This window comes from Pelophylax lessonae (assembly GCF_965119305.1).
Source record: "Pelophylax lessonae genome assembly, chromosome: 1".
Lineage (NCBI taxonomy): Eukaryota > Metazoa > Chordata > Amphibia > Anura > Ranidae > Pelophylax > Pelophylax lessonae.
In genome coordinates, this window is record NC_138768.1 from 113,227,224 (window position 1) to 113,299,312 (window position 72,089).

Consider the following 72,089-nt stretch of genomic DNA (forward strand, 5'->3'; position numbering starts at 1 on the left):
GAGTATCTGTCACTGCCTATTGCTGTCACAAGGTTTTTTTTTTTAAATCTGTTTATTTATTTTATGCATACGTCAAATCATACCATACACACACAAGAATAATACAATGACAATAACAAAAAAACAAAACAAAAAAAAATTATATATAATAATATATAATTCCTTCCTTCCTTCCCCCATGCATAATCCTCACCAGGATACTTGTATTATTATCTACAAACAGACTTTCCCATCTCCTACTCAATGCCTAACTACTTACAGAATTAAAGAAGATAAGACCATACCCCTATGCAGCCATACCAGAATGGGCCAGCCATATCCTGTCAAATTTCCTCAGACACCCCCTATGTGCATAGGTTTCTCTATACAATGGTAAATTACTATTAACCAAACCTTTCCAAAAGGAAACCGTAGGTGGAACCCTTTTCTTCCAATGTAAGGTAATGGCCTTCCGTGCATAAAACAAAAGAAGACTAACTAATACTTTTTCAGCTCTGGTATGTAGCAAAGCAGTCACCAAACCCAGTAAACAGATTTCAATGGTCCTAGGAATAGAAATTGTTGTATGTACATTAAGTACCGCCAAAACTTTCTCCCAATAACTCATGATCTTGGGACATGACCAGAAAATATGTGTAAAGTTCCCCACACGGTCTCCACATCTCCAACATTCAGGGGAACGTGATGGATACATCCGCTGTAATCTAGCAGGTGTGAAAAAAGCCCTGTGCACTATTTTATACTGAATTTGTCGGTCCCGCAAGGAGACTAAACTTTTAAATGGTAAATCCCAGATTTTATCCCAGTCCTCCGGGCCTAAACCTGGCACGTCCCTCTCCCATTTAGCGCATAATTTATCTAGTGGAGATAATGCATCTGCTACTAAGTGAGCATAAATCCGTGACATGCTCTTTTTATTACAATCCAGGCGAAGCAAACATTCCAACTTAGACCCCTCTACCTGCAAAGGTAAATTCAAAAATTGACTCCTGAAAGCATGAGCAAATTGCCTGTAGTAGAAATAATAAGTAAGTGGAATCCTAAACTCCTCAGAGAGTTGAGCATAGGATTTCAAAAAGCCTCCTGTGACGAACGCCCATTTGCTGGGATGTTCACCACAGGCTACTGGAGGAGTGTGGAGGCCAGCCTCCTGCCCACCGACTACGGGCCCTGGCTTGTAGGGGAATGCAGCTCTGTGTGGGGGTGTATGCTGGGGGACCCTTGGAGTACTGTTACTTTGAATTCAAGTCCCTGTCACCCCAAGCGACAAAGACTCTAGGCCTAAGCTGCCTACAACCAAGGACTTCACACAATGAGAGACTAAACAGATGTTAATGACATAAGACTCAGCTATGGTATACTGGGGGGATATGAATGGACACTTATAATAAGGTGTGTTGAAAATAGAGACGGGCAGTCTGCGAGCCTATGTCTTCTGCTTTCATTTGTTTAGAGGTGGTGTGTGTTCATACTTCTAGGAATGCGTATTCGGCTACAGTGGGGATCGAACGTTTGGGCACCCCAGGTAAAAATTTGTATTAATGTGCATAAAGAAGTCAAGGAAAGATGCAAAAATCTCCAAAAGGCATCAAATTACAGATTAGACATTCTTATAATATGTCAACAAAAGTTAGATTTTATTTACATCATTTATACTTTCAAAATAACAGAAAACAAAAAAATGGCGTCTGCAAAAGTTTGGGAACCCTGCAGAGTTAATATCTTGTACTGCCCCCTTTGGCAAGTATCACAGCTTGTAAACGCTTTTTGTAGCCAGCCAAGAGTCTTTCCATTCTTGTTTGAGGTATCTTTGCCCATTCTTCCTTACAAAAGTCTTCCAGTTCTTTGAAATTTCTGGGCTGTCTGTCACGCACTGCTCTTCTAAGGTCTAGCCATAGATTTTCAATTATGTTGAGGTCAGGAGATTGTGAAGGCCATGACAAAACCTTCAGTTTACGCCTCTTGATGTAATCCCCTGTGGATTTCGAGGTGTGTTTAGGATCATTATCCATTTGTAGAAGCCATCCTCTCTTTAACTTCAGCTTTTTCACAGATGGCATCAAGTTACCATCCAAAATTTGCTGAATCCGTTTTTCCTTCTACTCGTGAGATGTTCCCTGTGCCACTGGCTGCAATACAACCCCAAAGCATGATTGATCCACCCCCATGCTTAACAGTTGGACAGAGGTTCTTTTCATGAAATTCTGTGCCCCTTCTTCTCCAAACGTACCTTTGCTCAGTCCGGCCAAAAAGTTCAATTTTAACCTCATCGGTCCACAGAACTTGTTTCCAAAATGCATCAGGCTTGTCTATATGTTCACTTGCAAAGTTCAAACGCTGATTTTTGTGGTGAGACGTAGAAGAGGTTTTGTTCTGATGACACTTCCATGAAGACCATATTTCTACAAGTATCTCTTTATAGTGGAATAGTGTACCACAACTCTAATGTCTGCCAGATCTTTCTGGAGGGATCGCGGGTTTTGAATTGTTTTTCTCACAATCCTGCGAGCTGTTCTGTCTGATATTTTTCTTCTATTACATTCCGAACAGAGGATATTGACATCTGAAAACGCTTTGCTATCTTCTTATAGCCTTCTCCAGCTTTGTGAGCGTCAACTATTTTCAGTTTCAGTTTTCTAGACAACTGCTTAAAAGATCCCATGGTGCTGATTGTTGGGGCAAGGTCAGATGAGTCTGGGCATTTAAAACCTTTGAGATTGACATCACCTGGTCTTCCCAGACAATGATTGAGAACAATCCATGACACTGGCAGGTCTCAGCCTTGCAAAGGGGGCAGTGCATGCTATAAATTCTGCAGGGTGCCCAAACTTTTGCAGACACCATTTTTTTGTTTTCTGTAATTTTGAAAGTGTCAATGATGGAAATAAAATCATTTGTTGACATATTACAAGAATGTCTAATCCGTAATTTGATGTCTTTTGGAGATTTTTCCATCTTTCCTTGGCTTCTTTATGCACATTAATACAAATTTTTACCTGGGGTGCACCTAAGACTGTATATATTGGTAGTGAGTTGTTGAATAAAGAGTCTTTGTTTTTACCCTTTTATCAAGCTTAGGCTGATGTTTGGGGGGGAATTGGGGGCCATAGTACCTGCACTACGTAGCCTTCGGGAGACCTAAGACGGAAATACTTGGTTGAAGCATTGGGGGTCCGTTATACCTCCCTCTACCACCTGAGAAAGAAATTTGATCTTGTATTTAGTCCAAATCATTGGGTCCGGTAGCTTAAAAAAATGAGGTAAAGCGGGATTCCTCCAGATCGGCACATTCGGAGATACCAATGCGGAGGAACCACGCCCCCTAAATAGTCCAGCCCTCCATGCCTTAACCGTGGTGGACATCAAAGGTGTCAATGAATACGGGGCCCCCAATCCCCGAAACACCAGTAAACGTAAAGCCTCCAATTATCCAACTATGGCTGCCTCCAGCATTGTAGATGGATTGGTCTGGGAAAACCACCAGGCCACCGTGATCAACTGGGAGGCCAAATAATACTTCTGCATATCCGGAAAAACCATCCCACCCTGGGAGGCAGGCCCCATAAGTATATGGCTAACCTATATCTCGGGGGGGTAGGGGACCATAGAAAAGAAGAGAAAACGGTATTTAGCTAAGCAAAAAAAGACTTATGAACCCACGTTGGACAGTGACGTAGAAGGTAAATAAACTTAGGCATTATTTTCATTTTAATTAAATTCACCCGACCTAGTACAGAAAGAGGCAGGCGTTCCCAAGATTTCAATTGTCGCTTTGTTTCTTGTAGCACCGGGGTCAAGTTTAAGGGAACATATTCCGAGGACCCTCTAGAGACCCAGACTCCTAAATATTTAAATTTATCCACCCATTGGAGTGGAAGATTCAGGGCAGCAGATTCCCTCGTCCCCAGATCAACAGGTAGTAAAAGGGATTTGGACCAGTTAATCCTCAGTCCAGTGAATGTAGAATATGAATCAAGAATCCGCAATGCTCCTTGCAATGAAGGTCCCGCATCTCCCAAGAACAACAACATATCATCGGCATATAATGCCACTCTCTCCTCCAACCAACCTACGCGATGTCCACGTATATGTGGGGACGTGCAGAGTGCCTCCGTCATCGGCTCGATTGCTAAGGCAAAAAGAGTCGGGGAAAGAAGACATCCCTGACGAATACAAAGAAAAAGGGAGAGAGAGGGCACCGCCCAGACAGATAGAAGCAGTTGGATTCTTAAAAATTATTTTCAACCATTCAATGAACTGCAAGGGAAAACCCATCCTCCTAAGAGTCTCCCAAAGAAAGGAACATTCTACCGTATCAAAGGCCCTCTCTATATCTAGAGAGGCCACTGCCCTAGAGCCTTGATTGGTATGTGGAACATGCAAATTCGTAAACAATCTACGGAGATTAATATCCGTGGACTTATTTGGCATAAACCCCATTTGATCCGAGTCTATCACTGAAGGAAGCATATACTGAAGCCTTCTAGCAAGGAGTTTTGTTAGAATTTTAACATCATTGTTTAACATTGCTATTGGTCTATAAGAAGAACATAAATCTGGGTTCTTAGAAGGCTTGTGTATTAACACTATATGGGCGTGGCTCATAGAGCCTGGAAGTTGACCCATTTGTAGAGAGTTAGAATAAAGGGAAGCAAGAATAGGTGACAAAAAACTTGACTAAGCTCTATAAAAATCAATAGGAAGGCCATCTGGCCCTGGTGTCTTACCCAGCGGGAAGGAGCCGATGACCCCCGCCACCTCCTCGGCCGTGAAGGGTGCCACCAGCCTCAACCTCTCTGAATCTGATAGCCACCCCAACACCACCTGATCTAAAATAGGAGAGATAATAGATGGAGAAAAATCTGTGTCTAATCGTGAAGAGTAGAGATCACTATAGTACTCCCTAAAAGCATTCAAAATCCCCTCCCGTGTTTGAACAATATCTCCAGATGGTAACCTAATTTTAGAGACAATAGTTGAATGGTGCTCATGTTGCGCCAGTAATGCTAAAAAAACGTCCATTTTTATCCCCGTGTTCAAAGAAAGTTTGCTTCGCTTGAAATTGAGCCACTCGAGCATGCTCTGCTAAATGTAAATTTAAATCCTGTTGGGATGCCTGTTGGGATTATTCTCATTCGGATGCGCTTCATAGCACTGCGACACCAAATCCCTAAGAGAACGAGTCGCAGACTCCATATCAAACCTAAGGGCGGCAATAATAGCAATATATTGAGCCCTTGTAAAGGCCTTAAACGTGTCCCAAACTATTTGTAGAGTAGCGGAGTCTCTATTTCCCTCCCAGAACTCTGACAGAAGCCAGAGAAGCGAATCCATCAGAACCTGGTGAGTCACCCAATGAGGAGCTAACCGCCACATAGATGCATTCCGAGAAGCCGGGTATCGAAAAGACACCTGAAGTGGACAATGATCAGACAAGCCACCCGGCAAATAGGATGCATCCCCCACCTCTGACAGAAAACTCGGGTTCACAAAAGCCAAATCTATTCTGGAAGAGGTTTTATAGGAAGCTGAGAAGCAAGAATACCCTCTAGTTTCTGGATGTCTCCATCTCCAAACTTCTGTCAACCCCGAGGTCTCTGCCCATAAACACAAATCCCTATTAAACTTCTTTGATCGAACTGGCCTGTCGAGATCTGCAGATAATGTAGCATTAAAATCTCCCATAATAAGGATCTTAGCTGGGGAATGGGAAGCAATTCTCTCTAGGATAGTATATAAAATCTTCAAAGAGAAAGGAGGTGGAAGATATATATTAACCACTATATATTTACTATGTCACAATGTAAAAACTACTATGACGTACTGGCCCAAGGGGTCCATATAAACAGTTTTGATTAAACGCGGGAAGTTCCTGGCGATTAGCACAGAAACCCCACGAGCATAAGTCGAGTATGTAGCATGATATGCACTTTAAACCCATGGTTTTTTTAGGGACTGTAATTTGCTGCCTATGAGGTGCATTTCCTGAAGCAACAATAGATGAGGCCTAGTAGATTTCAAGTACTGAAATAAAAGAGCTCTCTTAAATTTGAGTTTAAACCCCTAACATTCCAGGGGAGTACTGTAAGGGACTCAAACTTAAAAGGAGCCATATTCAATTAAAATAAAAGAGATGAGATAATTCATGAGCAGCAAAATACAAAATAGACAAGAAAAACAATCCCCATGCACGCACACAAAAAAAAAAAAGAGAACAAGGGATGTTTACATCGTGACAGCAATAAAAGCAATCAGATTTTTAAAAAAAAACCTGTGCTAAAATTAAAAAAATAAACAAAAATAAATAGGAAAAAAAAATTGTAACCGCTCCCGTTGCCGTGAGCTTGCGCACGAAAGAAAATGTATATGGAAGTTGCGCCTGCAAATTAAATCGCTGTTCAAACCACACATGTGAGGTATCGCCGCAATTGCCAGAGCGAGAGCAATAATTTAAAAAAAAAGAGCTACTCTGTAACTCTAATCTGGTAACCGTTAAACGCGTCGCCTATGGAGATTTTTATTGACCATGGTTTGTTGCCATTCCGTGGGTGTGCTCAATTTTAAACCATAACATGTTAGGTATCTATTTACTTGGTGTGACATCATCTTTCACAATATACAAAAAAATGGGCTAACTTCACTGTTTAGTTTTTTTTTTTTTTTTAAATGCAGTGAAATGTAATTAAAAAAAAAGTATTTTTCTTAAAAAATATATATAATGTTTGGGGGTTATAAGTAATTTTCTAGCAAAAAATACTGATTTTAAACTTGTAAACAACATGTGCAAGAAATGGGCTCAGTCCTTAAGTGTTTAATATACACCTATTGAATTTTAAATGCTCTTCATCACTCTCTGTTTGATTGAAGATGTCCATTCACATTAGAATCCGATTCAATATTTAATTTAGATCTACGGCAAATGGCATACCCAGTTCAATACAAACTAGACACATTGGTTAGGTAGGCCTTCGTATTTAACAGTTTTGATACTGTATACTGTGCGTTGCATTTAAAGGGTATTGAACAGAGATTGTACAAAAAACTTTACAAATATTGTCTTGACTGGGACTATGTAATAGATATCTCTAAACAAAAACATATGATTAAAAATAAACCACTAACCTTCTGCAATATATTAAAAATGAATGTTCTCCAACAGGCAAATCAAAAAACACCCTCTCCCTAGGTACCATAGATGGTGGCTGTCATGGACAGCTGACTCTTGCTAACCTATCAGAGTGGTTCCTGTCATCATTACTGTATGTCAGCAATGGCATAGGGATCACATGCAGGCTGGAGGCTTCATTGACAAAATAAGCTTTCAACCTAAGAAAACTACACTGTCAACTTTAGGCTGCATTGGCATCCTCAATGCCAGTAGTAATAAATGAATGTGGTGGGGTGTTAATTATGAAGTCCAATAATTGTCGGTAGAGGAATATTAAATGTACTAGCGGATTTAGAAACACTAACAAATTGAATTCAAACTTCAGCTCATGCTGCAGTGACACAAGCCATTACAGCAACAGTTTTTTCCTTTTGGAATAAAGGTTTTACATTAATAAATACAAGCTCATCATTGTAAGCACCCCTGTCAGTGGTAAACAGTTTGTGTCAACACTCTAACTGCTACATTTGTAGGAATGCAAAAAGTGGTCACCGCCTCCACCTATAATTGGTCTTAATGGTAAGAAGCACTGGAAGGGCGGAAGTAGATAAAAAAATGAAGATATTTCCAGTCACAACTTACCAACCAGCCAGCGACCAACCGAATTGAACTGTCTAACAGTTTTTGCATTATTGTTGATATCTATATTGAGCCAGGCAACGCACTGACACCTTTGCCGCCATTGTGTGATGTGCTGGGTGTTCAGTGTGACCCTGTGCCTTTAAGGAGGGGTGGGCTCCCTCTAGTCACCTGTCCTCCATCTATCCAGGGGCGTCACAAGGGGGGTGCGGGGGGGCGGACCGCACCAGGGTGTCCACCGGGGGGAGGGTGACACCGTTCTGCCTCTGCCCAGTGGCGGAACTACGAGGGCCGCAGCAGTCGTGCTTGCGACGGGGCCCTGGCGTTCCACTACTGGAGGGGGGCCCGCCGCCGCCCGTGAGATAGTGCACTGGTCAATTTGGTGCACTCTTACAGGCACACAGTCCCCGCCCCACCCATCCTCTCCGCCCACACTCACAGGCACTCATAGGCACATGGGCTCTGCCAATTCTTTCTGCAGGAAGATGCAATGTCGGGACTCGGGAGAATCAGAGAAAGAGAAAATCAGCTGACGCGGGCTGGCCCATTAGAGTGAAAGGGGAGGAGCTCTCCACCATGCAAGGAGGGGGAATCGAGTGATCTGCAAGTGAGTGACTCTGATCCCATCCCTCTATCACCACGGCCACTGATCCCCCCTACACCACCCAACTGCTGCCACTGATCCCCCACCCCATTGCTGCCACTGATCCCCCTCCTACTACACCACCCCCACTGCTGCCACTGATCCCCCCCACACCACCCCCACTGCTGCCACTGACCCCCCCCACTGCTGCCACTGATCCCCCCCACACCACCCCCACTGCTGCCCCTGATCCCCCCCCACACCACCCCCGCTGCTGCCACTGACCTCCCCCCCACTGCTGCCAGTGATCCCACCACACCACCCCCACTGCTGCCCCTGATCCCCCACCACATCACCACCACTGCTGCCACTGTTCCCCCCACACCACCGCCGCTGCTGCCACTGACCCCCCCCCCCACACCCCCACTACTGCTACCACAGATCCCCCCCCTATACCACCACCACTGCTGCCATTGATCCCCTCCATACCACCACCACCCCCCCCCCCATGTCACCACTACTGCTACCACTGATCCCATCCCATCTCCCCACTGCTGCCACTCATCCTCTCCCCACCACCACTGCTTACAATCATTCCATCCCCCCTCCACCACAGCTGCCAATCATCTGCTACCCCCACCACCACAGCTGCCACTGATTCCATCGCCACCACTGCCACTCATCTCAGGGGCCTAACTACAGGAGTCACAATTACAATGGCTCATGTGTTGCCCCTGTACACCTGGATAGGGGGGCAGCATATAGAGGAAAAAAATCCCCTCCATTTTTCTCCTGCACCTGCTAAAAGCCAGCTTCTCCTCCTCTCCCTCCCATAGGCATTCAGAGGCTACAGGAGGAAAAGTGAGGGGATTTGTTCCTCTATATGTCCCCCTTCGCCGCCCCTTCTATCCAGGTCCCACTGCCCTCACGCCCTGGGATCAGTGGGAAGGGCCCTGGCCGGGGTCAGGGGGGGCCCTTAATCATTTCTTGCACCAGGGCCCTGAAGGTTCTAGTTACACCCCTGCAGGCTCTGCCCAAGCTCCCGATCCTTCTCTTCTTCTGTGGACCTGGGGCGCAGAGCATTGAAAGGGGGTACGCTGGTCTCTCTGCATTGAAAGGGGGCACACTGGTCATTTTGCATTGAAAGGGGGCACACTGGTCATTCTGCATTGAAAGGGGGCACGCTGCTTTGTCTGCATTGAAAGGGGGCACGCTGGTCTCTCTGCATTGAAAGGGGGGGCACGCTGGTCATTCTGCATTGAAAGGGGGCATGCTGGTCATTCTGCATTGAAAGGGGGCATGCTGGTCATTCTGCATTGAAAGGGGGCACGCTGATCATTCTGCATTGAAAGGGGGCACACTGATCTCTCTGCATTGAAAGGGGGCATGCTGATCATTCTGCATTGAAAGGGGGCACGCTGGTCATTCTGCATTGAAAGGGGGCACGCTGGTCTGTCTGCATTGAAAGGGTGCACGCTGGTCTGTCTGCATTGAAAGGGGGCATGCTGGTCATTCTGCATTAAAAGGGGGCATGCTGGTCATTCTGCATTGAAAGGGGGCACGCTGGTCATTCTGTATTGAAAGGGGGCACGCTGGTCTCTCTGCATTGAAAGGGGCACGCTGGTCTGTCTGCATTGAAAGGGGACACGCTGGTCTGTCTGCATTGAAAGGGGCAAGCTGGTCATTCTGCATTGAAAAGGGGCACGCTGGTCTGTCTGCATTGAAAAGGGGCACGCTGGTCTCTCTGCATTGAAAGGGGGGCATGCTGGTCACTCTGCATTGAAGGGGGCACACTATACCTTGATTACTGAAGTCCCCTTTCACACTTTTGTGACCTCAAAGTCACGCAATTTTTTTACAGCGTTTTTTGCCGCAAAGCAATGCCTATTATATTTTTCTGTTTGCGCCCCCCCAAAAATGTTGAGCACCAGCTGCCACTGTGTGTACTGTCTGCTGCCTGGACTTCTCTCACTTGCTCCTCCTCCCAGGCCGCCCCTCCCCTCCCTGCCCTTTGTGCTCCCTCATGTTCACGTGGCCGGGGCGGAGCCAGTCATGGTGACGGCAACGATAGGGTGAGGTGAGTAGTGAGGTGCGGGTGATGAATATATTGCAATTAAACATGCAGACAGATATGTGCTTTCCTAGTCTGTCAGTATGTTTTATTTAGCAGATGCATCATGCAGCAGTGCTTGTCTCACTCTCAGCAGTATGTTTATTCACCCTTTTCACTAAGGACATTACCTTTAATTGAGCACAAAGTCACCGTTTACTCTGGACTGTTTACAACTCATTTATATTTTTACTGTTGATTGCATTTATTTATAATTTTATATGTCATACACCAAGTCACCTATGCACTTTATGGCACCTGTATAATTATTTATTAAAAGTTCTGAATATTTATATGTACATTTATTTATTTATTTATGACATATTTATTTGATTTTATACTTACACTCACCATATAGATTGGCATGGATATTGCTATCCACTAGTTATTTAGTAGCAAGTGCTGTATTTGGCCTTTCCTTAAAGCGGAGTTCCGGGCACAAAAACAATTTTTTTTTTTGTGCCCCTCCGCTAGGTAGAGCTCACCTGAAAAGGAATTGGATAGTTATTTTTATTTTTTTTGTTTACTCACCTTTTTATTGAAGATCGTAAATACTCACCTATGACTGCTTCCTCCTCCAGCGCCGAGGCTCACCCCGTCACTTCCTGCCTCGCGATGATTCCTGGGAGCTAAACGTCATCGTTCCCAGGAATCAATGCGACGGCACCGGCCCCGCTCGTCATTTCCGGGCGCCGCACCGGAAGTGACGAGAGGGGCCGGTGCAGTGCATTCTGGGACACGAAGACGCGGAAGAAGACAGAGAAGAGGACCGCGCCGGCTTCAGCTGCCCACAACAGAGATGGAAACGCTGTGGAAGAAATTTTCTAAGTAAGTATTTCTTCTAAAAGGTAAGTGCGAACCGGGACAGATCAGAGGCTAGCCATTGTGGAATGTGCTAGCCCTGACTGTCCCGGGGGTATGTTCAGCAAAAAATCATTTCTGTGCCCGGAACTCCGCTTTAAGACCATTCATCTTTTAGCTGTGTTTTATTATTTTCATATGATATTGTAATTTAAAGGTAATTTTAATTCTTCTAGTTATTAATGTTGCTATTGCCATTACATTTAGTGTTATATGGGAGCTATGATTTACAAGTTACATTAGTAAAAAAAAAAAAAATTATTGAAAGGGGTTGGGGTGACACCGTGAGTTACCGCACCGGGTGACACCAACCCTAGTGACGCCACTGCATGTATCCCATTAGAGGCATGTGCTCTCATTGTAGAGACTCTTTAACTTGTAGAGTTAGGGACTTCAGATCACAGGGTGCCTTGCCGGGGCCTGCAGCTTACGCATGTATTTGCAAATGTGTGCAACCAAACCCCTGTTTTTAACGCATACTGTTAGACAGTTCAATTTGGTTGGTCGCTATCTGGTTGGTAAGTTGTGACTGGAAATCTCTTTGTTTTTTTTATCTACATTTGTAGGAAAGCTTGTTCTTTTAAAAAACAACAGACTTACTCGCCAAATTACAAGGTGAAAGTAAAAGAAAGAAAACCTAAAAAAGCAAACAAACGCAACAATGACGTACAAGAATTGTTTTCTTTTTCTTCTTCTATCTAGAGCAGTCACTTTTTTACAGTGCTACCACCCTTTTTCCTCGTCATCCTCAAAGGTGTATATCACCAGCTGCTTGCCTTTTTCTTCACCTCCTTTTCAGTTAATCTCACCACAGCCCAGCCAACTAGCTATAAGGAGTCAGCTGAATTTTGTTGATGTTATACCCAGAGTTGGATCACAGACCTCTACAGTGCTGCTGCTGAAGTGGAAGAAAAGAATCACCCCCATGCCAAGCATCTTCACACCAGTTTTGCCACACCAGTTTTGCCAAGTGATGGAATATAGAAATGTATTTTATGCAACAACTACAGCAATGTTTATACATTTGTAGCTGCATCTATGGGTAAACTCTATGTCTTTTCTCTGTATATTAAAGTTTTCCTGTTTGCAGTTAAGCAGCAGATAAGCCAATGCAGACTGTGCACTGTCTGTTCTGTAAGACTATATATAGATTTTTTAACAGATAATGGGCCCAGACAAAGCCCAGGCACCCATTCAGAGAAAAGCTGAGAACCCACTCGTAGACTGCTACAGCAAGTACTGCAAGTACAAGTACTGCAAGATACAGCAACAGAAAGAAGACTGCAAAAAACATAAAAGAAAATGACCAGCAACATAGCTGCAACAAAGCTTTCATTTGCAAATCTGACAAACCAGAACATGCTTCTAATAAGAGAAGGTATGTGAAAATGTATCAATGAAGTCATGCCAGAATACCCTTCAGATTAGTGGATAGAGAAATACCAAAAAGCTCAGAGCACAATCTCTCTTAGCATAGAAGATGATCAAATAATACATACTGTATATGTAGGTATGAAACTGCTAAATGTGGGAAGGATTACAAAACATGCATTAAAGAGTTAATCACAGAAAACAACTATTTTATTAGAAAGCTATACCAAACCAAGCTGATGAAAGGCCAGGATATGTAGCATTACATAAGTCACATCTTGCAAATGGTTGAACGCCAGAGAGGCAAAAGAGAAGAAATAAGATTTTCATGTTGCAGCACTATTACTAAGTGGCTTACAAGAGCCTCAGCGTGTCCAGATGATGAACTGAACATTCTAAAATGTTACGGGCAAGCTTATGGATTAATATAAGTGTAAAAGAGTAAGCATTAATAATGATTGTTCCTCTGTTGCATAGTATGCTTCAAAGACAAAAAAAATAGGAATAAAAACAGCAACATGCAACAAGAAACACGTGAATGTTTTGTGTGCAAAAACAAGGCCCTTTAAAAGCAGATTGCAGAATCTGGAAAGCTAGAATGCAAAAACAAACTAAACGACAAAAGGCCAAAAGTATGAAGGAAAAACAAATTTTTCTTCGGATAATAAATATGTTTTTCAATCCAAAAGTTGCACCTCATTTTTGCAGGCATGGTCTGTTAATTCAGGAGCTCCAAGTCACATGTCAAATGACAAAAATGTCTTTATTTACCTTGACCAGAGTTAAACAGAAATCAACACCACCACTAATGGGCACATATTGTAATCAGAAGGAATAGGAGACAGTTTTCTTTACTGTACTATTTTCCAGAGTGTCACCAGAAAGATACCTGTTAAAAATGTCCTCCATATCTCAGTTCTTTTTTTTTTTAAAAAACATAATTTTTATTGGTTTTTCCAACAGTGATAATAACAAATAGTAAAGCAACATAAAAATGTTTCAGAAAATACATGAGTGTAACAATATCAACTTATAGGTATGCATGTATTGTCAGAAATAGTTCATACACATCTTTCTGTTCTAGTCCATCATTAGTACAACTGTTAGTTTCAGGAGATTAAGTGTACCAGTCTACCCATGCTTTCCACTATCTGTCAAATAGATTGGAGGAGGTTTTCCTAGAGGCTAATCATTTTTCGTATTGATAATTAAGGTTAATCTGAGCTACCACTTCGGATGGATGTAGAGAGTTATCATCTTTCCAATGTCTGGTTAGAACCAGTCTTGCTGCTAGCAGCACGTGGGTCGTGATTGACCTAAAGATGTTGGGGTATTTTTAGAAGCCGATGTGCAGAATTGATATATATCCCTGTTCTTAAAATGAATATTTTGTCAGTGATGAAGCTCACAAAGCAAGACAATGTTGTGACCTTCCAAGATGGCAACTGTTCCATCACAAAAAGGGGTATATTACTTGCAAAAACTAACGTTACAGATAAAACTTCAGTGTGTTCAACATATAATGAACTAATGCCAGTGCTTCACACTGAGAGAAATTCCACATAAGTGTCACATGAAGATAAGCAACAAAGTGACACAGAAATACAAATAATTAACACAAACAATCCAAACATTGTAAAAGAAGAAACCAGGCCACAAGAGGCTTCAATCAGGAAATCCACCAGAAGCAAAAAAAGGCATCCAACCAAATATCTGTCTTATGTTGCTCGCGTAGCATTAAAACCAGAGCAGATTGTTTAAAATCCAATAAAATTCTTTGAAACATGAAACCAGAGTCAGATTAATGGGATGAGAAGCAAAGAGATGCCAACTGCATGTCTCCTAAACATGACCCATACACCTACCACAATGTATAAGTCCTCCCTGACAAAGAACTTCACAGGCATTCTATAAAACTTCACAGGCATTGTTTGTATTTCTTTAGTTGCCTGTTATTGTATGATCCTTCACCTGAACCATATTTTACTGTTATTTGTGAAACTCCTGTTACATTTGTATACGATTCCTGTATGCTTTTCGGATCACACTGTATGATCTTTTTACACATTTGGCTTGTAATGTGATGTCTCTAAATAAAGAATTAAATACAATACAATGTGGAAATTAATATAAGGATTTTACATTCTGACAATAGCTATGCTTTAAAGAACTGACAGGTCAGTTGAGGAGGAAAATGCTAGAACACAGCAACATGAGAGAGTCAAATAAATACAATGAATTGTCTGTAGGCAATTGCTTTGCAGCAAAAAAAAAAAAAAGTTACCCTCAAATGCAGATATAAAGGCTACAAGGAATACCACCCATCAGCAACACTCCCTATGCGTTCCTTATCACAGCCAATCACATTGTCAATATAGCTGTTGGAAAGTCAGCCTATTTATAGTGAAGGACATGAGGGTTGTTGCCAAACCAGCTGCTGAGACCAATGCATTTAATCACACTGGAAGAAATACAGCTAATGGTCCAGTTAACTTCTAGCCCATTTATATTGTTTTCGATCTCAAACCATGATGATGGAGTGGTTTTGGACCCCAAAATGAGTTGGATACCCTTTCAATTGTCTCCCCTGACCTTTATTGGAATAAAGTCATATCAGGACCTTTTACAAATGGAGCATCTCTTTAATTTACATTTTTGTTATACTACAAGCACAGGACACTATGGCTTATAGAAGCCTCCTGCACAATCCTGCCCAAGAACCAGATCACCTACATCAACGTGGATACCTTAAGATAAGATAGGAATACCAATAAAATAACTTGATTCCAGTAGTGTTTTTCCACTTTCCATTTTTCCCCGTTATTGGCCATAATGTTCAGTATTGATAATTGGATGCTATGGTGACAAATTACTGCATAGTCCACGAACTGTGAGGTTCAACCCAAACCCAAAGCTTATCCCTAAGCACCATCTATTTATTATTGTAACTGTTAAATACTATTACAGCAAAAAAAAAAAAAAAAAATTAAAAAAATGGAAAAAAATGTTTTGCACATTTGTCAGCCTTGGAAAAAAAAGGAAGGGATTTTTATAATAATATACCCTTAAAAATAAAAAGTCTATTTAGAAATGCAAATTATCCATAAAGGTATTGTCAAGTTAATTTATTCCTGCTAATGCTGCTAACTTTAGCCTAAGCAGCTAGGCATCCATAACCTCTGGGCACAGAAAGGTTAAGTGCTCATGAACATGAGCAGTGAGCGTGCACAATACAGACAAAGCTTATATGTAAATGTTTTGTGTCTGGCTTTGACTTAAGAACAATATAAAGGGGGTCCCCAGCACACTTTTAAGCTGGCCAGCAAATAAAACCTAAATAATTTGTTTTAACTAAGTATGGGCTCTTTCACACGGGCGTTTCGATCAGATCCGCCTGTCAGTTTTTTAGGCGGATCTGATCAGATGCCCCATTCAGCCCTATGGAGCAGCGGATGTCAGCGGTGACATATCTGCTGACACCCGCTGCCATCCGCATCCGATCCTGTCCGTGAAATCCGGATGGATGGAAACCCTATTTTCCATCCGTCCTGGGGATCGGATCGTATGGGATCGGATGAGAGCGGACAGGCGGTCCGCTCTCATCCGATTCCCCATAGAGAGCAGCGGGGCTCTGACACCTCACTCTCTGCACACAGTGCGCAGACAGAGCCGGCATCCGCCGGCTCAGCGGGGATCGGCGGATCGATCCCCGCTGAGCAGAGCACGGTCCGCAATGGAATGCGGACCGTGTGAAAGGGGCCTAAAAATAATAATTTGTTAATGTAGTAATTAGTTAAGGTAATAAACAGAGGTTTTAGTTGTGTCTGTTTACATGTGGAAGTCACACTGCCACATCAAAGCATCTCTGATAAGTGTGGTCTCTGACAATAAACTATCTGAGCTCCCAGCTATGGGACATACTGTACATAGCAAATGACAACCAGAGAGCAGGTTCACCTGGAGGCACCCTTTCTAGCCTAAAGGTAGAGCTACACACAGGAAGCTAGACATCGCCAATGTATTGTTTTATAGATTGCCCTGTTCATGTGCACCTTTCCCTTTTCACCTTTACAGCAAACAGATCAGAGAGGTTGCTGTTGTTGTTTTTTGTATTTAGGTCCCTCTCATACTACAGTATATGCACATTTCTTTTTTTTGCGTGTTGTCGCACAACATGCATAGGGCAACCCATTTATTTCAACGGACTGCACTACACACAGCAATTAATAATTGTTAAAGGGGGCTTCCAGATTCTGATAAGTGCCCAATCCGCAGACCCCCACAACCACCACCCAGGGTTGTGGGGAAGAGGCTCTTGTCCTCATCAACACAGGGACAAGGAGCTTTGAGGTGGGGGCGAAGCCCCAAAGCACCCCCCAGGTTGAGGGCATGTTGCCTGGTATGGTTCAAGGGGGGGGCGCTCATTAGTCCCCCCTCCCTTTCCTGACCTGCCGAGCTGCATGCTCGGATAAGGGTCTGGTATGGATTTTGGTTGGGACCCCACACCAAAATTAAAGAAAAAAATGGCGAGGGGTCCCACCCAAAATGTATACTTCCCCTTAGAATTCATACCAGACCCGAAGGGCTGAGTTACTATTTAGTTCGGAGGTTCGGATACATCTGAATCTATGAATAACCAAAAATTTGCCTGAATTTACATTCAGGCCGAAACAAATTGCACATGTCTAGGCCGGTCTACCAACAAGTTTCTGTTGAAAAGTCCTGCTGGAAAATTTGCATTTGGTCAGCATTTGCAGCCATTCCCCGCTGTCAGAATACAATAGCACAGAAGGAAAGATTCCTGCATCCACATCACTTGCGTGAATGCAGGGATCTGTCAGTTTTTTTTTTTTTTTTTTTTCATTAAACCCGCTGGTACACACAGTGGAAGTCTTCAGTTGCCTTGCAAAGGCAATATCTGGTTTGGAAATATGAAAACAATATGCAGTTCTCATCGCCAAACACTTGAAGCTGCTTTGTCTTAGAACAGTGCCAGCAAATAGATGACATTAATGTGCAATACACAAAAGGTGGTAATTACTTTAATAAAATCTCATGACTGGTAACTAGGTCATTTACTAGCTGCAGGCATTATGACTGCTACTTTTCTGCTACTCAAACATTGACAGTCTAAATGTACAATAAACAGTGGGGCAGTTCTAAGAAATATAAGTTGTTATTGTAACTAAAGACTTTACTGTTTTGTAGGAACTGCATTTTGATTGCTGTTTATGCAATACTAACAATGCTTAAACTCTCAAAGTGTGTTATTTAGATAAAACATTTCAAATGAAGCTGCCTTTTATGCATACACAAGTTTTTTTTTTTTTTTTTTTTACAGAAACTATTACCAGGGTTATGATATTTGGACACAATAAATCTAAAAATGCTTAAAAGGGCTTCTTTAATGGTCAGGTTACCTAAAATGAGCTTAACCACGTGCCTACTGGGGCAATATTTTTTAAGGTTTTGCACACTGTTAAAATCTGCATTTGCTTGCTAGAAATCACTGTAGAGCCCCCAAAAAAGTATATATTTTCTTTAAGCAAAGAACATGGAGAATAAAATAGTGGCAGTTGCACTTCTTTAATGTTGCAAGATATTTGCACTGTTATGTATCAAATGCATAATTTTAGGAAAAATACACTGAAATTAATTTTAGTGCAAACAAACACAATATTATACCCATTTTTTTGGCAAAATATAAAAGATTGGATCGCGTCGAGTAAATAGATATGAAACAGGTCAAGTCTTAAAATTGGGCATGCCTGTGGAATTAACAATTCTCTATAGGCGACTCTTTTGCAAAGCCTTTACAGGTCATTAGTTTAGAGTTAACTGTGAATTATGGACCTAAAATTATTACTTGTACTCCGACATTCATGTTGATACCTCATATGTGTGGCTGTGCAGTGTTTTTTTATACGGTGTGTGTGTGTGTGTGTGTGTGTGTGGGGCTGAGATATATTTTTCATCTATTTTATATAGTTTTTTTACACTTTTTAATTTTTTTTTTTTTTTTACTTTATTGCTATTACAAGTGGGCTAACAAGACCCCTATGTGATAGCATGGTCAGGTGACAGGTACTCATTAGGGAAACATTGGGGGGGGGGGGTCACCCCAAAAATCTCCCCTGCCTTCCAATGCAAATATTCAAACACAATATTTGAATACTTGCATCCTTGGCTACACCAGCTGTGACCCTGGAAGTGACATAATACATGTAATTTCTGGGGTCAATAGTCATAGGAGAGATTGGGGGATGGATTTTCCCTGAGTAGCTCCTGCTTACTCTGGGGAAGCTAGTTCCTGTGGTCCTGGGCTCCCTGTTGTAACCACCGCGGGGGGGGGGGGGGGTTCGGGGGATATTCTGACAGCTCAATAAAAGGGTTTAGGCCCAATCACTTTTATCAGAAAGCTCTTCACCAGCTCCTAAAGCTTCAATATCAAAGCTCCCCAGATTTAATCAGTTATCTAGAATGTCATTATAAAACTTGAAAGACAAATGATTAAAAGGCACTTGTTACCAATAAAACATTCCAAGTAAAAGCACAGAACAATCAAGTATTTTAAATTCTTACTTGCACTGTTTTTCCTTTGCAATAATTATTTTTTAGTCACTTGTAATTGACCTTCTAGAAAGTTTGACTATTTAAGAAGAGTCAATTTCCTAGTACATTGTGCTCCCTCCTTACATGTCATAGCCCTCTCTTCTTCTGGGAGTGTCTAATTACTCTCAGTGCTTGTCCAGCTACTCCACCGCTCCCTTTACTGCCCTATGTAACCTTTTATGTAATTGCTGTGACAGAAGCAAAGGGAAATACTACAGACTGTCACTTGAGTGACAGCTCTGAGTCTGCTGGGGCTGCTGGCATCCAAGATGACAGCACCAAAAAGCTAGGCTTTTGGATGTTTGCACAAGGGGGCTTTTACAGATAAATAGCATGCATAAAAACGCTAAATATTTTTGTAAAAATGAATAATCTAGTGACAGGGTCATTTTACAACCTGACATTTTTTAAAATCTGTAGAGGAAATTATTGGTGAGATATCTGCACTTCTGTGTCTGCATAACAGTTGTGGTCATGATGAGGTAGCCCAGAGAAGGACAGGAGAAATAAATTACCTTGTTTTATTTTTATTTATTCCTTAATTGTATGGAAAAAGCAATAGGCCGCGTTGCATCATGCAAAAGTGGCAAGAACATCCTAAATTCTTAGCTGGTTTTAATGGCAGGAAGATAACATTGTTCTAGGATCTGAGACAGCCTTTTTGAACCCAGGCACCATAGGAAGCCTAAAGATATCTTCAGGTGTGCCTTGGCAAAATGCCTAAAAATTGCCCGAAAATTGTATACAGGCCAGCAAGTGGAACAAGCATGCCTTTTAGTTACACAAAGCCACAGATTTTTATTGTGCACCATTATGACCCTCTAGCCACCGGCATCCTAACAACCAATGACATCCTCAGTTAATAGGGAGGATGATGGTTGCCGGCACAGCATCTTTGTTTGACCCTCCCCTGCCTATCTCCCTCAGTGCTGGGGTCTGAAACACAAGACTATTGCCATGTAAAACAACTCCCTTGTATTTGTTCAATCATTGTATTTAGCTGTTTGCCCAGAGTTTATTTTTAACTACCTCCCACCCGGGCCATTGTAAATATACGGCCGGGTGGGAGTCTCGTCCTTCTGAATGGACGTTCCGGAACGTCCTTCAGAAGGAGAGAGATCGCGCCGCCGCGGGCATGCGCAGCGGCGCGATCTCGATGTGCCTGTGTCCCTCGGACACAGAGCAACATCATTCGGCAGGAGGGCCCTGTGATTGGCCCTCCTGATCACATGACGGCTGTGTCCAATCACAGCCGTCATGTAATGTAAATAGAGCCGTTGTAACGGCTTCGATCTCTTCTCCTCCTGACAGATCCTGTCAGTGAGGAGAAGAGAAGAGGATCGGTGCTGCTGCTGGGGTGATCAGTGAGTATTTCTAATTACAGATTATTGATTACCAGTGCAGCCTTGGGGGGGGGGAGGGGTGACACTAAGCCACCAGGGATGCCCACCCATGACCACCAGGGATGCCCACCATGGCCACCAGGGATGGCAAGCAGGGCTCAGAGAGCCCCCCAGTGCCCTCCCTATCAGTGCTGCCCACCAATGCCATCTATCAGTGCTGCCCACCAGTGCCATTATTGCCATCTATCAGTGCCGCCCACCAGTGCCCATTACTGCCCACCAGTGCTGCCTATCAGTGCCCATCAGTGCCCCCCATCAGTGCCGATCAGTGCCCCCCATCAGTGCCGATCAGTGCCGATCATTGCCGCCCAACAGTGCCACCTATCAGTGCCCATCAGTGCCGCCAATCAGTGCCCATTAGTGCTGCCTATCAGTGCCCATCAGCGCTGCCTATCAGTGCCCACCAATGCTGCATATCAGTGCTATCTATCAGTGCCACATATAAGTGCCCATCAGTGCTGCATATCAGTGCTACCTATCAGTGCCCATCAGTGCTGCATATCAGTGCCACCCCATCAGTGCCACCCCATCAGTGTCTCCTCATCAGTGCCTGTCAGTGCGGCATCATCAGTGCAGGAAAAAACATATCTATTTACAAAATTTTATAACCTAAACAAAAAAACTTTTTTTTTTTTTTCAAACTTTTCAGTCTTTTTTTATTTGTGCACCAAAAAAGAAAAAACCTAACGGTGATCAAATACCACCAAAAGAAAGCTCTATTTGTGAGGAAAAAATTACACAAATTTGGTTTAGGTACAGCGTTGCATGACCGCGCAATTGTCATTCAAATTGTAACAGCGCTAAAAGCTGAAAATTGGTCTGGGAAGGAAGGGGGTTTAAGTGCCCAGTATTGAGGTAGTTAAAATCTATTTTTGACTAAGCGTGTGGTCATTTAAGGTGGTTACTGTCTGTGTGTATGTACATAAAGGCACATGCAATTAATGATACCTTTTATTTGAGGCTCTACTCTACTTTTGTCACCTATCATATGAGGTTATATAGAGAACTACACAGGGCAACCATTAATCAAGAGCCTGAAGTGAAGGAGATGACGGCGGAGACTCCTTTATTATTGCCTTACCGGCCTCTATTCTTTAAGCTACATTTGTACAGAAATCTTCATTGTTTGAAAGATACATGAAATATATAAAGAAAGGAAGAAAAAAGTTGTATATATTGTGTTGTGGAGCTTCCCATTTCATATGGGTGATCCTATCAGGTCCAACTATCAGTTTTCAAGTGGACTTGATGGGAAGGAAGGGGATCCATCCTCTTCCCTGTAGGTGGATCAGAGGGTAGTTAGTGTAGACAGACAGCTGAGTCCTTTTACTCCTGGCTACTCACAGTAGCCATGTAAGTGTAGGAAACAAAGAAGGCGCGTGGGCCTAGTGCATTATCCTCAAAACATGTTTTATTAAATGGTATAAAACGGAGGTGAATGTACTCACAAACCAATGCTTGTATCATAGCTTAGACATAACATCATCTGCTTTAGTCCATATACGTATATTCACAATGCTCGTAGACACATCGCCTAATGTGTTTCGAGGTTACCCTCCTTTTCAGAGCTTTTCCTGTATGATGACATGTTCAGAGGAGGAGGAGGAAATTACACTCTCTCGGTGAGATGATGTGTAGACAGGAGGAATGATCAGATTCCTGGACTGTGGAGTGGGGGGGGGGGGTCTCCTCCCCAGTAGATGGGGGTTCAGGGGAACTAATCCTCTTCCGGCACCGGGCCCCCTTTCTTACTAGTAGAAGAGGATTCATCTCAGTTTTATACCATTTATTAAAACATGTTTTAAAGAGAATGCGCTAGGCCCACGTGCCTTCTTTGTTTCCTATACTTAGACATCCCCAGTGTCTTGAGGGCAGCGAGGAGCACATTATCCACATGCAGTAATATGTCAAGATAGGAGTTTGACACCACAATGAGACTTAACGCACAGCGCAGGAGAGTAAATATAGCAACATACCCACAGTAGCCACTCTGCTCCAATCAGAAGGGGATCTGTGAGCTGATCCTCTGCTGATCCGCAAAGGAATCTGCCCCATGTGAAAGGGGCCCTATAGTGTTTCCCATTATATGCAGTAGATACTGTGTGCAAGCGCAACACAGATTGTTACATTTACATGTCATATCACAGTTTATGTAAATTTTGAATTGGTTAGAGCTTTACCAGGCTGAAAATTAAAGCATGCACCCTGATGTCTATGGCTTGGTTGCCTGCATATTACACTGTCCCCGCTTACCCTGTTGCCCTAGGCACTGGCCCATGAGTGCCTTATATTAAACATAGCTCTGTTTCTCTGTTTCTTTAAAGCATAACTCCACTCCACTCCACACTTTTGTTGAGAAAAAAAGCATTCCCCTCTAGGTGATTTCTGTACATTTCAAGGATTGTAACAACCTTTGTTGCGGATTCCTAACTTTTGTTGTTCCTAAAAAAAAATCACTGTTTGTTCCTCTGTTCCCTTGTGCTAAGTGGGTCTAATGGGAGTGGTTTTATAATTATCAATTAGCTGTGGCAGCTGCAGAGCACTAATGCGGAGATCTGCTGGGCATGCATCCCTTTAGATGTGTTCCTTTTGGGAGTATCTCACCAAAAATTACATTTTTGTTGCAGGGGATGCCAGAAATCTGACTTGTATCTTAGGCAGACTTCAGGGAAAATTGGTGAGCCAATCACACAAGAAGGAGATGTTTCTGGGGTGTGGTCAGTACACATTCTGTGTACAGAACACCTCCAGGTAGCCATATTGCATTGCATTTTCAGAAAATTACAGCAGCTGCAGATTGAAAAGGAAAGTTCATTTTTAATACCATTCAATTACAATATGATTTGTGTTGCAATTGTATACACTATATTGTTTTTACTTTATTTGCTATTTTTTTCCCCATGAAAGTGGAGTTACCCTTTCACTGGACAATGAAGAAAATGTATTTTTTTTCTCTTCGAGAAAGCCAATTTGGCAATCTTTCAAACTGTTTAGTATAGTCCATACTTGAATTATGGGAACTGAAGATCAGAGAATATTAAAATAGCAATAACTGATAAAAGTCTTTTATTACTGAAAGCCAGAGAAACATTTGAAAGATTATTGCAGTGGCTTTTTTCTTCTAGCCCTGTTTTGTTAGTGGAACAATCAAATGTTTCAAGTTGTTACACAATTTAACAAAATGTTCTCATCGATGTCTATAAAGTTTCATAGTATATATATATAACTGTGCAATTATAGTAATACTTCTTTGTTGGCCCCTTTAACAAATGAAAGGTTACATTGTCTGTTAACCTAAAGTCAATTATTCAGTATGTTTAGGATCATCCCCCATGATATACAGTACATCATCTCATGTACATATCTTTCTTGTAAATCTGTTGCAAATTATCTTCCCTGGAGATTCTGCATATAGCAGCATGTCCTCTATATGGCTGACAACATTATTTTGGGCAAATCTTCCCTGTTATTTATTTTATTTTGACAGCTGACTTCAGTGGCTGTAAGAATACCTGCCCAGTGCCTGCATCTGAATGGATGCAGGTGCTGTATGGACTGCAATTGTTTAATCAATTTTATTTCAGGCTGGGTGCTGCCAACTGGGACTAATTTTTGCCAATTCAGCATGAATCAGACAAAATATGAGATGTATGGAAGCACTTAAGTGTTACTAAACCCATAACAGTAAAATCAGTCTTTAAAGCATGCTTGTAATACTCACCGTGGAACCTAAGGTGTTAATCCTCTGCATTGTGTATAAAGACTGTGTGATCCTGTCTCTCTGATCCTCCCCTCCTTCCACTGACTCCAACCCATCTTCTGATAGAACAGAGCATTAGGGAACAAGCTACACATGCTCAGTTTGGTGTGTATTGCTAGAGATTTTCTTTTGTTAGGAGAGTGCATGTGATCAGCACAGGGCCAATCAGCACTGTCCAGACAGAGGGTCAGGGGTTCTGCACCCTCATAGGACAGGTATTTAGCAGTTTATTATTTACTAAAACTATTGCATTTCCATGTTCTGTGTACTGTGGGAGAACAGATATAGTAAATGCAGGTTCTGGGTTTAGTAACACTGAGTGTCACTAGTTTTAAACAAAAATGCTGTTACTGGCAGGGTCTCCAAGTAAGAAATCAAGCAACAGATTAACAAAAAAAATTCTTAAAATGGAATTAAACGCTACAAAAAAAAAAAAAAAAAAACATTCTAAATGGGTCCCTAGGAGTAAAATGCTAAAATGACATTACCTGTCAAAAAATGCCCTCCAGCACTGTGCTATCAGTGCCTGGGTGCTTCCATCTTTCCTCGGTATTCCTTCTGGGTTTTCATTTTTGGGCCACTTGAATGTCTGGCGCATTCATAATGGAGTCACTTCATCCTGACACACAGGTGCTGTAGATGTACTCTAAATGGCTTAGTTTGCTATATTGCTGACAGGAAGGGGAAAGTATTCATGACACAAGGGACCATTAGGGTCTATTATGTCATAAAAACCCTGGCTGTCAGTGTTTTTTTTTTTTTTTTGTTGAATTTAATACCATTTTAAAGAGGTATTAAACCCAAAACCAATAATGTAATATATTGCAGCTTACCATTCATTATATATGATGACTTCATTCGTTTTTTTTAGGGTCAGATCCAGATCAGATTTTGCCAGATCCATTTTCCCTCAGCAGGTGGATGTAAACAAATCAGCTGTCTGTTTATACCTGGCTGCCCTCCAGTCCAATCCAGCCAGCCAGAGGGGAACGGATCCCCTTGCGTTTTTTTTTTTCAGATCAGTCCCAGAGATAGCTGGGTGTAAATAGACACATGTCCTTATACACCTGGAGCACCATATAGGAGAATAGAGGGTCTCAGAGGCGGCTCTCTAATTAGGCCGGTAAGGCGGCCGCCGAAGGCCTCGCAGTTAAAGGGGCCTCGCATGATCTTTCCCAAACATTTTTTTTTTTTTTTATTGAATAGATCCGGGGTCCTCAATAGGCGGACTCCGGACCCACACGGATTAAAATCTGGACCGCCGAAGCGGTCTGCTTCCTTCTGTCTCAGCGGGGGGCAGAATGGAGAGGATCGGGAGGATCAGAGTGGCTGTGTTTAGCGCTGCATGATTACAAAAAGCCGAGTACAAGTTCTTCTTACCCGGCGGAGAGGATGTCCTACAAAGTCCCGCCTCCTGGGCCGGCTCTTACCTATGATAGACAGAACACTGGTGACGTCTATCATAGAAGCCAGTGTCCAGGAGGCGGGACTTTGTAGGACATCCTCTCCGCCGGGTAAGAAGAACTTGTACTCGGCTTTTTGTAATCATGCAGCGCTAAACACAGCCACTCTGATCCTCCCGATCCTCTCCATTCTAACCCCCCCGCTGATGACAGAAGGAAGCAGACCGCTTCGGCGGTCCAGATTAATGGGGGCACACACACTGGTCAATCTGCAATATTGGGGGCACACACACTGGTCACTGCATTATTGGGGGCACACACACTGGTCACTGCATTATTGGGGGCACACACTGGTCACTGCATTATTGGGGGCACACACTGGTCAATCTGCATTATTGGGGGCACACACTGGTCACTGCATTATTGGGGGCACACACTGGTCAATCTGCATTATTGGGGGCACACACACTGGTCACTGCATTATTGGGGGCACACACTGGTCAATCTGCATTATTGGGGGCACACACACTGGTCACTGCATTATTGGGGGCACACACACTGGTCACTGCATTATTGGGGGCACACACACTGGTCACTGTATTATTGGGGGCACACACTGGTCAATCTGCATTATTGGGGGCACACACTGGTCACTGCATTATTGGGGGCATACACACTGGTCACTGCATTATTGGGGGCACACACTGGTCACTGCATTATTGGGGGCACACACACTGGTCACTGCATTATTGGGGGCACACACACTGGTCAATCTGCAATATTGGGGGCACACACTCTGGTCACTGCATTATTAGGGGCACACACTGGTCACTGCATTATTGGTGGCACACACACTGGTCACTGCATTATTGGGGGCACACACACTGGTCAATCTGCAATATTGGGGGCACACACTCTGGTCAATCTGCAATATTGGGGGCAAACACTCTGGTCACTGCATTATTGGGGGCACACACTGGTCACTGCATTATTGGGGGCACACACACTGGTCACTGCATTATTAGGGGCACACACTGGTCACTGCATTATTGGGGGCACACACACTGGTCACTGCATTATTGGGGGCACACACACTGGTCACTGCATTATTGGGGGCACACACACTGGTCAATCTGCAATATTGGGGGCACACACTCTGGTCAATCTGCAATATTGGGGGCACACACTCTGGTCACTGCATTATTAGGGGCACACACTGGTCACTGCATTATTGGGGGCATACACACTGGTCACTGCATTATTGGGGGCACACACACTGGTCACTGCATTATTGGGGGCACACACACTGGTCAATCTGCAATATTGGGGGCACACACTCTGGTCAATCTGCAATATTGGGGGCACACACTCTGGTCACTGCATTATTGGGGGCACACACTGGTCACTGCATTATTGGGGGCACACACACTGGTCACTGCATTATTAGGGGCACACACTGGTCACTGCATTATTGGGGGCACACACACTGGTCACTGCATTATTGGGGGCACACACACTGGTCAATCTGCAATATTGGGGGCACACACTCTGGTCACTGCATTATTGGGGGCACACACACTGGTCACTGCATTATTAGGGGCACACACTGGTCACTGCATTATTGGGGGCACACACTGGTCAATCTGCATTATTAAGGGCACACACTGGTCAATCTGCATTATTGGGGGCACACACTGGTCAATCTGCATTATTGGGGGCACACACTGGTCACTGCATTATTGGGGGCACACACACTGGTCACTGCATTATTGGGGGCACACACACGTCACTGCATTATTGGGGGCACACACACTGGTCACTGCATTATTGGGGGCACACACACTGGTCACTGCATTATTGGGGGCACACACTGGTCACTGCATTATTGGGGGCACACACTGGTCAATCTGCATTATTGGGGGCACACACTGGTCACTGCATTATTGGGGGCACACACTGGTCAATCTGCATTATTGGGGGCACACACACTGGTCACTGCATTATTGGGGGCACACACTGGTCAATCTGCATTATTGGGGGCACACACACTGGTCACTGCATTATTGGGGGCACACACACTGGTCACTGCATTATTGGGGGCACACACTGGTCAATCTGCATTATTGGGGGCACACACACTGGTCACTGCATTATTGGGGGCACACACACTGGTCACTGCATTATTGGGAGCACACACTGGTCAATCTGCATTATTGGGGGCACACACTGGTCACTGCATTATTGGGGGCACACACTGGTCAATCTGCATTATTGGGGGCACACACTGGTCACTGCATTATTGGGGGCACACACACTGGTCACTGCATTATTGGGGGCACACACTGGTCAATCTGCATTATTGGGGGCACACACTGGTCACTGCATTATTGGGGGCATACACTGGTCACTGCATTATTGGGGGCACACACACTGGTCACTGCATTATTGGGGGCACACACTGGTCACTGCATTATTGGGGGCATACACTGGTCACTGCATTATTGGGGGCACACACACTGGTCACTGCATTATTGGGGGCACACACTGGTCACTGCATTATTGGGGGCACACACTGGTCAATCTGCATTATTGGGGGCACACACTGGTCACTGCATTATTGGGGGCACACACTGGTCAATCTGCATTATTGGGGGCACACACTGGTCACTGCATTATTGGGGGCACACACACTGGTCACTGCATTATTGGGGGCACACACATGGTCGCTCTGCATTAATGGGGGCACGCACACTGGTTGCTCTGCATTAATAGGGGCACGCACACTGGTTGCTCTGCATTAATAGGGGCACACACATGGTCGAAATTTTTTATCACGCAAGGGGGGCCTCATATTTTAATTTTGCCTAAGGCCTCAAAAAGTCTAGAGCCGCCTCTGGAGGGTCTGATCAGGTCTGGCTGAGAAACAAACAACTGATTGGATCTCTCGTGTGAAAGGGGCCTTAGCCTCCCCCCACTCTGAATGAATGAGAAAAGAGGGCATATTTGGACAGCAGCATTGTCAGTCTGTTAGATGTATTAACTAAATTGAAACAAAACTCCAGCTCACACTTCATAAGCAGTTACAGCAACAGTTTTATTCCTTGGGATAAAGGTTTTATATAAATAAATAAAAACTGGTCATTGTAAGCATATCTACCAGTGTCTTATCTCTGTAACTGCTGCAGAGCTTGTTCTTTTGAAAAAACAACAGACTTACTGGCTGGATCCCCAGATGAAAATAGAAGAACAGACACCTAAAAAAGAAGACTAATGCAGCCATCACATTAAATAATTGGTAAGCTTCAATATAACAAATGTTTGCTTTTGGGTTTAATATTGCGTTAAGTATTGCTTTAATACAGTGTAGCATGATGGCAAAAAATAAATAAATAAAATAAAATAGATTTTTGGTTTACATACCATTCAGGATTGCACTGTCAATATGAGCTTCAAATTCACAGTAAAGGCTGCAGGTAAAATTTACTGAGCTCATTAGAGATTAGTATTTGTTGAAATATTAATTGACCATTATTATTAATAGTATTTTACTATTAAACATTTTTGTTAAAAATAGAACCAAAGCGTAGGTCTGCTATGATGTAGGCAATCAATTTAATATTTAAAGTGATATTAAAGCCAATGTTTTTATTAAAATAAAGAAAAAGTAATGGGATGTTTTTTACCTTAAAGTGAATGTAAACCACATTCATTAAATCTGACCTGGGCTCATATATATGTAGTGTTTACTGTTCTCTCTTAGCTTAAAGCTCTAAGTCCAGTGTCTTTATGCTGCTCCATTCCTCTGTTATCAGCATGATAACTTCTGACAAATTCTCAGACACAGGAGATAAAAGCAGCTGAAAAATTTGTGTCCGGGAAGGGACTTAGAGACATATAAAAAGATAGCTTGTCTATTCACAGCACAGCTCTGCATTTCTTCATTCCTCTCTCACACATTGTTTGCGTAGACTCCCCTTATACTGCTGAAACATTTCTAAAATGATGTGCACTTTCTATATAGAATATGGAAAGCTGAAGACAGCAGATGTACAAGTAATACTTATGTAGGCAGATTTGTTTATTCTCTGTGTATCATCTGAGGCTGTTCACTTCACTGGGTATATGTGAGGGTTTACATCCACTTCAATGCACATATTGCACTAAGGTAACAAAACAAATGTTTTGACTTTATAACTAGTGTTGAGCGAACACGGACTGTATTATTCGTGTTCGTACCGAATAATTGGATTTTTTGTACCCGAACACGGACACGGACACTTTACTGTATGTTCGGGTAAAAATCCGTGTTCGGTCGTTTTATTTCCGGGTTTTGCATGCTTTGGCGCTCTTTTCATGGCGGGCTTTCAACAGCCAATCAACAATCGTTTAACTGGTGTGCCTTAAGCCATCCCAGCCATGCCTGCAAATGTCTCAGTAGCTGTGATTGGCCGTCTGAAGCATGTGACCAAGTCTTTATAAGTTCGAGGCAGCCGCAGCGGCGTCATTATGCTGCTTAGATTCAGGGACAGAGCACACATCAACGTGCTGGCTGCTGATTAGGGAAAGATAGGCAGGAAAAAACCATTTGTGTCCGGATAGAATTGAGGGACAGGTCGGAGTGTTTAGGCAGGGCGAGTTGTAGGCATTTTAGGGATAGAGTCTGCTGAATTATATAGGGTCAGTGTCTTCTACAAACTACAATCGATATTGCTGTGTGGGGGGTGGGGTCTGCACTCAATCCTGATCTACGATCTCTTCTCAATCCTGTTAGGGACAGAGTCTGCTGAATTTTAGGGAAACTGTGTTCTACAAACTACAATCGATATTGCTGTGTGGTGTGGGATTGGAGATAGGCAGGTGTCAGTGATCCACATCCATTTTTCTGTGTGTGAGCTGCAGTGAACACAATCTTTTTGGGCTGCAGTGAACACAATCTTTTTGGGCTGCAGTGAACACAATCTTTTTGGGCTGCAGTGAACACAATCTTTTTGGGTTGCAGTGAACACAATCTTTTTGGGCTGCAGTGAACACAATCTTTTTGGGGTGCAGTGAACAAAATCTTTTTGGGGTGCAGTGAACACAATCCTTTTTGGTGTGCAGTGAACACAATCTTTGTGGGGTGCAGTGAACAAAATCCTTTGTGGGGTGCAGTGAACACAATCTTTTTGGGGTGCAGTGAACAAAATCCTTTTTGGGGTGCAGTGAACAACATCCTTTTTGGGGTGCAGTGAACACAATCTTTTTGGGGTGCAGTGAACAAAATCCTTTGTGGGGTGCAGTGAACACAATCTTTTTGGGTTGCAGTGAACACAATCTTTTTGGGGTGGAGTGAACAACATCCTTTTTGGGGTGCAGTGAACAAAATCCTTTTTGGGGTGCAGTGAACAAAATCATTTTTGGGGTGCAGTGAACACAATCTTTTTGGGGTGCAGTGAACACAATCTTTGTGGGGTGCAGTGAACACAATCTTTTTGGGGTGGAGTGAACAACATCCTTTTTGGGGTGCAGTGAACAACATCCTTTTTGGGGTGCAGTGAACACAATCTTTTTGGGGTGCAGTGAACACAATCTTTGTGGGGTACAGTGAACAGAATCTTTGTGGGGTGCAGTGAACACAATCTTTGGGGGGTACAGTGAACACAATCTTTGTGAGGTGCAGTGAACACAATCTTTGTGGGGTGCAGTGAACACAATCATTGTGGGGTGCAGTGAACTCAATCTTTGTGGGGTACAGTGAACACAATCTCATACTGAAGGTTTGAGGGTGCTGCCTGTTCCATACTCCCCCTACTCCTCATCTAGCCTTTTAGGGGTACAAACAATAGTAATTGGGGCCTAGTGTGGTTGTGTACGTGTGATATACATACACTTTTTTGGGATCATATTTTCTATTCCGCTATTTAATCAAAAACCTTTGGGGATCAGTTAAATTGGGGGATAGTCTGTGTTGGTACGTGTGAGAGAGATCCACCTTTCCAAGTTGTTGGGGTTCATCTCATACTTCTGAAGGTTTGAGGGTGCTGCCTGTTCCATACTCCCCCTACTCCTAGCCTTTTAGGGGTACAAACAATAGTAATTGGGGCCTAGTGTGGTTGTGTACGTGTGATATACATACACTTTTTTGGGATCATATTTTCTATTCCGCTATTTAATCAAAAACCTTTGGGGATCAGTTAAATTGGGGGATAGTCTGTGTTGGTACGTGTGAGAGAGATCCACCTTTCCAAGTTGTTGAGGTTCATCTCATACTTCTGAAGGTTTGAGGGTGCTGCCTGTTCCATACTCCCCCTACTCCTAGCCTTTTAGGGGTACAAACAATAGTAATTGGGGCCTAGTGTGGTTGTGTACGTGTGATATACATACACTTTTTTGGGATCATATTTTCTATTCCGCTATTTAATCAAAAACCTTTGGGGATCAGTTAAATTGGGGGATAGTCTGTGTTGGTACGTGTGAGAGAGATCCACCTTTCCAAGTTGTTGGGGTTCATCTCATACTTCTGAAGGTTTGAGGGTGCTGCCTGTTCCATACTCCCCCTACTCCTAGCCTTTTAGGGGTACAAACAATAGTAATTGGGGCCTAGTGTGGTTGTGTACGTGTGATATACATACACTTTTTTGGGATCATATTTTCTATTCCGCTATTTAATCAAAAACCTTTGGGGATCAGTTAAATTGGGGGATAGTCTGTGTTGGTACGTGTGAGAGAGATCCACCTTTCCAAGTTGTTGAGGTTCATCTCATACTTCTGAAGGTTTGAGGGTGCTGCCTGTTCCATACTCCCCCTACTCCTAGCCTTTTAGGGGTACAAACAATAGTAATTGGGGCCTAGTGTGGTTGTGTACGTGTGATATACATACACTTTTTTGGGATCATATTTTCTATTCCGCTATTTAATCAAAAACCTCTGGGGATCAGTTAAATTGGGGGATAGTCTGTGTTGGTACGTGTGAGAGAGATCCACCTTTCCAAGTTGTTGGGGTTCATCTCATACTTCTGAAGGTTTGAGGGTGCTGCCTGTTCCATACTCCCCCTACTCCTAGCCTTTTAGGGGTACAAACAATAGTAATTGGGGCCTAGTGTGGTTGTGTACGTGTGATATACATACACTTTTTTGGGATCATATTTTCTATTCCGCTATTTAATCAAAAACCTTTGGGGATCAGTTAAATTGGGGGATAGTCTGTGTTGGTACGTGTGAGAGAGATCCACCTTTCCAAGTTGTTGGGGTTCATCTCATACTTCTGAAGGTTTGAGGGTGCTGCCTGTTCCATACTCCCCCTACTCCTCATCTAGCCTTTTAGGGGTACAAACAATAGTAATTGGGGCCCAGTGTGGTTGTGTACGTGTGATATACATACACTTTTTTGGGATCATATTTTCTATTCCGCTATTTAATCAAAAACCTTTGGGGATCAGTTAAATTGGGGGATAGTCTGTGTCGGTACGTGTGAGAGAGATCCACCTTTCCAAGTTGTTGGGGTTCATCTCATACTTCTGAAGGTTTGAGGGTGCTGCCTGTTCCATACCCCCCCTACTCCTCATCTAGCCTTTTAGGGGTACAAACAATAGTAATTGGGGCCTAGTGTGGTTGTGTACGTGTGATATACATACACTTTTTTTGGATCATATTTTCTATTCCGCTATTTAATCAAAAACCTTTGGGGATCAGTTAAATTGGGGGATAGTCTGTGTCGGTACGTGTGAGAGAGATCCACCTTTCCAAGTTGTTGGGGTTCATCTCATACTTCTGAAGGTTTGAGGGTGCTGCCTGTTCCATACCCCCCCTACTCCTCATCTAGCCTTTTAGGGGTACAAACAATAGTAATTGGGGCCTAGTGTGGTTGTGTACGTGCGAGATACATACACTTTTTTTGATCATATTTCCTATTCCGCTATTCAATAAAAACCTTTGAGGATCAATTGAATTGCGGGATAGTCTGTGTCGGTACGTGTGAGAGAGATCCACCTTTCCAAGTTGTTGGGGTTCATCTCATACTTCTGAAGGTTTGAGGGTGCTGCCTGTTCCATACTCCCCCTACTCCTCATCTAGCCTTTTAGGGGTACAAACAATAGTAATTGGGGCCCAGTGTGGTTGTGTACGTGTGATATACATACACTTTTTTTGGATCATATTTTCTATTCCGCTATTTAATTTAACTGGGCCTCCATGCGAGACCTGTGTGCCTTGTTGCGCTGTTTTGAGTACTCCACCAACATGGCCAGTGGCAATGACGCCGTTCTCAGCTTAACTATCCCACTTCCATGCCTCCTTGAAAAAACAATTCGGGCGATGATGGAAGAGGATGTGGCACAGGATGAGGAGGAGGAGGAGGATGAAGAGGTAACATTTCCAAGGCTTTCAGGGCAGTCATTCGCAAGGGGCTCCGAGGGTGGGTTCCTGCACACGCAAACGCCAGGGACGCAATTGTCCAGCAGGGGCACAGTTCTGGAGGATGAGGAGGATGAGGAGGAGGAGGAGCTGGAGGAGGAGATGGAACCATGTTCACAGCAGGGTGGCACCCAGGCCAGCTCATGGCCATCACTGGTGCGTGGCTGGGGGGATACAGAGGACACGGACGATACACCTCCCACAGAGGACAGCCTTTCGTTGCCTCTGGGCAGCCTGGCACACATGAGCGATTACATGCTGCAGTGTCTCCACAACGACCGCCGAGTTGCCCACATTCTAACTTGTGCTGATTACTGGGTGGCCACGCTGCTGGATCCCCGTTACAAGGACAACGTACCGTCCTTAATTCACTCACTGGAGCGCGATCGCAAGATGCGCGAGTACAAGCGCACGCTGGTAGACGCCATGCTGCTGGCATTCCCATCTGACAGCGGGGCCACAGTGGAAGCACAAGGCAGAGGAGGAGGAGGAGGAGGTCGCCAACGCAACCAGGGCACCGCCAGCACCTCAGAAGGCAGGGTTAGCATGGCCGAAATGTGGAAAAGCTTTGTCAGCACGCCACAACAAACAGCAGCACCAGCAGCTCAGATGGAACGTCTTAGCAGGAGGCAGCATTTTACCAACATGGTGGAGCAGTATGTGTGCACACGCCTACATGTAGTGAATGACGGGTCTGCCCCCTTCAACTTCTGGGTCTCCAAATTGGGCACATGGCTTGAGCTTGCCCTTTACGCCTTGGAGGTGCTGGCGTGCCCTGCAGCCAGTGTATTATCTGAACGGGTATTTAGCACGGCTGGGGGCGTTATAACAGACAAGCGCAGCCGCCTGTCCAGAGACAATGTGGACAAGCTCACGTTCATTAAAATGAACCAGGCATGGATCCCACGGGACTTTTCCGTACCTTATGCAGAATAGCAATGGATACCGACCTTACCCACCCATTGTTCAATTTTTGCTCTTTCTCACTCTTTTGGGGTGTACCCTCATTTAAAATTTTTGAAAAGAAGCAGTGTTGGCTACCTCGTCCTCCTCCTCAGGGCCAGATTAATGTAGGGGCTATTGGAGCTGCAGCTCCAGGCCCCTACCTTTTATATAGGCCCCGGGTTGGCCATATTCACTGTTACCGCTCTTCTGTCACTTGTAAACACAGAAGTCTGGCTTCTATGCTCGCTTCCCCAGGCAGCACCCTCAGAACCTCCCCACACAGCGTGAAGGCCGGACAAGGAGGGACAGTTGGCGATGCATGGATGTGTTTATGGGCTTCAGAGACAGCATCCCATGTTGAATTAGGCATGCATGGCTGCACCCTTCCTCCTCTGGGTGCATGGCAAGGCACGGCCCTTAAGGCCCTTCAAAATCCTCAGCACCAAGCCCATGATGCTGTTAATCCGGCCCTGGTCCTCCTCCACCGCCGCTTCCACCTACACCGCCCATAGGTGTGCGCAGCCTATTGCATTAAGGTGTGCACCCCAAAGTTGAAATACACATGCATGTGTTTGCCAGCAGGGAGAGTAATGTATCGGGGCCATGTACCTGTAGGCAAGGAGAAATAGAGCAGAGCAGGTCCCAGGGAGATCTTTCCCATCTCCTCACTGGCAATGCTATGTGCCCTAGGTGATTAGGGTGTGCCCAGGCACACCCAGCACACCCTGTGCGCACGCCTATGTCACCGCTAGGCTTGTGACGGTATCAGATTTTCATGCTGCGATTAATTGATTAAGGTTTTGCCACGGTATACGGTATTATCACGGTATTCTATTATTAAATTTAAATTATTAAATTTCCACCTCACTTCAATTTCATTGCTGAATTTAGGGGCTTTGGTTCACTTATGCACATTATTATATAGTCAGTCAGTACAGACTCTGTGAACCAGGCCTAAAATAGGTCATCAAGCAGTGTCTGGCCTAACTGGTGATAACTGGTTCTGGCGCTCGGCTCCGATCCGATGGCCTGGTCATTAAGAGGGCAAATCCTTGTGGTCAAGAAGTGGTTAAACCTGAAGGAGGTGTTGTTTATAAATTACTTTACTATTGCTTTAGGCCTGGTTCACATGTATGCGGGTTGGTGGTTCACATTTGCACAGGCATAGCAGCCCATTGATTTGAATGGGCTGCTATGCCCTCATTTTCCGCAGAAAAAAGGTGCATGCAGCATTTTTTTAAAATTCAGTGGCCTTGAAATCCATCCTGCTTTTGCACCATGCGACTAACCTGCAGTTCCTGCTCTGGCAAGCTTTCTGCATTTTTTGTATACGTGGGCACGGCATTTAAAAATAAACAGTTTGCGTGTGCAGCAACGGCAGGTAAGTCGCATGGTGCAAAAGAAGGATGGATTTCATGGCCACTGCATTTTTTTAAATTCTGCATGCACCTTTTTTCAGCTGAAAACGCAGGCATAGCAGCTCAAGCCCATTCACATCAATGGGCTGCTATGCCTGTGCAAATGTGGGCCCCCAACCCGCATACATGTGAACCAGGCCTAAAGCAATAGTAAAGTCATTAATTGGTTAAACCTGCAGGAGGACCGGTGTTTTTATCTATTAATGACTTTACTATTGCTTTAGGCCTGGTTCACATGTATGCGGGTTGGGGGCCCACATTTGCACAGGCATAGCAGCCCATTGATGTGAATGGGCTTGAGCTGCTATGCCTGCGTTTTCAGCTGAAAAAAGGTGCATGCAGAATTTAAAAAAATGCAGTGGCCATGAAATCCATCCTTCTTTTGCACCATGCGACTTACCTGCCGTTGCTGCACACGCAAACTGTTTATTTTTAAATGCCGTGCCCACGTATACAAAAAATGCAGAAAGCTTGCCAGAGCAGGAACTGCAGGTTAGTCGCATGGTGCAAAAGCAGGATGGATTTCAAGGCCACTGAATTTAAAAAAAATGCTGCATGCACCTTTTTTCTGCGGAAAATGAGGGCATAGCAGCCCGTTCAAATCAATGGGCTGCTATGCCTGTGCAAATGTGGGCCGCCAACCCGCATACATGTGAACCGCCAACCCGCATACATGTGAACCACCAACCCGCATACATGTGAACCAGGCCTAAAGCAATAGTAAAGTCATTAATAGATAAAAACACCGGTCCTCCTGCAGGTTTAACCACTTCTGGATCGCAAGGATTTGCCCCTTTAAAGACCAGGCCATCGGATCAGAGCGCCAGGACCAGTCATCACCAGGTAGGCCAGACACTGCTTGATGGCTATATAATAATGTAATGTGGGCTGCTAGGCGTGTGTGTGTGTATATATATATTTATTAGAGCTGCACGATTCTGGCCAAAATGAGAATCACGATTTTTTAGCTTGGAATAAAGATCACGATTCTCTCACGATTCTCTGTGTAACAAAAAAAAAAAAAATTGGGATAACTTTACTGTTACGTTTTTTTTTTTTTTTTTTATTCATTAAAGTCTAATCATTGCGTTTGAAAGACTGCTGCGCAAATACAGTGTGACATAAAATATTACAACAATCGCCATTTTATTCTGTAGGGTCTCTGCTAAAAAAATATATAAAATGTTTGGGGGTTCTAAGTACTTTTCTAGCAAAAAAAAAACTGATTTTAACTTGCAAACAGCAAGTGTCAGAAAAAGATCCAGTCTTTAAGAGGTTAAACTTCCTTTCTCCCTGGCAGAGGGAAGGAAAAGATACAAATGTAATCATTTTTGTTTATAGTTAGGAGACTTAATGCTGAAAGGTGTTAGCTGAGTGAGTGAATGAGTCATCCAGCTCACTGAAATGTATCAATTCACAAGTCAGGCAGACTTGACAGAGAAACTCGGTATTTTAAAAATGCCACAATAACAATACCGTGGCTATGCAATACCGCGATATATCGAATTACCGAAAACCGGCATATGTCTAGTCACCGCCACATCCACCACCACCTCAACCTCCCTCCTACTCCATATGGGCCTCGTCCTTCAGAGATGAAGAAGAACATTGTTTTATTTTTCTGGTTTTTTTTGTTGTTTTAAGTTATTTCCCTATCCACATTTGTTTGCAGAGCACTTGCCATGCTCTTAATTACGTTTTGCTGCCATTTGCAGCACTCTAGCCCTTTCCTTTGGTGTTTTAGAGCCATTTTAGTGCCTTAAAGTTCGGGTCCCCATTGACTTCAATGGGGTTCGGTGTCCGGGAAAAGTTCGGTAAAAGTCCGGGACACGGACCCGGACTTTTTTTTAAAGTTCGGCCGAACCCGTCGAACACGGACATCTAGGTGTTCGCTCAACCCTATTTATAACCACTTTACTGAATATATCAAAATATATCAAAAGAATGAAGCAGCTTTCTATATGTAAGGTATGCATAAACTCACTTAAAGTAAATACAATTTATCTTCCAGAGCGTAAAAAATCATCCATGGTAATGGTCATAATGGAAATATTTGTTCTTTCCAACATTTTTAAATTTATAATCAATATTAACAAAATGTGCACATTAAAGTAAAGACTTACGAGAGGGACTTAAAAAGGGAAGCCACTTCTCATTCTGTATTTAGATGCAAAATGTTAATTAATGGTGACAGTTACATTCTAACTCTGAAAAATTGACATTAATGAATAGAGACACCTGGTTTTAATCCCGGGGTCAGATTAGATTGGAAGCCCCCTGCATGCTATCTTAGAACAACACACATTCATAATGCATGTACTGCTGCTAGATGTTTTTATAGCATTCCGTTGATGTTATAAAGAAAAGCTCTTGTGGAACTTTGCTGTCACTGTTCAGTGGAGCATGAAGCTGTCCAAAGGATCAAAAGATGTTCAGCGGCTTTTCTGCTCCATGTGCACTTCATCATTTTCTGTGTTTCTGTATACTTATTTAAACATACCTTTCAGAACACAAATGTCAAACACAGATAGTATTATAATATAACACATTGACTTGACTATACCTCATCTGAGCAATTTAAAAAAAAAATGACTTAGGAGTGATTGCATTAGAAAGGATTGCGTCATGCATGAATTTTAAGGCGAGTTTAGTCCAAACTATTTTCCACTGTACTGAACATTGTTGCAACTGGTCTTTCAACAGTACATGGAATTATGAAACTCTTTCTCTCTGGATGTAGCACATGATACACCGTATGAGTTGGGTGCACAAATGCATCCACTTACAGGTTGATTTACTAAAGGAAAATAGTTTATTCACTTTGCAAGACAATTTGCACTTTGCAGGATAATTTTCTCTTAGCTTAGTGAATGTGGTGAAAGTTCACCAATCATGTGCAAGGAAAAAAAAAGTATTTTTGATTGCACATAATAGGATGATGGAAGTCAGCAGAGATTGACCTCCTTTAATAAGCTCAGGGTACATTCCCTTACAAAATGCAAATTCCCTTGTGAGCAGTAAGGATGATCGAACTTTTAAAAAGTTCGGTTTGACCAGAACACCCGAATTTTCCAAAAGTTCGGTTCGGATTTCAGAACCCCATTGAAATCAATGGGACCCGAACTTCGGTAATCAAAAAACACAATTTTGAAGCCCTAAAACCCAATAAATGCCCCTAAAAAGTGCCTAGGGTTCTGGGTCATGCCCCATTAACTATTAATCACACAAAAAAAGTTCTTAAAAATTGTCATTTTTGATAAAAAAGCCAATTATTGAAAAAAAAAAAAAAAAAGAGAGATTTTTTGATTTTTACTTTGGATTTAGTATCTGTGGGGTCTAAAATGTGTGCATGTGAAGTTTCAGCTCTGTAGCATGTCCAGAACCATGAAAAAAAAAAGATAATTTTTCAGTAGCACAGGGATGTGGGTCGGGACCCTCCTTTAACTTTAACACCTATATGATCTTTTTTCTGGTTCTGGACATGCTACAGAGCTGAAACTTCACAGGTATACCTTTTAGACCCCCCAGACACAAAATCACACAAAAAAAGTTCTTAAAAATTGTCATTTTTGATAAAAAAGCCAATTATTGAAAAATTAAAAAAAAAAAAGAGAGATTTTTTGATTTTTACTTTGGATTTAGTATCTGGGGGTCTAAAGGGTGTGCATGTGAAGTTTCAGCTCTGTAGAATGTCCAGAACCATGAAAAAAAAAAGATATTTTTTCAGTAGAACAGGGATGTGGGTCGGGACCCTCCTTTAACTTTAACACCTATATGATCTTTTTTCTGGTTCTGGACATGCTACAGAGCTGAAACTTCACAGGTACACCTTTTAGACCCCCCAGACACAAAATCACAAAGTTCTTAAAAATTGTCATTTTTGATAAAAAAAAGCCAATTATTGAAAAAAAAAAAGAGATTTTTTGATTTTTACTTTGGATTTCAGATCTGGGGGGTCTAAAAAGTGTACATGTGAAGTTTCAGCTCTGTAGCATGTCCAGAAACAGAAAAAAAAAAGATTGTTTGTATTAGAAAACTTTCTGACAGGGGGTTGGCTCCGCTCCTGTAACACCTTGCCGGTTTAATAGAAGGCATTTTTTTGGGATCTTTGCAGTCAGGAAAAACATCTGAACTTGTGTATAGTGGTACTGTGCACAAGTTCAGATGTTTTGCCTGCCTCCAAAACCCCCCAAAAAATGCCAGCAAAAACACACCTGGGCATTTTTTTTTTTGACGCTAGCGCTTTTTTGGCATTTTTTGGGGTTCTTTTGAGGCAGGCAAACATCTGAACATGTGTATAGGGGGTATATATAGACATATATGTCTGAATATATACCCCTAGACATATATAGGTGTGATAGTAGCAGAAATATATTACTGTAAATGATTTCATTAGCGCAAGCATTTATTTCTGCTACTATCACACCTATATATGTCTAGGGGTATATATACACATATATGTGTATATATACCCCCTATACACATGTTCAGATGTCATGTCTGACATCAAACATGTCCTCAAAAAAGCACTGGCAGTGGCAGCCCCTGCAGCATAAAAAATGCTTGGCTGGTGAGAAGCCATATGCCTGTGCCGAAGCTATTCAGAGAAATGATCATTTCTCTATAGCGGTCACCCTGCTATGGAAGGGTTTTGTCACCCTGCCATAGCAGTCACTGCCAGTTAACCCTACACTACACTACGGTCCCCTTACACTTAACACTTTCCCTACAGAAACTCAATTTTTGAAGCTAACTAAAGTGTAAAGGAGCACTCTAACTACACTAGATATCCCTTTCCTCACACTAATAAATAGCTAAATGACACTTTTAAAGTAAAATTAACAGAACTGCTTCCACTCTCTTCCATGTCCAGTATAACAATGCTAGGAATATGGCGGGGGCGATCTTATATACTGGGGGGCGTATTCACTAATGATTGGTCTAGGGACCCCCTAGTCACTCCAATCACATTCCTAGCATTCTCCTGCCCCCTCAATTGGCTTTTGCTAATGGTTCTGGTCCAATCAAGGGCTTTTAAAGCCCATTTCCTGAAGCATTGCATTTTGGGCGGTTCTGGTTGCCGAATTCCGAACTTTTTGGGCAAAAAGTTCTAAATTCGGCCGAACCTCGAACACCCAATTTTCGGGCCGAACCGATGGTCGACCCGAACCGTTCGATCATCCCTAGTGAGCAGCTTGTTTGCCTTTGGCAAATCAACCTCTTCGTGACACTTAGGCAATATATGGCTAACTTGCATAAAGATCTGTAACCAGGTTTCCTTGACTGGGCAATACTTTATATTTTCAAATTTCACCAACCCATGAAACAGTTGCTTGTTGTGCCAGACCAATGACAAACACAAATAGGTTCCTCCCTCTCTAACAAACTACACTACACGGTGTAGCTTAACCGCTTGCCGACCGCCGCAAGTACATATACTGCGGCGGTCAGCCCCGTGCAGGCAAAGTGACGTATGGGTACGTCACTCGCCTGTGAGTCAATAGGGGGCGCGCGCGCGCCGCCGGAGGCGCGCTCCCCCCCGTTCGTTCACGGACACCTCCGCGCGATCCTCCGCACCTCCGTCACTCACGATCGTCAGTTACAGAGGGAGAAAGGCAGGCGGCTAATGTAAACAAAGCCGCCTGTCATTCTCCCTTGTGTAACAGCAGAGATTCTACGGTCCTGCTATGTAGGATCGTAGATCTCTGCTGTTACATGAAAAGCCACATCCCTGTACAGTAAGAATCACGCCCCTAGGGACACACTTAGCCACTGCATCACTAATAAAGTTAACCCCTTCCCTGCCAGTGTCATTTTTACAGTAACTGTGCATATGTATAGCACTGATTACTGTAGTAATGTCACTGGTACCCCCAAAAGTGTCAAAAATGTCAGTCAAGGGTCCGATCTGTCCGCCGCAATGTCGCAGTCCCGCAAAAAAAATCGCAGATCGCCGCCATTACTCGTTAAAAAAAAAAACAACAAAAATTACAAAAATCTTTCCCTTAGTTAGTAAACGCAATAACTTTTGCGCAAACCAATCAAAATATGCTTATTGCGATTTTTTTTACCAAACATATGTAGCAGAAAACAAATTGGCCAAAAATGTTAAAAAATTTAGATTTTTTACATTTTTTTTTGGGAATTTCATTTAAAAAAATGTGAAAAATATTGTTATTTTTGCAAAACTGTCGCTATTTTTTTGTTTATAGCGCATGATTAAAAAATCGCACAGGTAATCAAATACCACCAAAAGAAAGCTCTATTTGTGGGAAAAAAAGGACATCAAATTTGTTTAGGTACAGCGTCGCACGACCTCGCAATTGTCCGTTAAAGTCACGCAGTGCTCAATCGCAAAATAGGGCCTGGTCAGGAAGGGGGTAAAATCTTCCGGGGCTTAAGTGGTTGAAACAAATACATTTTAATCAGATATGATAAAGGCCACAGCGTTACAAGAAAAATAATTTTATATCAATCAAGAAATATGTTAATATAATTTAAAATAAACATGAAAAACAACATAAACATCAAATAATACCATCCCGATAACTTAACCAATCCCAGTTAGAAAAGAACATAAGAAAACAAGTTAAATCAAATGTTTAGCCCCAGGCCCCTGACAATGCTGCCACCTTGCTCCTAACTTCTGAGCAAACCAAAATGTGATTAAGTTAACTGTACCTGCAATCGATCCTTTAATAAACATGGTGCTGTGGGTACACCCATCAAACCAAAGCGGTCACAGAGGAACTTTGATGACCTACCAAACAATACTCCATCAACACTTCCTCCATTATTTCCACCTCTTCAGCGCACTGAAAAATAAATGCCATTGTCAGGAACCGACCTGATAATCAAACATTCTGCTAGTCAGCCACCAACCACGCCCGCCCTTTTTGTCTAGTTAACTAAAGTGTGCTCCAACTCCCAAGTGCCACACCTTTGGCAACTATAAAAATAAACTAAGCCCAAATCAAGCCTGAAATCTAGAGGGAGGGTGGGTGAAACTGCATCCAATGCTCTTCCAGAGGAAATGCATAATGCCTTGAGATATCTGCAACCCCTACCTTTCTGAACTCCACCCACCCAGCTAATAGCTATTTATCTTGAGCTCCCTTCTTCTTCTCTCCTACCACCAACTCCTCCCATACATTTGTTTAAAAAAATTCCTGCTCGATGATGCCATTGGCCTCCTTGGTCAAGCATCACCCATGGAAAGCTGCATGAACATACATTTTGGGGCTGGGGGTTAACATATCATGGGCACAGAGGTTCAAATGCTAGTGGGTCAATATATTGTTGCATTGGTTGAAGACTGTGATGACCACCTACTATTTTCCACAGGCATTAGACAATCCCTTATTGAAAAGCAGTTTAGCAGTATCCCACTTTGCACTAGTTGTGTTTCTGTTTCTCCTTTGACTGAAGCCACACAACAAGAAGGAGGAGAAGGTAGGGGTAGGTTAGTCACTGCATAGACTCATTCAGTTATGTGTAAACTGAGGATTGGGCTCATGAGTTATGTGAAGAACAGATAGTTTCCCTTAAAGCATAAAAAAAAAATTTGAAAAAGAGCCTAGAAATTAATCTGCTGTTGAAAACTGAAAATTTCAATTACGCATTTGCAATATTTCAAATTTGCTTGACAAAAAGTATGTACAGCATATTGAATTTTCCTTTCAGTCTTGACAGTAATAAATAAAATAAAGAAAAAAGTATACGCAAAACCATGACATATTCCTTTTAAGGCACATTTTCACAATGTACTTTAGAAACTGGTACATAGATTATGCCATCAAACAGTTCAAAAAATTGTTAATTACTTTCCTAAAATCTGTATATATAATCTTTTAATAACATTCTATTATGCTTCATCCATTTCATCATTTTATATAATGCCAAAATATTTTAGCACATAAAAGAAGTAGAGCATTTTGCTGAGTCCTAGTTGGTTTGCCCTGCGGGGATGTGAAAAACAGTAAACTGTACCTTCTCCTAAATGATTGTTGCTGCATATAATTATGAAGAGCTCTTAATGCAATGTGCTTTATTTTGTAGCAAGAGCCAAATCTGTAATTGGCTTGCAAAAAAGCTTTTAAAACTACCTGGCCCCAACTCTTTGAGAACAAAGGTACCAATTTTGTACTTACCAAAGATTTCAGTCAACGAAAGTCATTCAAGAAATGCTGAGATCCAGTTATCTCATCACTCTCAGATGTTCTGCAATATAATGTCCAACACAGAGTATAAAATAATGTGCCTAATAATCTTAAGGACAAAGATAAGTGTCTTGGATATCCATGTATCATTTGGACATTGGAGTTCCAAAATAGACTTTAACCACTTTAAGACAGGGCCTATTTTTGACACTTGGGGTATACAAGCTAAAATCAGTTTTTTTTTTGCTAGAAAACTACTTAGAACCCCCAAACATTATATATATATATTTTTAGCAGAGACCCTAGAGAATAAAATGGAGATCGTTGCAATATTTTTTATCACACCGTATTTGCGCAGCAGTCTTCAAACTCAATTTTTTTGGAAAAAATTAACTTTTTTGAATTAAAAAATAAGAAAACAGTAAATCAGATCATTTTCCCCACTGCCGGCAGGTTCGGTAAGCGGGGAAAATGGCCGGGAGGCGGCAGGAGGGGGGGGGGGTCACCTCTTCCACAGCACCATAACAGTGATCCGCTGCGGATCTGCCGCTGGGATCACCAATATCTGAAAGCCGACTGCCCGCCGTTTTAAAAAAATAGCGGGGTTATGGCAGTTATCTGCTGCCATAACCCCGGTATTTAGCATTAAAAGACCGACGTATAATGACGGTGGGCGGCCGGTAAGTGGTTGTCATTTATCCACTGTGGTCATGTTTGCTGTGTGCTTTGGGTGCTGTCATGTTGGAAGGTAAACCTTCTTCCCATTTACAACTTTCTGGCAGAAGGCAGCAGATTTTCCTCAAGAATTTGACAGTATTGTGCCCCATCCATTTCACCTTTTATCCTGACAAGTGCTCCAGTCCCTGATGCAGAGAAACACCCCCATAACACGATATTACCACTCCCATTCACTGCTGTAGTAATGGTGTTATTTGGATAGTGAGCTGTATTGGATTTTCGCCAGACATATAGTTTGGTGCTGAGGCCAAATAATTAAAATTTAGTCTCATCTGACCATCTGAAACGCACCATAAAGATTCTGTCAGGATAGAAGAAAAATGGATGGGGCAAAATACCGTCAAATTCATGAGGAAAATCTGCTGCCCTCTGCCAGAAAGTTGCCAATGAGAAAAAGGTTTACCTTCCAACATGACAATGATCCAAAGCACACAGCAAACATGACTACACAGTGGTTTAAAGAGAAAAAGGTGAATGTTTTTGCATTGCCCATTCAGAGCCCAGACTTAAATTGAAAATCTGTGGAATGGCATGAAGACTGCAGTCCACAAGCAGTCACTATCACATTTAACTGAGCTTGGGCAGTTCTGCCAAGAAGAGTGGGCAAATATTGCAAAATATAGATGTGCAAAGTTAGTAGAGGCATATCCCAACAGACTTAAAGCCTGTAACTAAAGCAAAACGTGGTCCAACAAAATACTGACATAAAGCCGTGATCCTTATTCCAACTTTTCTGACAAGTTGGTGTTATATCTTTCACATGGGTGTTATAAGTTGCACTAGTAAATACAGCTGGGTAAAACAGAAAATGTGTCTGTCTTAATTCCAGGCTGCAAAGCAACAAAATGTAATTATTGTATAGGGGTAAATCTTTCTATACCCACTGTATATGGCCAACAGTGACAAATTACAGTATAAATCCAAAATACAAAAATACTACTTGCCTAATAATTGTGCACACAGTGTATATATCCAAAGTAAAGAAATAGCCAACATTATCTTGCAAATCCATGTGACAAGTTTTTTTTTATTGCTATTAGTGTCCCTGCTTGGGAGATTCACACTTTCTATATATCCCGGTGACCACTGTACCTGGAACTGAAAATTTTGTTTTATATAACCATGCCCTTTTAGGCCCCTCTAACTTTGCAATTTGGCCACACCCATTGTTCAATTTGTACGCCACATTGCTGCTCTCCTTGGGGCACCCAAAGGTGTCCCATCCCAGGTCTTTTACAATTCTATAGTGTATACTACAAAAGAATAAAAATTGGCATAAGCCGCTAAAGTGTTTTGGATTGGCTTGAAGAAAAGGTGGCAACCCTAGCTGCCTAGCCAGAAGAAAACAGCAGTACTTTATATTAAGATTTCAAGCTTCACCTCCACTGGAGAATGAGAGGGGCACTGCCAGGATGGAAGAAGAGCACACAGAAGCAGGCTTTAATAAAAAAAAACAGCTTCTTGGCTCACTTCTTCTTTCCTGGCGGTGCCCCTCCTAACACATTACAGAAGTGAGTCTAGAAATCACTATTAACAAAACTTTTATTATTATTACCATCCTATGGCTTATCTACGTATTTATTATGCTTCCCCCTCTGGGCGGGGGGCTTGGAGTGTATAGATGGAGAATTTCGCTCTGGGGTGGGTGCACCAGGTGAAAGAATGTCTAGCATCTGCATAGATGACTCAATTACCCCATCCACACACTAGATGTGGATGGGGGAATCCTCTCTGCTGAGCCTTAGTATTCTGACAGAGGGGAGACTTCCCTGCCATCACAATACAAAGATCAGCATTGCAGTCTATAGCCTGAGGCGCTGATTGAGCAGGGAAAACCTGACAAGGCTGTTGTATGGATATTGATCCGTAGGTCGACTTCTGTACAACCAAAGCACCCATACATGGATCGAAATTCAGCTGATCCCTGCTGCCAAATTTCAATTCATGTATGGTTGGCCTTAGCCATTGGCTGCAGCCTCTGATCGAATGTAGGTTTTCCATCAGGACCTTCCAACAGAAGCTGATTTATGATCAGCTTCTGATGAACAGGGAAGGTCACACAAAAATGTAAATTCTGTTGATTCCTGCTGAACTGACTGAATTTCGAGCAGTGTGTACCCAGCTCAAGGGTAAATCCAAATAAAATAGGTTGTCACTGGAACATAAAGAAAGGGGGAATTATTCAATAGGGACACTTTCTACAGTGACAACTGTGTAGAAAGATGATTTCCCTTAATTTGGAGATATTTCCTCTCACTTTCTGTTCCTTCTTTGACGGACATAAAAAATTACCAGGGGTTTTAACCATTCTCTTCTTTATCCAAAAAAAGGTTTATGCCATGGTTTCTCAACTAGGGTTCCATGGAACCCTAGAGTTCCTCCAGAGCTTGCTAGGGGTTCCTTGAGCAATGAGCAATTTCTGCCTCTCAGATAAGTTCTCACTAACACCATTGACCTTTTTAGCTATCTGTATGGCCGTAATTTTTCTCAGTGTCCACACATGTAAGGAGCCTTCTTCCCACTGGCCATCACGCTATTGCATTATGAGTTTTAGATTTAGTACATTTTCAGTAGGGGTTTCCTGAGATTGGAAAGTTATTTCAAGGGTTACTCTGTCTTGAAAAGGTTGAGAAAGGTTGCTTTAGGATTTAGATTACTCTTTTTTTCCATCAAAATAGTTTATTAAAGTTTAAGAAAAAGGGGTTTACAAACTTTGCTCTAATGAGCGCATGAAAATATAACACAAGGATTTCGATTGTAACAGTAACATGTTGTACAATGACAAGGCAGGTAGAAATGTCCAAAGCAACAAACAGAGTAAAGGTAACAGTGCTTATACAGAGGAGTGGAGCACCCCGACCCGCCCATAGGGTCGATCACAATCGGACTCTCCAACACATCAGAACCAGCAGGGCAAGGGAAAAAGTGAAAAAAAAGAAAAAAAGAAAGGAAATGGATTGGGGGAAAGGTCTAGAAGCAACAGAGAACATTATAGGAGGAAACAAACGCGCCAGGTGCATGCCTCAGTCCCCCCCCCCCCCCGGGACGCCCAGACCAATCAGCCATGCAGGTCAGTCCAACCTATGCAAGCGGGACAGTCCCCATCACCTCCATGTACGTCAGTGAGGATTTAAAAGCAGCCCAGCACAGCCATGTATCATGAAATTTGTGTATTCTATCATGGGATGTAAGAATTAGTTATTCCATCTCTTCCGTTTTGTTAATTCTAGAGAACCATTCCGCTGGAGTCGGAACGTGCGTAGATCTCCAATGCATTTCCATTGACGGTTTCCCATTCCTCATCAGTGAGGGAAGTCTGTAAGTCAGATTCCCAAGCCTTGTGGGTCGTATCTTCGGGGTGCTGGGAATCCGCTAAGAGGATTGCGTAAATTAGATTACTCTTTTAATGCAAAAACACTGTGCTAGTTAATAATAAAAAAAAAATAATAATTGTCATTGTTGCCCTCTGTAACCAATGAGTTTGAAACCTAGATAGTGAGAAGATGAAAGTAGGTATCTGATCTATCTAACTATATATCTTAATGTATGGTCTAAGCATAAATGCACCGTAAATTACAACAGTTAATGAATTAACAGAACACATTTGGCATATCTGGGTCAAAAGCTTTCTACTGTATTTGCTCAAAGCAGTCTATGTGCTAAGTGTTGACATAATGAGCTTGGCTAATGGACTGGCCTCTTTTATCTATTTAACTGAATGATCTCTGTTATTTACTGGACTCCACATGTAGCATCCAAAATGTGTTAAAAAAAAAGTGATCAGCTTTTATTAGAATGCATTTATACTCACTGGGACAATGCACTATGCGCATGTAGCTCTTTTTTTGTGGGGGGGGGGGGGGTGGTGGGTATGAGAAATGGCCCCACCCAAACAGGATATTGCACTAAACCCTTAGGTATATAACAGAACCAGAATGTTTGCTAAATTAAATAGTGGTTTTAATCACCAAATTTGGCAGAGCCTCCACCCAGGACAGGGCTTCTGTGAACAGAGCAGATTCCTTTCCTGGGAAATTAACCAGCAATTTAAACAAAGTAATTGGGAACAAAGTAACTACTGCAACCAGTACATAACATTACCCATAAGTATATAGATGCACACTAGTGTAGAAACAATACAAGCTTTAAATAAGAGGAGATTAATAACAGTACATACATACAATGTAATAACAGGTATTATCAGCAAAAGGGCCCCATAGGAGTCCTGGTGGGTTTGTGCAGATATAACTGGGCATACAGTATACAATTATTAATAGAGATACCTTCAGATGAATGTTGCAGCAAAGTCCAGTTGCAGGGGCCCTTGAGGATGATGCAGTGTCTGTCTTTATTTCGGAGACCTGAAGACAAGATCAGCTGTCACATGGGTATCCTCAAGCTGTTGGATTGGGAATTCTCACTGGCAGGAACTTTGGTGTGGAGATGGAACTCACAGTCATCCTATCTACTCTGTGCTTTAGTCCCTCCCTGTTAGTGTATGATAGTCTATTCTAGTTGAGGATTTAGTAGCATGGAAAGGATATATGGCTGAAACTTTCTCCCTCTTTCTCCACTTCCTCCTCCTGTGGATTCCAAGCCAACAGCCAGGGGCAGAAAGTGCATACGTAATATTTACAGGCCTTTAAAGGTTCAGATAATAGAGGGCATTAATAGAGGGCTTTCAGTTTTTTCACCCACTGCCATCCAATCCAATCCTGTCTGCCAAAAACAGACGAATGGTTGTCCTATTTTCCATCTGTCTGGCGGATTGGATGTATTGGATGGAAATAGAAAGGCAGTCCATCTCCATCCGATTGCCCCATAGAGGAGAGCGGGACTGTGTCCGTGTCCACTCTGCATAGGGGAGTAGTAATGGACTTGTCATCCGACTGTGAAAGGGGCCTAAAGCTGAACAGGTAAAATATGATGCTTCTGTGCAAGGTTTATGAAACAGGTTACAGATTCCATTTATGTATTCTCATTCAGCTGTACAATACAATGAGGTAAAAGAGCAATGCGTATCTGTTTAGGGTTTATCTCTCTTTTCCTTATTGTTATATAGTCTCTGCTATCATAAATGTCTTATTTAAATTAAAGATACTAATATGGCAGCTTTTAATGTAAGTGTAAACCCTAACTTGATGACATTTGTTACCTGTGTATCATAAACAACTGTCTTTATTTTTTCCCCATTCACTACTGGTCCCATCCTTTTTGTATCTCAGTTAGTGTTACTAATCTCTGTAAGCAAATTCTTGAATACAGTCATTCAGGTGGAATGGTTGTTTTTTTTAAGCTGTTTTTCATGGAATATCTGTATGGATCCACCGTGGACCAAATCAATTTATATGCCAATCACTTTATCGCCACAAACCCAAATTTGACCTTCGCCAGAGAATTTGCATGGAAACTTATTACTGTTTCCGAATTAAAACCTTTCTAGGCCTATCCCTCATCATGCGCATTACTAAAAAGAGTGAGTTGTGGTCATATTGGTCCACTGACCCAATTCATCATGTGGCCGTATTCTCTGCTGCCATGGCCAGGACTAGATACGAGCAAATCTTGCAGTTCATACATTTCAATGACAATGAACTCTGTCGCCCTCAGGGTGACCCTGGATATGACCAGCTCCACAAAATTCGGCTCCTCGTAAATCACTTCAACCAAAAATTTGCAGCCTTGTATACGCCCCAACAAGCTGTCTGCGTTGATGAGTCCCTGATTACATTTTCTGGCTGCCTTGTTTTCAAACAGTTTCTCCCCAGCAAGTGTGCCTGATATGGGGTCAAGATGTATAAGCTCTGTGAGAGGGCAACAGGCTATACATGTATCAAAATTGTTGTAATCCTGTGAGCTGCATAATTCCCTGACTAAATGAGCTCAGCTGCTGGCAATGGCCACAATCTCAAATCTGTGCTAGAGTGATTCACTTTATAATGAATTGCCGCGCTACTAGTTCCCAACCAAATCCTCTACATTCAAACATATAAACCACAAGTGTATACTAAATTGAGTTGATCATATTAAAAAAAAAAAAATCAAACTCATAGACATAAAATATTGTGCAAAATTAGAATAGTGAATCAAACATAAATGTCTCAATTAATAAAAAAAAAAAATTGTACACAAAAATAAAAATATAATGACATATTTATCTATAGTTTGTGTGATATTTATAGCTAGAGCGATCACCATACACACCATCAAAAATTGTCCATGCATGTGAATTAAACTATTGAGAGAACGCTAAGTGATGATTCAAAAAACATATTTAAGTGCAGTTTCTTTTCTGTGCATGCAGTGCGCCTCCTCAAGGTCCCCCCCCCCCACCAGGAATATTTACACCTGGGGTGGTGCAACCACCACAATTAAGTAGGGTCAAAAATCACTTTTTAGCCTATTAATGGCTACATCCAACTCCTCCAATCTCCTCTGTAATCCCCTCAATAAGGATTATGACAGTCCAGATAACATGTGTACAAGATATAAATTGAGACCAATGGTGCTTATACCCTATACACGGAATGTTTTCCATCCACGCAGATATGGCAGTCCAAAAAACAATGGCGACTGGCGTTGTTGAGAAGCCCCTCTGCGTCCACGAATACAACCTTAAGATGAGAGGGGTGGACTTCAATGACCAGATAATGGTGCCATGCTTATTTGCCCATAAAGTCAGACGCTGGTACAAAAAAGTGTCTGTATTCTTATTCCAATTGGCTCTGCTAAACACTTATATGCTACACAAAGCACCAGGAAGAAGTGGATCCTTCCAGGAAGAGGTTATCAAAGCCCTTCTGTGTCCAAGTGGCCCAAATTCACAATCCAGATGCAGTGAGCTGGCTGCATGAGAGGCATTTTACGGATGTCCTCCCTGGTACCCCTACCCAAAGAGCACCCCAAAGAATATGTTGTGTCTGTTGAAAACGCGGATATAAGCGTGACACCTGCTATTTTTGTCTCGCCTTTCCTGGCGAACATGGTCTCTGCATCTAGGACTGTTTCCATCGCTACCACACACTAGTGGAGTATTAGTATAGGGTACAGCATGGCCCACTTTCACACAGGGTCTCAAAAGATGTTAGATGGCTATCGCATTTTGAGAGACCCTAGCCTGGAACATTTAAAGTTTTTTACAGTTACAAAAAAAGTGTAAAAAAAAGTTTAAAAAAAAAAACCCATAAAAAAATAAATAAATAAAAAGCCAAAAATAGTTGTCGTTTTATTGAGTTAATTTTCTGTTCTTACTGTTTTACTGTACTTTATAATATACTGGTATACTGTAATGTTGTATTGTTACTGTTTTTCATTGTTAACCGTAGTTCTAATGTTTTGCTGTACTGTATACTTTTATATTGTAATGTTTTATTGTAACTGTATTTTATTGCTAACCATTGTTTGGTTTACAGGTACGCTACAGCACTGATTTGTTTATCCTGACAGCAACAGCGTTTACTTTCAGCATATATGAACAATATAGGCTGTTTGGGACTTTAAATGAGGCACAGGCAGGTAATGCTTAGCGTCTCCATCCCTGTATCATAAAAAACAAAAATTGAGGGGATTAAGAGAGGTGCATGGAAACCAGCCAGCCCCCAGTCTGATGTACTCAACCACCAGTCTGCCAACCAACCAAGTAGACCTGCCTCATGATGTAGGTAAGAAACAGGGGTTTAGTTGACACGCATTTGCAAACGCATGTGTAAGCTGCAAGGCTCCTTCACGGCACCCTGTGTTACTTGAAGTCCTAACATTAACAAATTTGAGTGTCTCCACAAAGGAAGCATATGGTTGCTAATGGATGAATGGGAGACAGGTGGGATGGAGGTGGCCCAATCCTCCCCCAACAATGACTAGTCTAAATATATCATAGCTCTAATTAGCTGTGTTGTAGCAATGGTACAAACTGAAATGGACTAGCTGAGAAGCATACACCTCCATCCCTTTGGTAGATGCAGTGTAAACACAGAATGGGACTTTACATGAGATACCAGCCTGTAAAGCACAGCGCCTCCATCCCGGATTTCATAAACTATTTAGGACTTTAAATGAGGCTAAAATAAACTGCATCCACCAAAAATGCACGAAAATCGCATGGTGGGACTTTAAATGAGGCACCAGCCTGTAAAGCACAGCGCCTCCATCCCTAATTACATGAACAATATAGGCAGTTTTTTGGAATATTTTATATTTTGCCACAAGTTTTGGGAAAATGACAATTTTTTCTTTTACACAAAGCTGTGACTAAATAATATATTGTTAATTCTCAAAGTGAAGGCGCCTGGTTTTGATAAATGCCCTATATAAATAGAAATACCTGCTACACCTTTTTTTGAATGGTAAGGGTACCAAAAAAATGAATATTAAAATGATGAAAATGGGCGCTGGTAATAATGTGGCCGTGTGGAATTGTTTATGTGGCCGTTGTAATTGTGAATAAAAGGTAGATATGACTGATGACTAAATGATATATTGCTCACACATCCCATGGGTATATGTGAAATGACACCCCAAAATACATTCTTCTGCTTCTCCTGAGTACAGGGATACCACATGTGTGAGACTTTTTGGGAGCCTAGCTGTGTACAGGACCCCGAAATACAATCACCGCCTTCAGGATTTCTAAGATCGTAAATTGGTCATTTTACTTTCTCACTACCTATCACAGTTTCGGAGGCCATGAAATGTCAAGATAGCACAAAATCCCCCCCAAATGACCCCATTTTAGAAAGTAGACACTCCAAGCTATTTGCTGGGAAGCATGTTTAGTCCATGGAATATTTTATATTTTGCCACAAGTTTTTTGAAAATGACAAAAAATTCTGTTGCTTCTCCTGAGTACAGGGATACCACATTTGTATGATTTTTTGGCAGTCTAGCCACGTACAGGACCCCGAAAACCAATCACCGCCTTCAGGCTTTCTAAGGACGTAAATTGTTGATTTCACTCTTCACTGCCTATCACAGTTTTGGGGGTCCTAAAATGCCAAGAAAGCACAAAATCCCCCCAAATTACCCATTTTCAGGAAAGTAGACACCCCAAGGTATTTGCTAAGAGGCCTGTTGAGTATTTTGCAGCTCTCATTTGTTTTGGAAAATGAATAAAGAAAAGGAAAATATCTATTCTTTTGTTTTTTCAATTTTCAAAACTTTGTGACAAAAAGCGAGATCTGCAAAATACTCAACATTCCTCTCAACAAATAGCTTAGGGTGTCTACTTTCTGAAAAGAGATCATTATGGGGAAGTGGAGTTTGTTCTGTTTTGCCATTTCATGGCCTCCGAATCTGTGATAGATAGTAAAGAGTGAAATCAACAATTTACGCCCTTAGAAAGCCTGATGGCGGTGATTGATTTTCGGGTCCCGTACGCGGCTAGACTGCCAAAAAGTTTCACACATGTGTGAGCAATATATCATATTAATGACAACTTTGTGTAAACAAATATTTTTTATTATTTATTTGTCATTTTTCAAACACTTGTGACAAAAAAATGAAATATTCAATGGGCTCAACATGCCTCTCAGAAAATTCATTAGGGGTCTACTTTCAAAAAAGTGGTAATTTGGGGAGGGGGGGGGGGTCTGTACTGCCCTGCCATTTTAGCAATTCAAGAAATGAGATAGGCAGTCAGAAAGTAAAAGCTGCGTAAATTCCAGTACATACACTATAGTTTGTAGACGCTATAACGTTTGCGCAAACCAATAAATATACACTTATTGAGATTTTTTTTTTTTCATCACAGACATGTAGCTAAATAATTGTGGAGTAAATGTATGACAAAAATTTAGTTTATTGGATATTTTTTATAAGAAAAAGTAGAAAATTTTATTTTTTCTCAAAACTTTCAGTTTTATTTTTTTGTTTATATCGCCAAAAAAAAAAAAGAAAATCCCAGTGGTGATCAAATACCACCAAAAGAAGGCTCAAACATAAATTTAGTTTGGGTACAGCATTGTGTGACTGCGCAATTATCAGTTAATGTCAGGCAGTGCCAAGTTGAAAAAAATAGCCTGGTCAAGGGGGTAAAACCTTACTAAATTTAGTGAATTTCCACTTCTGTTTTACAATCATGTGCAGATAAGTAAACTAGGATTTGTATTTTATATTAGTGGATGATTGAAGCGAATATTCACAAGATTACAAGATTCTCAACTCTCAGCCGCCTCTGATCATCATCACACCTACCTATATGGCCAAAAGTAGACCCCCCCCCCTAAATGATTGAGTTCAAGTGTTTCCAAGAGTATTGTTATTGCTACAGCATAGAGAGATATTTATGACAACTGTACATTTCCAGCCTTGTGACAGCAATTTGGGAAAGCCATTTCCTGTTCAAGCATGATTGAACAAAGCTAGGTCCATAAATACATTGTTTGATGAGTCTGATGTAGAGGACCTGGAGTGGCCCCCACAGACCACTGGCCACAACCTTGCTAAACACCTTTGGGGTGAACTGTAGCACCAATTGTTAGGCTGCTCATCTCTCAAATGTCCACAGACACATTGCAAAAATAAGTGAAAAGGCCTTCCCATAAAAATGGAGGTTGTAATAACTGCACAGGTGATAGGAGAAACTCCATATTAATGGTTTTGGAATAGTACAGTATATCCAAATGGCTGGTATAGTTGTAATAGTGAAGTGTCCAAAAACCTTCAGCCATTTAGTGCAACTGAAGGTCATGGTTTAAAGTTTGTATCAGGGTCACGTGGCTTTGTGTAATAAAATATCTATTAATCAGATTGTCTGCATATGGATTAATTGAAATAATGATGAATTACTGTAGACAGCTAAAGTGCACTGGTCAGTGGTTGGGTGGGAATGAATATATTTCTATGTGCCCAGTTTAGAGCTACTTTCAGTTTGAGAAAATTTGCTGAGAAAATGAAAGGCAGCAGATCTGACTAAGCCTGAGAAAAAAAAGCCAGTCAGCACGGAGGACATAATGGTTTACAAAACTCAGCTGTTCGTTTAAGCCACTGGATTTCTGCAGGCACGTAATGGTCTGGTTAATCAAGCATTCCTGGATAGTACAATTATTCCACCCTCTGAATACTTCTATTCCCAGGAAGGAGGCTTTGTGGCTCCATGTTCATGTGAACACATGACATGAAAATGCTTATTAACTTTGTTAACATGTTGTCTCTTGTAAAGCTGTTACAGAAATAATTATAAATCCTTTGTGACTCAAATGTATTAATCCTTATAATAAAATAAATAAATAAAAGTAAATACATTTTCAGAAACTGTAAAAGGAAAGAACTCTCCAGTCTGCTCTGTCTTATAATAACGGGAGAGCGTTAGTGAAGTTGTCCATTATGGATAATCAGGTTCCATCTTTAGTTCAATTAATAAATGAAACGGGATCTAACTGGTTACTTTGGGCAACAATTCTACTTTTTTTTCATCAGTTTTTAAAAATAGGGCCAATGACAGCATCGGAGGTGTTGATTTACTGAAGCATCAGAATATATTCACTTTGAAAACTGTGTTCACTTTAGTGTTGTGAATAAGTTAATCATGTTCAAGCTCAAATCCTGGTTTTTAAATTCCCTGCATGTTCGGGTATTCAAAGTGAACATAGCTGTGTCTTATTTACTAAGACCAAAGAACAGATGTTATTCCTATAAAGTGTGTATCCAGCCAAAAACTTTTTTTCTTGGTGTAGCACCCTACAGGTAGGTGCTAGGTAAATGCATAGTGGGTCTTGTCTGCCTAACAGCAGGGCTATGATTTCTTTTCGGTAGGGTGTCATGGCTTCCAGGTGTGTCTGCTGAGGGGGGAGTCTCCCCCCTGGCTCTGTGAGAGGCTTCTCATAGGGCAGTGGAGGAAACCCAATCAGGGACACATTCAGGCTTGTAACTACCCCAGAAGGCAGATTCTGCTGCAAAGTATTCTGGTAGTGGGTATAAGTTTGAGGGAGGTGTGTGACTCGGTGTCTTTGGAGGAAAGCAGAGTCCCAGGAGGTAGAGGACAGCTGTCTCTTCTCCTGACAGAGGAAGCGGATGTCTCGGGTGCTGCCTGAGAATCCAGAGAATGCTGAGTTGAGCTGAGAGGGATCCAGTGTGCCATGGACCAGCGGAGAGCGAGAGGGGACCAGTCCCAGGAAAGCCTACACAGGTCGGGAGTACTGAGGATTGCCCCTGGGGGTCTGCCTAGCGTCAGTTCTAGGATCCAAGTATCAGCTAGCTGTAAAGGGGGTACCTGGTCAGAGGACCCTGAAGGGATAGAGGGGGGTACCTAGGTTGGGGACCCTGAAGTGTGAAAGGGGCGCCTGCAGTTTGGGCCCTGAAGAGTTAGTGCACAGTGTGAGTGTATCAGTTGAGAGTTGCAGCCATACAGGAATCCACAGCAAGCTACCTCAAGCCAGTGCAAAGCTGGAGGAAGTAGTCAGTGACTTTGCTGTGCAAGCAGTGTCAAACGTTCAATGTTTCACAGTCCTGGATCTTCTGGACTTAAAGTCGAGGTTTCAGCACCAGTTTTAGAGCTTCAGTGTGTTTAAAGCGTCAGTGAGCGCTGGCTAGCTTCGGCTGGCATCAAGGCAGCGCTAACAGGCAATTTTCTAGAAAAAGTCCCAAAGTTGTACCTAGTTGAGCCTAAGGAGTATCCCACTCATTCCCTTCTCCCATCCCCTAAAATACAATAAAACTACCAAAACAAAGATGCCGGAATTGTTGATGTCTCAGTTCTCACACCTAGGGTCGCAGCTCACATGGGCTGGAGAGGTAACTGGTAACAATGGCAGACCCACATCAGGTTCAATGCCTGGAAAACCTGCTACATTTGGGGGCTCGTCCAGGATTTAGCCATTAGTTACTGGGCCAGTTGCCCCTGGCAACGGCAAAAGGAAACATCCAAAAAGTCAATTTTTGTGTCCAGAACTGTTATTCAAATGCCAGACCGGGTGTGAGACTGCAGCTGCGGGAGGCAGGGAGAGTGGGTTAAAGTTGGAAGCCCACATGGAAGGATGCTTATGGCAACGCAAATGTTCTAAGAAAAATTGTAGTGTAATGAAGACCTTTCGTATAGGCTATGAAATGTACTCTGCAATCAGAGAATGGAGAGCAGGGGGTAAAAGTGTCAGTGTGTATGAATGCTGCAGCTGCTTAACAGTGAGAAGTCCCAGGGTGGGCAGTGAAGATGGCGTAAGGGGTCCCAGGGAGGATGGGGAAGAGGACACGGAGGTCTTAGTGTGGACAGTAAAGATGGAGGCCAGGGGCACGGGAAGAGAGGTGCCAGGGGCTTGGTGATTGCGCATGCTATCTGGAAGGATGTTGACTGTGCATTCGACAGCAGGGCATTTATTCTGTATAGTTGCTGCACGTATACTGTGAGGATCGTAGTTGGCCATGCCGAGAGGGGCAGTGGGGCTAGTCCCGGAGCCAGTACGGAAGATGAGGATTGCATGTGTGTGGCGAGGAAGAGAAGTATCGGCCTTGTGACCGACAGCGGGATGCTACTCTTGCCGAGCAAGAAGGGACAGCTGGCTTCAGTAAAGGAAGGCACAGTTGTGGCCCTAGTGCAATTGAGATGGGCAGATGTATGTCTAGCAAGTGACATGATCCGCTTAGCAGCTATTTCCCAAAGGCTTGCAGTAAAGAAGCATAGTTACATAGTTACATAGTTAGTGAGGTTGAAAAAAGACATCAGTCCATCCAGTTCAACCTTTGATGTGTGTGTGTGTTTGCTTTTAACCGTACATTGTATACCCCTGTATGTTGTGGTCTCTAAGGTGCCCATCTAATAGTTTTTTGAAACTATCAATGCTCCCTGCTGATACGACTGCTTGTGGAAGAGAATTCCACATCCTTACCGCTTTTACAGTGAAGAACCCCTTACGCACTTTAAGGTTAAACCGCCTTTCCTCTAGTTTTAGTGAGTGGCCACGTGTCTTATTGTATCTCCTTTCTCTGAATAGTTTGTTCCTTATGCTAGGGTCGCCAGTACAGTATTTGTACATTGATATCATATCCCCCCTCAATCGTTTCTTCTCCAGAGAGAATAGGTTCAGTGCTTGTAGTCTTTCCTCATAACTGATGTCCTCCATTCCCCTAATTATTTTTGTTGCCCTTCTCTGGACTCTTTCCAGTTCCAGCACATCCTTCCTGAGGACCGGTGCCCAGAACTGGACAGCATACTCCAGATGTGGCCGGACCAGAGTCTTGTAGAGCGGGAGAATAATCTCTTTATTTCTGGAGTGAATCCCCTTTTTTATACATCCATACAAGCATGGTAGGGAAAGAGTTACAGTACCACGCAGTAAAGCGCGCCACATGCAGGTCTGCCCCGTGGGAGGAGTAACCGCCCAATATGGCAAATTGGTGGAGACAGCGGGAACATCCGGCCAATCAGGAGTGATCCAGGGGGCCCTATTAATACCCCCTCAGCTTTCCAGGAAAGGTGTGCTTTAAAACTTCAAGGGTGGTATAATTTAGAATCTGTATACACATCTAAATGGTTTTCAGTGATACAATACAGCCAGCCACTGCATTGAAGCAAACATGGAGTTGTCATACAAATCAATCAGCCTCATTGATATTGCTGTACTGCAGTGCAGTGTATTACAGGAAACACTGTAGCCTGAACAAATTTTACTGCATCAACATGCATTTCAGGGTTAATAGAAATATTCTGTTAATTGTCATTTATTGCACTATACCATATGACTAGCAGAGAGCAACTTTTATCTTATTTATTTTAGGCAAAAATATCTGTAGTTTTGTAATAAAGTCATAAATTGATGCATACAAATGCAATAAAACACATGGCAAAACTGCATGCATTTTTACAGAGTAAAATGTGACTTTAGCTTTATTGTGTACCAACCACAATCATTTTAATCTGCTTTAACCACTTCAAGTCTGGACACTTTCACCCCCCTTCCAGGCCAATTTTCAGCTTTCAGCGCTGTCACACTTTGAGTGACAAGTACTCAGGCATGCAACACTGTACCCAAATTAAATTTGTATCATTTTTTTTATACAGATAGAGATTTCTTTTGGGGGTATTTATTCACCACTGGAGTTTTTATTTTTTGCAATATAAACAAAAAAATAATAATAAAAAAACTTTTTTCTTAGTTTTTAGTATAAAGTTTTGCAAATAAATAGGCTTTCTTCATACAATTAGGCCAAATTGTATTCTACTACATTTTGCTTAGTAAAAATAACCCAAATCTGTGTATATTATTTAGTTTGTGTGAAAGTTATAGAGTCTCTAAACTCTGGTATGGCATATGGAGGTAATCAGGATGCTGGTATGGGTTATAGCGGAGGTCAGGGCGTTGGTATGGCATATGGTGGTGATCAGAATGCTGGCATGGCATAAGCTGATGATTAGGATGCTGGTATGGGGTATGGCAGTGATCAGGACTCTGGTATGACGTATGGCAGTGACCAGGACTCTGGTTTTAGGGTATGGCGATGATCAGGATGCTGGTATGGCATACGGTGGTGATTAGGATGCTGGTATGACATGGTGGTAAACAGGATGCTAGCATGGTGTATAGAGATGGTCAAGGAGCTGTTATGGTGCATGATAGTGATCAGGGCGTGTCATGTTGTATGGCAGTGATAAGGCCATTGGTATAGTGTATGGCGTTGTTACTATGAGCACTGGTGACACTGGGACAGGTGACAGGGGATGGCTGCACACTTTATTTGTATTATACTGGGGGCAATGATAAGGGACACTGGGACAGGCTGGCACTGCAGTCTGTGAGCATACATGCACTGTAACAGGGTGCTCTACACTCACAGGCTGCAGTAACGGTTCTCTCAGTTGATCTATGTGAGAGCAGAGATAAACGATGTTTACTTTCAGCTTCCATTGAGTACTATGTGATTGTTGTGATTGGACACAGCAATCACATGGTACAAGACCATGTGATCACCCAGACAAAGTGGTAACGTAATCTGCTGTGTCTGGGGGACACACCCAGCACCTTGCTCCCAGGTACGCTCTGTGAGCTGCACAGGGGCCACCAATGAGGGCTGACATACAGGTACAGTAACCCACATCAGTACTGCTTCCTGTCTTCCATTTATAGGTGGACGGGAAGTGGTTAAATGGTTTTTAACATTTTATTTGGTGTAGTTTAACAGGCTTGGTAATGGTAATCAGCTGAATCCTCAGTCTGGGGGTAACAGTCATTTTCTGTTTACTAAACAGGTGCAAAGTTAGTAGCAATAATGCAAAACTGTTTTTTGGAAGGCAAAACATGCATATGTCTCAGAATAATGAAAACTGCACAAACATGGAGTTTTCACAGCAACATCTCTGTGACATAACTAGGATAACATGGAATTGGAATACTCGGTGAGTAATCGAGGATGTGCTCTTCGCAGTAGCTGGGTCTTCTGGAGACGCTGCATGCTATTAGGTTCTGGCCATGCTGTCCACATGGCAGTTCTGACAGTATAGGGTCTCCCACCTGTCTGCAGATCACTTGCCCAGCTTCAGCCTGCCTAGAAGTTCTTCTTCTTTACCTTTACTTAAAAGAGAGGTACTGTATGACCAGAGCTTTTTTGGCCATACTTCTCTTGTGGACCACAAGAGTACACTTATTTTGGTCTCATGTGATCCAGAATCAGCTGGGCTAAAGCCAACTGTTGGCATATCATTCCAAGTTCTGGAAGGATCCTAAGCATATTATCAGGATCCACCCAACCTGACTGACAGCTGGCTCTGCCTCTTAGCATGCTGCTGAGATCCGAAGTCAGCTGCTCCCACCCCCTGCTCAGCCCAGCACTCCAGTAGAGCTGGAGGAGCAGAGCAAAGAGCGGTGAATGAGAATCATTGCTCTTTGCTCCGAGCAGACCAAGAACTGAGTGATCAGCAGTCATGTAATCACTCAGTTCTCAGTCTTAAAGATTACCATCACCATTAGTACTCGCCAGCAGTACCAGCCAACACTAACCACCAGCAGTACCCAGCAGCAGTAAACACCAGCAGTACCCACCAGCAGTACCAGCCAACAGTAATCACCAGCAGTACCCACCAACAGCAACCACCAGCAGTACCACGCAGCAGTACCCACCATCAGTACCCTTATGAGATTATAGTAGTTCCTATCAACTGTCACGGAAAAGTTATTTTACCAAAGATTCCCTTAATTATTTTACATTTATTTTCACATAATTTTTTTTCACATAAAGAAAAAGAAAAAACAATGAAAAAATTTAATTAAACAGAAACACATATTTTTGTTGTATTTAAGCAAATTTTGCCTAAACAGATTAAGATTAACCACTTAAGCCCCGGAAGATTTTACCCCCTTCCTGACCAGGGGGTATTTTGCGATTCGGCACTGCGTGACTTTAACGGACAATTGCGCGGTCGTGCGACGCTGTACCTAAACGAATTTGACGTCCTTTTTTTCCCACAAACAGAGCTTTCTTTTGGTGGTATTTGATCACCTGTGCGATTTTTTGATCACGCGCTATAAACAAAAAAAGAGCATCAATTTTGCAAAAATAACAATATTTTTCACATTTTTTTTATATGAAATTCCCCCCAAAAAAAAAGTAAAAATCAAAATTTTTTAAAATTTTCGGCCAATTTGTTTTATGCTACATATGTTTGGTAAAAAAAATTGCAAAAAGCGTATTTTGATTGGTTTGCGCAAAAGTTATCGCGTTTACTAACAAAGGGAAAGATTTTTGTCATTTTTGTTGTTTTTTTTTTTAACGCGTAATGGCGGCGATCTGCGATTTTTTTTGCGGTACTGCGACATTGGGGCGGACAGATCGGACCCTTGACTGACATTTGTGACACTTTTGGGGTTACCAGTGACATTTCTACAGTAATCAGTGCTATACATATGCACTGTTACTGTAAAAATACACTGGTTGTGAAGGGGTTAACTTTATTTGGAAGGGAGGGGCTGTGTGTATCCCTAGGGGCGTGCTTTCTACTGTGATTGGCTGTGGCTTGAGCTGTAAGCACACTGATCAACGGATCTACATACTAGATCCGTTTTATCAGTGTCTTTACAGCGAGGAGAATGACAGGCAGCTTGTTTACACAAGCTGCCTGACATTCTCCCTCTCCCCCGCCGATCGCCGAGTGACTGGCGGACATCGGGTCCGCTGGTCACACGCGCGGGGGGGTCCGTGACCACGCGGGAGCGGGAGCGCGCCTCCGGGGGCGCGCGCTCGCTCCCTAGACCCTCACAAGCTAGTGACGTAGCCCTACGTCACTTTGCCTGTGAGGGGCTGACTGCCTACGTAGATCGGCGTTAGGGAGTCGGCAAGTGGTTAAGAGTTTCGGACTCTTATTCATTTTGAATTAATAGTTTTATTAGGCTGTAGGAGGAAGAACCTAACCTGTACCAACTGAATATTAAAGGTAGCTGAAAAAAAAACCTCAATTATTACTAAGTGCAGCAGAACAGTGTTTATCATGGATCCCATGCAACATGGAAAATTAGGCAGTTTCCCATCAGTGCTGATACTAGACTCCTATTTTGCCATTTACATGTGTTAGTAGAGATACTGTAAATGTGCTGTAATTCACACAAATATAGAAAGTCCCAGTGCATGAAGCAACTGCATCGGTTCTGTTCATTATAGCATATTTATGATGTAAAGCATAGTCATATCATAAGTGGTCACTTATGACATGACTAGAACAGTTGGCGAGTCTAGCATACTCCAATCATTTTTTTGACAATGCTCTAGGTAGCAGCTACATTCTATATGGAAATGAAGAAATGGTTATTGGACGACTGGATATCTGCTATGCCTATTAGTCAGTGCCTAAAACCAATAGATTTTGAGAATAATGTGGCCTGATACGTAAAATGCCATTTAGCCCAATGTATTTTCCTCTTTGGAAGAGGCCTTTACAGTGCCCTGAGAACTTTGTTCAGCTTAAGTCCTCCCTACTTGTCTTTAAAGACTCTAGTCTAAACTTTTATTTTTGAGTTTTGGATATTGTGCACAGGAATAAGGACTCTTGGCAGTTATCTACAGGGTTTTGCAAAGGCAATGTATCAACATTTAATGACACAGTGATAATGGTTTCACCAGATTGGAAGTGGAAGAGATCTGCAGAAGAGACACAAATCACAATGAAATGATGACTGGGATTGCGGTCTTCCTCTTGCTCTTCCAAAAATAAGCATTCTGTTTCTGTCTGTGTTGCTTTAAGGGAGTTTTCAGAAGCCCATCGGTAGCAGTTAAACAAGACAGAGTACTAATTTTGCCTAATTATGAAAAAGTAAATCAAAAAGTTTTCATTAGACATATACTTATGCTTTTGTAGTCTTGGATGGCAAGGTTTGCAGGTACAATCCCCACCTCCAAAAGGACCCTGACCCAAACACTAGATGACTTTTCTGTTAACCACTTCAGCCCCGAAAGGTTTTCCTCCTTCATGACCGGGCCATTTTTTGCGATATGGCCCTGCGTTACTTCAACTGACAATTGCATGGTCGTAAGACACTGTACCCAAAAAAATTGTATGTCCTTTTTTCCTACGAATAGAGCTTTCTTTTGGTGGTATTCGATCACCTCTGTAGTTTTTATGTTTTGTTGTATAAACAAAAAAAGACTGACATTTTGAAAAAACAACAATATTTTTTACTTTCTGCTATAAAACATACCCAATGAACAAATGTAAAAAATCAAATTTCTTCATCAATTTAGGCCAATATGTATTTAGCTACATATTTTTGGTAAAAAAAAATCCCAATAGGCATATATTGATTGGTTTGTGCAAAAGTTATAGCGTCTACGAACTAAGGGATATTTTTATTTATTTATTTTTATTTATAACTAATAATGGCGACGATAAGCAACTTATAGTGGGACTGTGACATTGCCGCGGACAAATTGGAAACCTTACTGACACTTTTGACACTTTTTAGGGACCAGTGACACTAATACAGTAATCGGTGCTAAGAAATATGCACTGTCACTGTATTATTGACGCTGGCAGAGAAGGAGTAAACATCAGGGGCGCTCAAAGGGTTAAATGTGTTCCTGCTTGCCAGAAACACAAGATCAGTACATTCCCCTCCCCCAGAACGGTGGTCTGCCTTGTTTACATAGGCAGACTGCCATTCTGCCTGTCTTCCAAATGATCGGCAGGTCCCGTAGGACATCACATCTGCCAGACCCGCTGATTGGTTTCCTCTGTGTCCAATCCCAGTGGGTTCGGGTTGCCAGCAGCATGAGCGCACACCCTAGACCTGGAAGTGTCAGGTCATGTACTAGGTAGGTTATTTGTCACAGTATATGTGCGTGGGGCAGTCCGCGAGTGGTTAATTCGATTTGGGCAATCCACTTCTAGCCTATTGGTTTGCCTGACTGGCTGGTAACAATTGTGTGCCTTTGTCATCTGGAGGACACAGTCCATATTCCCATCACACATGTTCCTGGCATGAGCTCTTAAGATACTGGGTGCTGTAGTGACCGCCAGCTGGATACTAGACCCTTTACGATAAGTAAATATTCGCCAGCACATCAAGGATCATCAATTTAGTACAAATGATTTTTATTAAACAAAGATTAGATAACAAAACAGTGTAGAGTAGCGTTTCGGAGCCACGCAGGACCCCTTCTTCGGGCATGTGATTGCATGCCTGACGAAGGGGTCCTGCTTTGCTCCGAAATGTTACACTACACTGTTTTGTTATGTGATCTTTGTTTAATAAAAATCATTTGTACTAAATTGATGATCCTTGATGTGCTGGCGAATATCTACATATCTGTCATCTGGAGGAGCGCAGACTGGTCAAGGCGAGCAGGATTGCAATATATAATGTGGGGTTACAAGAATTGTACGCAGACAGAAGTAGGCCATCTTTAAACGTTTCCGCTGTGGTGAATTGTGATAATACAGGCACCAATTCCGATGTTGATAATGCACATTACATGCATTATGTGTTGTGATGCAATTCATTTTTAATCGCATCCCAGTAAATTAAGGCAACACAGCTACATGTGTTGCAGAGCTCCACAATGCATAGTAAAATATTACTGTGTGTTGTGGTGCACTGCATGGTCAAAAATTGTGCATATCTGTTTTTATTTGTGTGCCATATATACAGTATCTCACAAAAGTGGGTACACCCCTCACATTTTTGTAAATATTTTATTATACCTTTTCATGTGACAACACTGAAGAAATTACACTTTGCTACAATGTAAAGTAGAGAGTGTACAGCTTATATAACAGTGTAAATTTGCTGTCCCCTCAAAATACCTAAACAGACAGCCAATGTTTAAACCGCTGGCAACAAAAGTGAGTACACCCCTAAGTGAACATGTCCAAATCGGGCCCAAAGTGTCAATATTTTGTGTGGCCTCCCTTATTTTCCAGCACTGTCTTAACCCTCTTGGGCATGGAGTTCACCATAGCTTCACAGGTTGCCAGCAGCACTCATGCAGCCCCAGATCATGACACTCCCCCCCCGCCATGCTTGACTCTAGGCAAGACACACTGGTCTTTGTACTTCTCATCTGGTTGCCGCCACACACGCTTGACACCATCTGAAGCAAATAAGTTTATCTTAGTCTTATCAGACCACAGGACATGGTTCCAGTAATCCATGTCCTTAGTCTGCTTCAGCAAACTGTTTGTAGACTTCTGGAACGACAGCCATGCAGACCAATTTGATGCAGTATGCGGCGTATGGTCTGAGCACTGACAGGCTGACCCAGCACCTCTTCAACCTCTGCAGCAATGCTGGCAGCACTCATACATTTATTTCCCAAAGACAACCTCTGGATATGACGCTAAACATGTGCACTCAACTTCTTTGGTCAACCATGGTGGGGCCTGTTCTGAGTGTCCTGTTAAACTGCTGTATGGTCTTGGCCACCATGCTGCAGCTCAGTTCCAGGGTCTTGGCAATCTTCTTTGGTCAACCATGGTGGGGCCTGTTCTGAGTGCCCTGTTAAACTGCTGTATGGTCTTGGCCACCGTGCTGCAGCTCAGTTCCAGGGTCTTGGCAATCTTCTTATAGCCTAGGCCATCTTTATGTAGAGCAACAATAATTTTTTTCAGATCCTCAGAGAGTTCTTTGCCATGTTGAACTTCCAGTGACCAGTTTGATAGAGAGAGAGTGATAACACCAAATCTAACATGCCTGCTCCCCATTCACACCTGAGACCTTGTAACACTAGCGAGTCACATGACCCTGGGGAAGAAAAATGGCCAATTGGGGCTCAATTTGGACACTTTCACTTAGTGGTGTACTCACTTTTGTTGCCAGCAGTTTAGACATTAATAGCTGTGTGTTGAGTTATTTTGAGAGGACAGCAAATTTACACTGTTATACAAGCTGTACACTCACTACTTTAAATTGTAGCAAAGTGTCATGTCTTCAGTGTTGTCACATGAAAAGATATAATAAAATATTTACAAAAATGTGAGGGGTGTACTCACTTTTGTGAGATACTGTATATTCATTGGTGCAGTGCTAAAGTTGATCATCTAAATTGAAGTCATTCATTGAAATTTCAATACAGAATTGATAGATTGATGAATGTCCATAAAGAAAGAAGTGAAATAAATCTTTATCCAAATGCTGTATAATAGGTACAGAGAAGGTGATATTGATTAAAGAGGAGAAGTCCAACTCCACACCTGAAGTGTTTGATATAAACTGCTTACCAGATGTAAATGACCACTGAGTTACAGGTGGTCAAGTTGGGTGCGAGGAAAGTAAGGTCTCCCTCCAATCGTAAACACGATCTCTCCACTTATGCTCCTCCAGCCAAAAATTAATGTATAAAAACAAAGGAACACTTCCATAGTGTAATATATCTATACCCATTTATTAGTAAAAATAAGGGGGTTGCACTTCCAAATAAAACAGCATGTGAAATCCAAGTAAAGAGAGCGGCATCCCTTCAGGTCTTCCTCCGGGCTCTCTCGTGAACTGACCAATCACAGATGTATTCACGTGATGAATAAAAAATACGTGAATAAGAATCAAATCGGAAATAAAATAACTTATGCATGATTAATAAAACAATTGATGTCCAAGTCGACATTTAAGCCAAAAGGGACATAAGATTTAATGTAAAAAATCCAGTGTCTCTCAAACCTAGATATAAATCTAATCATATTGTTTCCCCTCCAATAGGGCAATACTCTGCCCAAGGCGAAAAAAAACCTGATTGCCAAAAGGGTTGACAATAAAATGTCTTTTTATATTCATTTTCCGAACAGATTTGAGTACATCAAGGAATGTCTCAAATGTTTTAAGCTTACAAGGTGGTGCAAATTTCAGTCCAAAGTAAGGTACTTTTAACGCTTCTTGTGACAGTTGAGCTGAACTTAGGTTAAAAAATCCCACTGGTATTTAATACCTTCTTTTTTTTTTTTTTGGACCTGTTCCTCCTCCCCCATTTAGTTCCCCTCTTTCTTCATAACCCCTTTTGGCTCTGATATTGCCCGTGGAAAAAAAAAACATGGTTGTTCATTCCTCCTGAACTCTGAGGCAGAGTCCTGACAATCCCTTCCCAAATCTGGAGGATAACCTGGAGGATTGGACGGGATGTCTAGTAATAATGGGTTCGTCCTCATACCTCTCATCTACATAACTAGAGAGGGGAGAAAATCTACTCTGAAGTAGAACATGATTCCCTCGAGGAGTAAGACAATGTTCTGACCCCTGACAGCCTCTATACTCCCTAGGTTTCCGATCAGAGTTGATAGGCCTCTGATGATCATACTGTTCATAGCGAGGGATCCTTTGTGTTTGATACCCTGTTCTACTCGGACCTTTCTGCATAGGTCCTCCATGTTGAATATGGGTAATACCACCTGATGCTTGGGGCTTCCTCAAAGGCTTTCATTGGTGAGGTTTCAAAGGGGTATAGCCTCTCTCTTCAGTATAAGGATTTATCCTAGTATGTGTTGAAGGAGAATCAGATGAAAAATTTCTTGAAGTAGGAAGAGATTAATTTGATGCTACAGTGGATGCATGATGGCTGGTTCCTCCACTCTAAAGTCCTCAGTTTTTATCTGCCACTTGAAGACAATATTAGTGGAATAATCAGCCAAATCCCGATTATATATCGATCTCTTGCTCTTTCAAGGGATTAAGTTTATCTTTAACAAAAACAATCTCTTCATTAAGAATTATATTTTTATTCTTTTTCCTAGTAAGAAGGAACTGGAGAAACCCCCTTATTTTTACTAATAAATGGGTATAGACATATTATACTATGGAAGTGTTCCTTTGTTTTTAGACATGAATTTCTCTGGAGGAATATAAGTGGATTGATCGTGTTTACAGTTTGAGGGAAACCTTGCTTTCTTTGCACCCAACTTGACCACCTGTAACTCAGTGGTCAACTACATCTGCAAAGCAGTTTGTAACAGACACTGCGGGTGTGGAGTTGGACTTTCCTCTTTAATCTATATCACTTTCTCTGTACCTATTACACGGGATTTGGATAAAGATTTATTTCACTTCTTTCTTTATGGACATTCATTTACACTTACATTTCAATGAATGACTTGGATTTAGACTATCAACTGTAGCGCTGCACCAATGTGTATATATGAACTGTTTTGGAGTTTTGTATTTGACTTCTAGTGCTTGCTGCTTATTCCTACCTTTTCACTTTAGCACAGTGTTTTTTTACATTTGTAATTTTTTGTGTTTTGCTTTAAGGCAGCGCAAGACACAGGATCAGGGAAGTGTGAAGCCAGCCTAGATATTATGTACGGCTCAAAGCGAACCTGTGCCCAATCAGGACAACCAGATTATTAGTTTTCATTTCCAAACCTACCTTAGAAAATAAACTACAAAATTTGATTGGCTGCTGTGGGTTACTGGAAGTTTTTATTCAATGTTTTTTCATTTTTTTGCAAACTTCTTAAATTAAAAAAAAAAACACTTTCTACTTTCCCTGTAGAATATTATAGAGCTCAACATAACATAATGTATTCATATGTTTTTTCTGAAGTTTAATACATGGCTGTTTCACCAATCGAAAATTATAGTGTTCGTAATGATCATCTTTTGCTCGGTTGAACTTCAATATAAGATGAAAAGTACTTGACATAAAACGGAGAGTAAAAAATGTTTATGAATAACTCATGAGAGAGCCTTAATAAATATTTTAGATGTGCAGCAGTTTTCTTTGAATTCCAATACAGGAGCCGCACAAAAATGTTTTTACAGAGAATCAGCGAGATTTTATGCTGTTAAAAAACAGAAGTACATATCATTTTCTGCAAGACTTCCTCTCCTCCATTTCACAAATTAATAACTAGGTTCTTATTCCTATCTTGGAATGCTTGTGATATTTTGCTATTATAACATTTAGGCAAAGAGGCAGTTTTACAGTATAAATGTCAAGTTGTCACACATGGAAGCCTTGGCACATGGACTTCAATTACCATGTATAATTTTAGAATTAAAGACCTCAAAAAGAAACTGCATTTGCCTCGTACATTTACTAAAATAAAAAGAGCTGGCAGTATTTAAAGTAAAAAAATCTCTTACCAATATCACATAAAAATAATATAACTCGCTTGCATTATATATATTTTTTTCCTTGGAGCTTCCTTTTTCTAATTGTCCCTTGGCTACAACACTATATTCTCATTCTCTCTGTGCCCTCTGCAGTGCTGGGACAAGATGCCAAATTGCGCCCTCTCCTTATGATGCGTGGACATCATATGTCAACTAAAATCCCCTTTCCCCCACCATGCATTCCCAGTGCAAGCCAAAATTCTCCAAAAACAAAAATTCCTCCTCCCAAGAAAATCCTTCCCCTTCCTTGCACAATTCTTTGCCCCCCCCCATCCCCCTTCTTTGCACATACCCCCCCCCCCCCCAAATCACTTCTCCTGGCACAAATCCTGTCCCTTCCATGCTGCTGGGACCTATGGAGGTCCTGTGTGAGTTCCTGCAACATGCACAGTCCCACTCTCTATGTGCAGCTGTTTGGAGTGCCGTACACGTACACCTCCACAGTGCTGAGCGGCAGTGGCTTTGTGTCCCTCTCGCGCTAGCTGTGTGTACACCGCTCTGAGTGGCTGCACGTACAATTGTACTGCGGATAGGGAGCACGCAAATTGCAGAGACTCACACAGGACTCTATAGGTCCCCGGGGCACAGGAGACACAGAAAGAAGGGCAATATAGCATTGCAGCCAGAGGACAATTAAACAAAGAAGCTGCCAGGAAGAAATGTAAAAAGTATTAAATACAAGTTATTTTATTTTTGTTTGATTTAGGAAAAAAAACACACTGACTTTAATACCACTTTAAACTGTAACAATGCTATGTATGACTTATAATTGTTTACATTCCTATCTTCCTCTGCACAGAGTGGGAGTACCCGCATATGCTGCAGAGAGAATGGAGATAATCAACAAAATACAAATGCAAGTCTACAGTTTTTTCAGGGTTGTCATGCACTATAAGGATTAGGATTCAAAGAAAAAATAAATAAAGCATAACTAAACCTCAAAAGAAAAATGTAATAAATTGTAGCTTATCAGTCTTTGGATATTGTGGTGCATTATTGTTTCTTTTTTATTTAGGATAGTGATCATATGAAGCCATTTATTATCACATAGTTGTCAGGCTGCCTTTTAAATCATGATAACAG